The 72089-nt window shown below is 35.8% G+C and overlaps 7 protein-coding genes and 1 long non-coding RNA gene across 13 annotated transcripts in view; 6 read left to right on the top strand and 2 right to left on the bottom strand.

The window, feature by feature from the left end:
* LOC110818579 (cytochrome P450 714A1-like) overlaps positions 1-2939 on the top strand; it is a 3980-nt gene extending 1041 nt beyond the window's left edge. Inside the window, exons 2-5 of the mRNA XM_022047495.2 lie at positions 1198-1424; positions 1508-1761; positions 1833-2205; positions 2298-2939. Of these exons, the coding sequence (XP_021903187.2) occupies positions 1198-1424; positions 1508-1761; positions 1833-2205; positions 2298-2723 (1280 nt within the window). The 3' untranslated portion in view covers positions 2724-2939. The remainder of the gene's footprint in view (positions 1-1197; positions 1425-1507; positions 1762-1832; positions 2206-2297) is intronic.
* A 2491-nt stretch (positions 2940-5430) lies between these two features.
* LOC110818523 (trifunctional UDP-glucose 4,6-dehydratase/UDP-4-keto-6-deoxy-D-glucose 3,5-epimerase/UDP-4-keto-L-rhamnose-reductase RHM1-like) lies at positions 5431-8217 on the top strand. The gene is made up of 3 exons (XM_022047428.2): positions 5431-5557; positions 5912-7457; positions 7566-8217. Exons 2-3 carry the CDS (start codon positions 5937-5939, stop codon positions 8010-8012), a joined length of 1968 nt encoding a protein of 655 aa, XP_021903120.2. The 5' UTR covers positions 5431-5557; positions 5912-5936; the 3' UTR covers positions 8013-8217.
* Positions 8218-11333: 3116 nt separating this feature from the next.
* LOC110818593 (FAD-dependent oxidoreductase family protein) lies at positions 11334-12767 on the top strand. The gene has a single exon (XM_022047513.2). It carries the CDS (start codon positions 11456-11458, stop codon positions 12686-12688), a length of 1233 nt encoding a protein of 410 aa, XP_021903205.1. The 5' UTR covers positions 11334-11455; the 3' UTR covers positions 12689-12767.
* A 2930-nt stretch (positions 12768-15697) lies between these two features.
* Positions 15698-27252, bottom strand: LOC110818522 (nucleoporin). Its single transcript, XM_088207004.1, has 10 exons — positions 27011-27252; positions 26399-26535; positions 25317-25950; positions 19531-25181; positions 18182-19070; positions 17400-18085; positions 16710-16851; positions 16543-16624; positions 16326-16440; positions 15698-16120 (listed from the first exon to the last, which is right to left on the bottom strand). The coding sequence occupies exons 2-9, from the start codon at positions 26447-26449 to the stop codon at positions 16338-16340; spliced, it is 8238 nt and encodes a 2745-aa protein (XP_088063130.1). The 5' UTR covers positions 26450-26535; positions 27011-27252; the 3' UTR covers positions 15698-16120; positions 16326-16337.
* Positions 27253-31508: 4256 nt separating this feature from the next.
* Positions 31509-33023, bottom strand: LOC148253050 (uncharacterized). Its single transcript, XM_088208355.1, has one exon. The coding sequence runs from the start codon at positions 32468-32470 to the stop codon at positions 31562-31564; it is 909 nt and encodes a 302-aa protein (XP_088064481.1). The 5' UTR covers positions 32471-33023; the 3' UTR covers positions 31509-31561.
* Positions 33024-33219: 196 nt separating this feature from the next.
* LOC110817148 (uncharacterized) lies at positions 33220-41993 on the top strand. 6 transcript variants are annotated; one of them, XR_015813479.1, is made up of 4 exons: positions 33220-33842; positions 34010-34085; positions 34175-35064; positions 35137-38818. It is a non-coding gene; the product is annotated as an uncharacterized LOC110817148 (long non-coding RNA). The 6 variants fall into 6 exon arrangements; XR_015813478.1 differs by having other exon boundaries at positions 33359-33842; positions 34010-34237; positions 34533-35064; XR_015813476.1 differs by adding an exon at positions 41770-41993 and having other exon boundaries at positions 33362-33842; positions 34010-35064; positions 35137-35280.
* A 3514-nt stretch (positions 41994-45507) lies between these two features.
* Positions 45508-47612, top strand: WRKY11 (WRKY DNA-binding protein 11). Its single transcript, XM_022045582.2, has 3 exons — positions 45508-46373; positions 47059-47184; positions 47310-47612. The coding sequence occupies exons 1-3, from the start codon at positions 45646-45648 to the stop codon at positions 47470-47472; spliced, it is 1017 nt and encodes a 338-aa protein (XP_021901274.1). The 5' UTR covers positions 45508-45645; the 3' UTR covers positions 47473-47612.
* A 15019-nt stretch (positions 47613-62631) lies between these two features.
* On the top strand, positions 62632-66027 carry EXO70G1 (exocyst subunit exo70 family protein G1). Its single transcript, XM_022047488.2, has 2 exons — positions 62632-62786; positions 62891-66027. Exon 2 carries the CDS (start codon positions 63312-63314, stop codon positions 65349-65351), a length of 2040 nt encoding a protein of 679 aa, XP_021903180.1. The 5' UTR covers positions 62632-62786; positions 62891-63311; the 3' UTR covers positions 65352-66027.
* The last annotated feature ends 6062 nt before the right edge of the window (positions 66028-72089 follow it).

The following is a 72089-nucleotide window of genomic DNA, read 5'->3' as shown; positions in this document are numbered from 1 at the left end:
TAATTTTTTTCTTGTTATTAGTTAAAATTTAAAAAAAAAAAAAAATGAATCGCCCTGCTTTTGTCAAATTAGCCTAAAAATATGGGCCACATGTGTCTGCCCATTACCCAAAATCTCATGTCTGTGACTGTATAATCGTCGGCGGTCGACAGTCCGCATTACCGTTCTATATCCGCACAATTGCCATGTGACAATTTTATACATACATATAGAATATTATAAGCTTACAAGATTTGTAGCTAATAATTTATTTTAATTAGTGTTTAGACCCACATGAAAAACTAAAGAAAGTTTGAATACTTTAGTAATTTACTTAACCCTTTTTCTAGAAATAATTTTTAGCTTTATTACATGATTTTATTGTCTCCTCTGTGCATATTGTTTGGAGAATAATTTATTTTTAAATTTCCCAGTGATTGTGATGTTACCACGAGAGCAAATCCTAGATGAGTAAGATTCCAAGGAGAATATTTGACAAAGCTATCGTGTCATTAATTAATAATTAATTATAATTTAAATAATTATGATTGGGGAGAAAAGATTTGAGAGATAGAGGTGGCCCTATTGTTGACGCAGATTTTAGTTAGGCCCTAACCGTAGCTGGCTCAGCCCTGGCATCCTACCTTATTTATCAATATGCTTCTTCTACCAATTACAGATACTATAATTCCTGGGACCCATTTTGATTTTTTCTTTTTTTTTTTTTTTTAATTTTTAAAAATAATAAAAAATAAAGGAGGAAATAATTTTCTTTTCTTTTCTTTTCTTGTCTTTTTTTTTTCTTTTTTCTTTTTTTTTTTCCTTCCAATTGAAGTGATGGGGCTAATAGCTTGTAAGTAGATAGGTAGTACTTTTATTCTGAAAGTAAATAAGTTGAATCTATCCATACAAGGCCACCAAAAAAAATAAATAAATAAATAAGAAAAGACAGACCCAACGAGCCATTTTCTGTAGGGATAATTTAGTAGTAGTCATATTCTTATCTAAGTTTAATTGAAGGTTCAATTTGTCAACTTTCTCTAATCAAACAATAACTGAAATTGATCTGGTAGGTACACTAAATTCAATAAGATTGAGGTTGTTGTGGGTGAGAAGTAATAATAAAGATTTGGATAAGTATAATGTGTAAGCTTTTTGTGGTTGTTCAACAAATAGGAAGGTATACAAAGTTGATGTGGGATTTGGGTTGACATTTAGGTCTAGTGTTCACATACTCGACTGGGTCAAGACAGCACCTTTTGATAAATGAGCCGGAGCTAGTCAAGGAATTGAATCAGACTAAGACATTGGACTTGGGTAAGCCTTCTTATTTGACCAAGCGATTCAGGCCCATGCTAGGCAACGGCATTATCAGGTCCAACTCTCATGAATGGGCTCGACAGCGCAAGATCATTGCCCCTGAGTTCTTCATCGACAAAGTCAAGGTTAACCCACGTGTGGATGTGTGTGTGTGTGTATGTAAAAGAAAATAATATGAATTAATCAATGACGGTGTGATGGATGGTAGGGCATGGTGGATTTGATGGTAGAGTCGGCACAACCACTGCTAGAGTCATGGTCAAACAGCATTGAATGCCAAGGCGGCATGCCAATTGACGTGAGCGTTGACGAGGACTTGCGGAGCGTATCGGCGGATGTCATCGCCAGGACTTGTTTTGGCAGCTCTTATTGCAAAGGCAAACAAATTTTCTCCAAGCTCAGGAGCCTTCAAAAAGCCATTGTGGAGCAAAGCATCAACCTTTTCGACGTCGCTAGTTTTCGGTATATATACATTTTTTAATTCAATTGTTATTTAATAATAAATAATAATTAACCAATAATAATGAATGCAGCGAGAGATTATTTCCGGGAAAGAAGCACGACAAGATCAGCAACTTGGAGAGTGAAATAGAATCGTTGATTTGGGAAACAGTGAAGGAACGTCGACAAGAAAATTTTGCATGTCATGAAAAAGACTTGATGCAGTCAATACTGGAGGCAGCTGTTAAGGACACAACTGGAGACACCGTCTCCTCCAAGCAATTCATCGTCGACAATTGCAAGAACATTTACTTCGCCGGCCATGAAACAACTGCAGTTGCCGCCTCCTGGTGCCTCATGCTCCTCGCTCTCCATCCAGAATGGCAATCTCGCATCCGCCAAGAGGTCGCTAAGTTCTGCAAGAATGGCCTTCCCGACACTGATTCTATTCCCCACTTGAAAACTGTACGTACTTAATTTCAAAAAAATTTATATATATTTGGAGATGAAATTAAATGATTGGTATTGATGATTATTATCTGGGTTTGCAATTTCAGTTGTCAATGGTAATTCAAGAGACCCTTCGGCTATACCCGCCAGCAACATTTGTGTCAAGAGAGGCGCTGGCCGATACTCGAATCGGCAACATTGTAGTGCCAAAAGGAGTGTGCATATGGACTCTGATTCCAACTCTTCACCGTGATCCTGATATATGGGGAGCAGACGCTAACGAGTTCAGACCAGAGAGGTTCAGTGATGGAGTTTCCAAAGCTTGCAGACACCACCAGGCCTACGTGCCATTCGGGCTTGGTACTCGCGTCTGCTTGGGCAAGAACTTTGCCATGGTTCAACTCAAGGTTCTTCTCTCCCTCATCGTCTCCAAGTTCAACTTCTCTCTCTCCCCTCATTATCGGCATTCCCCTATTTTCAGGATGATAGTAGAACCCGAACATGGTGTACTTATTCGAATCCAAAAAATCTGATACCACCACATATATCGTCATACATATACATACATATATACCTTCCGCGTCTCTTTATTTTCCACGTTTCTCTCAGTGTGAGTATAGTGTAACAGCATGTATGTTGTGTGCATCAGGGATCTTTAAGTTTATGGGTGGTAAATAATGTAATTGAATATATATATATATGTATATGGTTTCAGTTATCAATTTATCATGATGGGTTTTGAGAAGAAATTTGCATTTATTTGTAAGCAATTAAGTGGTTCTTGTTCTCTTTCTCTCATCTATAAAAACAATTGATATAAAACCAACATACTTTTGCAAAGTCGTCAACTGTGTAATAACCAGCTTCGTGAGGAATGAATCTGCGAGAGAAACTTTTCATGCGAGTCGTCTGATTTAAGAACTGGGACCCACCTGATGAGATACAAGTACGATTACTAGTCTTGGACCCCACATACTTCACGCTGGAATTGATGGCCATGCAGAACCAGCATGCGCGATGGGAACCCAAAACACAATATTTGTGAAGCTGACTGCTGATGGGATTGCCACCCAGTTGCGTTATCATCATAGTCAACTTACCGTCCTAAATCGGTTTTATTTTCAAGAATTATATTTAACTTTTATTATATACGAATTCTTTGTATATTATATTATTCCCTCTATTATTTGTTATTTATTTATTTATTTTAATTATGTACTTTTAAAATTCTATTTTATTAATCTTCAGCTTTAACTCTCATTTAGAGACTGTTTAATATTGAACTAGTGATTAATAATAAATCAAATTTAAAGCACATAATAGATGTTATAGCATATAACGTGACAAATATGTCAGGTTAAAGAATCAGAATTTTTTCAATTTTTTATTTCCTTTTTTTAATTACTCTTCCTCCACCCCTCATTCCTCGGCTTCTTCCCACTTCAAGCCCCAAAATCCCACTACTTTTGCTGGTGCTAGCCACTAGGATTCGCAGATTCACCACATGAGTTCATGGCTCGACAACATACGTGATCAAGATGAGGAACATAACTCCAGGCTATGCAGCGAAGGTTGATTTCACGGATATTTCACCAGTAATCGAATTAGACGAAGCTCCTCAAGTCGATTCAAATTCATCTTTGTAGGTTTTGGGGCTAAATCCAACGGATGGTGCAGCTGTGGACACTGTTCTTTCGATCGAGGATGAGCACATATTTGACGAAGTAGTGACCCCAAGTGATGCGGGTATATTGAATTGTCTAGTAATCCCAAAGCAGCACGCAGATTCATCCTCGAATGTGAAGGATCTGTTCTCGAACTTCAAGAACCAGAGCGGGAAGTCGTAGAGGCTCGGATACTCTTACTGGAACAACAACCAAAGTTATGTGATGATGAAAGGCTAGAACCAGTTTGTAAATGGGAAAAAGCTTGATGCTAGGAACATAGTTGTTCCAACACAGCATCAGTAAGGCAGGGAAGTATTTTCTTCATATAGAATAGAGGAAAAGATCAGATGCGTCGGATCCATTGCACCATTTCCCTTTGCATTGTAGCATTTCATGGAGTTGGCTGCTGTTGGATCCATAGACCATAGCGAAAGACCATCATTTGCACCTTCCACACGTTACAAGTCTTAATCAAACCAGTTATAATGATGATAATTAATCTGGATTGGTGCTCGGAGAAATAAGATGACAAGAATGGGAGACCAAAATGTACCAATAGTTTACATATCATAAGTTTGATACCTACGTATCTTTAGATTAAACCATCCACAGTTGAAGTTGAAGCTTAATAGGATGCAAATTTGAAAGTAAAGAATTAAATAGACTAAAAATAATTATTTTTTTTTAAAAAAAGTTTAGAAGAAAAAAATAAAAAATAAAGGAAGTTCTTTTGGCCATTGAAAAATTTATCATATTCTCAAAATCAACAACACTAACCAAATCTTAACTGCAAAAGCAACTTATATTTTTCCAAGTTTAATTATTTGAATTTAATTTTTTTGTAAATAATATTTTAAATTTCTTAAACTAATATTAAAAATGCTTCTTTTAAAACAAGCTAACGTGTAATATCCTGCTGATGATTTTAGTTCTCTACCGCCTAAATACTTAATCAAAAGATACTTATAAATTTTGAACTGTCATTTAACAATTTGCCATTTCTTTAGTTTTAAAGAAAGATATTCACATTTTTTTTGCTAATATTTGTTAATGTGACCAAATAAAAACCATAAACTACGGAAGACCATAAACAAATTATGAGATAATGCTTCTGCTTGATATAAATCTTGTAGTTAAATTATTAATTAGCATAAATTATCAGATGTTTCAAAAGGGTCAATGAATTGGTTGATTTTATAAATATTCTTTTAAATATTTATACACAATTATTAAAAATAAATGTAAGATATATCGATCCAATTTAAAATTGTTGAAGCACTTAATAAGTGTTTACCGCAGATAATTCAGATAATTTAAATTTTAGTAAAAAATAACAACTTTTTAAATGAAATTAAATTTCGAATGAAATGTCCAATATAGCAAAAAGAAAAATTGCTTCGAATTTACTTTTTTTTTTCAAAAAAAAAATACATCATCCACTGAAAAACAATCTAAAAAACTACTGGATTGTATATAAATAGTAATTTATTTTATCAAAATTAATGCAAATAAAAACGGATTATATGACACGTTACATGTGTTTAAGCCTCAAGGTCTTGTTTAATCCCTACACCTTGACCTCTTCCTCTTTAATCAAATCTAAAAGTATCCACCTTCTTTATCTTTTTTTCCTTTCACCTGCATTCTACAGAAAATATATTTTTCCTCTTCCATGATCGTTTCTTAACCAACCTCACTCTGTAAGTGCTTTTTCTTTCTTAAGTTTATTAATCTATTCTGGATTTACTTCTATGTTCATCATATAATATAAGAATGAAATATGTTTTGCTTATATATATACATACATATATATATATATATATCAGTAGTTCCTTATGATTTGCCTTTTAGTTTTTAGAGCAAAGTGATCATTAGAATTATGATTAAAGACAGACATGACTTTTATTTATTTTTTTTAATGATAAATAAAGTTTAAAATTTATTAGTAATTCATTTTAATGGCTGAAAGTGGAATATGTGTTTATATTGTGAGTGATTAGTTGTGGTCTTTGATCATGAAATCATGATTATTGCATTAATCTATAATGTAATAGATTGAAATCAGACGAAGAATAAAGGATGTCTAGTGAAGTTGCTCCATATGCACCGAGGAGGATCCTTATAACAGGTGCAGCAGGTTTCATTGCATCTCATGTGACCAGTCGCTTGATTAAAAACTACCCTGATTACAAGATTATAGCCCTTGATAAGCTTGACTACTGCTCCAACCTCAAGAATCTCCATCAATGTCGTTCCTCCCCAAATTTCAAGTTTGTTAAGGGAGACATTGCTAGTGCTGATCTTGTTAACTATCTTTTGGTTGCCGAAGATATTGACACGATCATGCACTTTGCTGCACAAACCCATGTTGATAATTCTTTTGGCAACTCTTTTGAGTTCACCAATAATAACATTTATGGTACCCATGTTCTTCTTGAAGCCTGTAAAGTAACTCAACGAATCAAGAGGTTCATTCATGTTAGCACAGATGAGGTGTATGGTGAAACAGATATGGAGACCGACATTGGTAATCCAGAGGCTTCCCAGTTATTGCCTACAAATCCTTATTCGGCCACCAAAGCAGGAGCTGAGATGTTGGTGATGGCTTATCATAGATCTTATGGGTTACCAACAATCACTACTCGTGGCAATAATGTTTATGGCCCTAATCAATACCCAGAAAAGCTTATCCCTAAGTTCATTTTGCTAGCTATGAGGGGAGAAAAATTGCCAATTCATGGAGATGGATCAAATGTAAGAAGCTATCTTTATTCAGAAGATGTAGCAGAGGCATTCGATGTAATTCTTCATAAAGGGGCGATCGGTCATGTTTACAACATTGGCACTAAAAAAGAGAGGAGCGTGTTGGATGTGGCAGGGGATATTTGTAAACTGTTTAGATTGAATCCTCAAGAAGTTATAAAGTTTGTCCATGATAGGCCTTTTAATGACCATAGGTATTTTTTAGATGATCAGAAACTTAAAAAGCTTGGGTGGAAGGAGCAGACAGCTTGGGCTGATGGGTTAAAGATGACAATGGAGTGGTACACTAGGAATCCTTATTATTGGGGTGATGTCTCTGCTGCACTTAGACCACACCCATGTGTCTCAAGTCTTTCTCTTTGTGATGATGATTTCTTATACTACTGTAATGAGTTAAACAATGAATTGGTTAGTGGATTAGGAGTCAAATTCTTGATATATGGGAGAACTGGTTGGATTGGAGGGTTACTTGGGAAGCTATGCAAGGAAATGGGAATCATATTCGAGTATGGAAAAGGAAGATTGGAGGACAGGAAGTCACTCATAGAAGATATAAACCGGGTACAACCAAGTCATGTGTTCAATACTGCTGGTGTCACAGGCAGACCTAATGTTGATTGGTGTGAATCTCACAAGCCAGAAACCATTAAGAGCAATGTAGTGGGTACCTTAACCTTAGCTGATGTTTGCAAAGATCATAATCTATTAGTCATGAACTTTGCAACCGGCTGCATTTTCGAGTACGATCAAAGTCATCCTCAAGGTTCAGGTATAGGATTCAAGGAGGAAAACAAACCAAACTTCACAGGATCTTTCTATTCCAAGACAAAAGCCATGGTAAATATGTCTACTACTATAATTTAAATAAATGTATCTTGTAAAAGAGTTCAACTTTTTGGTTTCATTTTTTCTTTTCTTACTAATGAAATTTGGTAAAATTTATAGGTTGAAGAGCTGCTAAGAGAATATGATAATGTATGCACTTTAAGAGTAAGAATGCCAATCTCATCAGACCTTAATAACCCTAGAAACTTCATAACCAAGATCACTCGCTATAGCAAAGTGGTGAACATACCCAATAGCATGACAGTGCTAGATGAGCTACTACCAATCTCTATTGAGATGGCAAAGAGGAATTACAAAGGGATATGGAATTTCACAAATCCTGGAGCCATAAGCCACAATGAGATCTTAAAAATGTATAGAGATTATGTAGATCCTAAATTCAGCTGGACCAATTTTAATCTTGAAGAACAGGCTAAAGTGATTATAGCACCAAGGAGTAACAACGAGATGGATGCTACAAAGCTAAAGAAAGAGTTTCCTGATTTGTTATCAATCAAAGATTCAATCATCAAGTATGTCTTTGAGCCAAACAAAAACAAGATGTGATATCCATTTCCTTTATGCAATTATAGGAGACGAGGTTAACTACACTATATAAAGATATTGAAGGGTAAGACTTAAGTTTACTCTTAATTATGATTATATTTTTTAATTTTTAAACTTTGATATATTTAATTCTTTGTTATTTTTAGGCAATTTTGCTCAATTTTACTTGTTATAGTTTTTTTTTTTTTTTTTTCACATTTCTTGTAACCTAAAATATTGTTCTTTTGTTTATTTGATATGATACAATTTTGTATTTTTGGGATAATACTACTATAAAAAAAAGTCGAAGTTATTTAAGGAATCAAATAAGAGATTGCATTATTCGACAAACTAAATATCTAGATAATTATTGACATATATTAATTTGGTTCAATTCAAGTGAAGAGTGAGTTTTAAATTAATTGAATTTATCTACTTGATTTGAGCTTAATTCAAATATCTAAATGTGTTTAGTTATCTGAAATCCAATAAACTCGGATACTAAAAAAAAATTAATCAGCCCAAATCCCCTAATTTAATAGCTAATCATATAATCTTAGAAAAATGTCAAAAGTGTAAGCATTTTAATAGAAATTTTTGTATGAATTGATATTGATGTGGATTATACCTAAGGGAGTTTTAAATAATTAATTAATTAATTTTTTTTTAAAATCTGTTTGTTCTATTCATTCAGTACTCTTTTGCTGCTAAATAAAAATTTGATGAGAAACAGGTGGGTTTAGTTTTTTGGGGGTAAAAATATGAGATGGACCACTAAAATTATACGAGACAATTCTTTGAATTTCTTATCAACCACTAAAATGTAAAATATAAAAAAGAGAAAATATGAAAGTCTTGTATATTAAATTTGAGATACCAACAACACGTTTATTTAATGATTAAATTTTTTTTATTTTTTATTTAAATATCATAAGTCCGAATCTTCCTTAGTGACATTGAAAATTTAATTTATTAATACGCGAATAGTTTAAATTAGAAATAAATAATAAATTTATTATATTTTTGAATAAAAAAAATTGAAAATCCGACAAATAATCTGAATTGGGCCAATCTGCACCTAATAACTTGTTGGGCCTTCAGGCCCATTGGTCGGTAATGTCAGAGCACGTGCAAGATCCTGAATTGTCGAATTTTGCTTTCGAGTAGTGGAGAATGAGTCAGCGCTTGCGTGCCATCCCCATGGCTTTATCCTGTTATGGGCCATATTCAATCTTCAATCTTCAAAAGATTATGTGGTTCGTGTTGGACGCCAGATTTTTTTCCACACACACACACGCACGCGCATATATATATATATATATTATAAACTTTTGTTTTTTCCGCAGCTACATGATTAATTAATTTAATGGGTTAATTAGCCGCAAAGCCCGTGCTTAAAATATATATTTTTTTTTATTTAAAAAGTTTTTGTGTTGAGGGTGACACCTCAATTGTGAAATGTTTTTCCCTCTCTCGTAGCATAGCAGATATACGATAGACCTGCAATGACTAATCCTTTCAATAAAAGATAAATTATTATTTTAATAAATAGACTAATTGAGATATTACCATTGGACTTACCATATTAGTTTTAATTAACAGTTTTTATACTATTATTGAAAATAACAAAAGAAATATATATTTTTGTTTTATCTTATATTAATAATATTTAAAAATTATGGTTAATAAAAATCAATTTTAATAGAACAATTAATCTATTTTATTTAAAAGACATAAATGACTAAAAATCAAATGTTACAAAAAGTTCTTATAACACAATTAATCAAATGTTATTGATTTTTTGGTTTTTTTTTTTTTTTTTAAAAAAAGAAATTGTGGCGATGCCAGCCAGAAGCATCTCTACCTGCTCAATAAAATAATGAATGCAAACCTACAACATCCATCGTCTTTTATGCTCATCAATTATTTCAAAAGCATGAATAATGTTTCTCTGCAAATCATCTCAACACGTGTCCCTCCTGCTTTACTCGCTGATGACTTTGCAATTTTATTTTATTTTTTTTAGAGATCGACCATCCCACCCACGTAATCTCTTAAAGAAACTTATTGAAAAGTATTTTTATTCTACCTTATCTTTCGTTTCGTTCTTAATAAGTTGTTTGTAGTTTTATTATTAGAACATATAAATTTCACCAAATGTATTTTTTATAGACTCATTCATTATCACGAACCACCCCACCCCGTATAATGTCATATGCAGACACAAGACAAATTCATACTTATAGCTACTTTTGAATTTATATTGACAAATGAGTACCTTCTTGTAATGAGTTGATTTCCCCAGTTGTTCTTACATACTTCTTCTAGTTCCTTACCACACATTGCGTATACATTTTTTTTACGTGTATTCTTTTAAGACACAAACTTTATGTCGCCACACATTTTACATATATATTTATTTATGTTTTAAGTTTTCGTTTTATGATTATAATTCAGTTTGTGAACTTTTAAATTTTAAGAAAATAAACTTAATCTTTCTGTTTATGCAATTATATAGAAAATAATGACAAGTTAAGATTTTTATCAATGGAAGTGCAAATATACCAGAAGCATTATTCTTCAAAAATGTACAAAAATTATTTGTTTATTTTAATTTAAAGTTATTAAGTAAATCCATAATATAATTAAAATGGCTTTTTCTTATTGTTATTGTTAAAATTAATATAGAAATTATAATTTAAATTTAAATAATATTTATTTTTTTAATTAAATTTAATATGAATTTATCTTTTAAATATTATGTAATCATTAAAAATTCACACGATTGTTATCTTATCAAACTGCGACTCAACTAAAAAATTATAATTAAAAAAATCTAAAAAAATTAATAACAAAATTTGATGAAAACTACATTAATAATTGAATAAATGTTTCAAAATATGAAGAAGATATATTGAAGAGAAGTGTTTCAATAAAATAAATTTTGTACTTAATAATTTTTACGTTAAAAGAAATATTAAAATTAATATAAAAATTATAATTTATTTTATTTATTAATTTAAATTCAAAAAAATTTATTTTTTAATTAAACTTTATTAATGTTTATCTTTTAAATATCATATAATTAGCGAAAACTTATTTTTTTAAAAAATTTAATTCATATTTATTTTTTAAATATTATATAATTAATTAAATTTTATTTTTAAAAAATTAATTTATATGTAAACCTATTTAAAATCACATAAAATTATTAATTCTTAACTCAATGAAAATTCAAATTTTCTTGGCCCTAAAAACACTCAAACAGTCATATTCTAACAAAATTATTTTTGTTATTAAATAAACAGAATAAGTAAAATAAAAAAATAGGAGGGAGTTGCAATGAGAGGGTTATTTGTATTGCCACCTTATAAGACGTGACGAAAGCTCTCGAAGCTCCCCGCTTCTTATTTTTGTCTTTGTCAAAGAGAATTATCAAAGCTTAGATTCCTTCTCATCGAGAAATGGAATATTCAGGTGAAGAATACGACGTCGTTGTCGTCGGGGCAGGCATCATGGGCAGCTGCACTGCTTACCAACTGGCCAAAAGAGGTCAGAAGACACTCCTGCTTGAACAGTTCGATTTCTTGCACCACCGCGGATCGTCACACGGCGAGTCACGAACGATTCGTGCTTCCTACCCGGAAGACTACTACCCCGCCATGGTCGCCGAGTCAGCTCATCTCTGGGAACAGGCACAATCCGAGATCGGCTACAAGGTATATTTCAAAGCCGAGCATTTGGACATCGGGCCATCCGACTCCAAGAGTCTCCGTGCCGTTATTGCCAGCTGCGAAAAGAACGGTATCCCACATCAGGTCATCGATCGGCATGAAGTTGCCGATAAATTTTCCGGCAGGATAGATATGCCGGAGGACTGGATCGGTGTGACCGCGGAGCTGGGTGGTGTGATCAAGCCCACAAAGGCAGTGTCCATGTTCCAAACGCTAGCATTTCAAAACGGCGCCGTTCTCAGGGACAACATTCAGGTAACAAACATAGTGAAGGACGAGGTGAAGGGAGGGGTAATTGTATGTGGGAGTAACGGTGAAAAGTCTAGGGGTAAAAAATGTGTAGTTACAGCGGGTGCGTGGGTTAAAAAGTTGCTAAAAAGGATAAGTGGGATTGAACTCCCGATTGAAGTTTTGGAGACGACGGTGTGTTATTGGAGGATCAAAGAAGGAAAAGAGAATGATTATACAATCAACGGAGGTTTCCCAACATTTGCGAGCTATGGGCAGCCGTACATATACGGTACGCCGTCGTTTGAATATCCGGGATTGATTAAGGTGGCGGTGCACGGTGGATGCGCATGTGACCCGGATAAGAGACCGTGGGGTCCGGGAGTGAAGCAGAGCGAACTGAAGAAATGGATAGAGAGGACTTTCAGAGGTGCCATTGATTCAAGTGAGCCGGTAGGAAAGCAAATATGTATGTATTCAATGACGAGCGATGGGGATTTTGTGATTGATTTCTTGGGGGGAGAATTTGGGGAGGATGTGGTAATTGGTGGTGGGTTTTCGGGTCATGGGTTCAAGATGGGTCCGATTGTGGGGAAGATATTGGCTGAGCTTGTGCTTCATGGGGATGCTGGAATGGAGCTAAAGCATTTTAGGATCGAAAGGTTCAAGGAGAATGATAAAGGGAATCCCAAAGATTTTGAGGATCAAATTTGTTATGGTCCAGACGAAGTTTGAAAATGGTTTGATTTTTGTAATTGTTTCTCCATCACTTGTAATGGTTTTCTCTTAAATCATGCATCCCAACATTTCAATATTTACAGGTCCACTGCAAATTATGCTGTGAATTTTCAAATGGCTACGAAAATATTTTTTACTTTAAAAAATCATAGGTTGTGTGTGTTTATAAAAAAAAATTAGTTTTTATATTCAAGTTTAAATCTTTAATAAAAGTTAAAATCCAGTTTCCAAAAACTACAGAGTGTTTACTGTGAGTTTTGAAAATATTACTAAAAAAAATTGATAAAAATACTTCAGCTTAAAAAGTTAATTAATGTTTGGTAAAAATAACTATAAAGATAGAATGTCGATGTAGAATTGATTGGTCAAAATGGAAAAACACGGTGCAAATGGAATTGGACTCACTTAATAAATGAGGTTATTGAACATACAGTTTAAATATCATACCATAATGACATAAAATCAATATTTACTAGAAATAAATATTGCAAGAAAGTGAAACAAGAAGAATAAAACTTTCTTAAATAAAGCCCAACTTGTAGTTCAAGAATTTTTACAAAAATATGGTATTAATTCTCAAAAAGATGTGATGCAAATAGAATGATATAAAACTTACTCAATATGAACGATTCTTGGATATGCAGTTCAAACACCAAATGATATAAAATATGTAGATTACAAATGAGTAGTTGTAGGAAAGTGAGACAAGGAGAATGAAGTTTTCTAATATAAAAGCCAACTTGTAGTTCAAAGATTTGATATTGATTATGATGAGATATAACATTTAGATACTTTATAAGTATGACAGTATATGAAAATATTAAAATACGTTTAGTGGATAGAGTTACTGTATACTTATATAGATCACTTGGTAGTGAATCTAAGAAATTTAAAATATTAGAAGAATGTAGTGCAAATTTTTTTAATTTTTTTTTTTATTAAATTGCAACTATCTTTATATATAAATTGAAGTAATCTGGTTATATATGATATAATTGTTTTAGTGAATATCTATTGAAGTAAGGTTATAAAAATGACTCAATATATCCATATGTTTTTATTATGTCAGTCTACATATTAGTTTATTATAATTGCTATAAATATAGATGATTTGAATATAATTGAAACTTCTTAATAACTTTCCAAAAAAATTAATTGTTTGAAAAAAGAATTTACAAATGAAAATATGGGAAAAACAAATTTTTATCTTGGTTTTCAAATTAAACATTTAGTAAATGGGATGATCCATGTTCATCTATATGTGTACCTAAAAAAGATCTTAAAGTGATTTTATATAGATAGAACATATCTATTAAGCACTCTCATGGTTGTTCAATCACTCAATGTGCATGAAAATCTTTTTTCTCTCGTGAGGATAACAAAAAATAGTTAGTTTAAAAGTATTTTATCTTCATACAATAGTTGAACTAGTGTATCTTGTTAATAATAGTTGATTTAATATAGTATTTTCTATAAATTTATTAGTAAGATATAGTTCTTTCTCTAGAAGTAGATTTTAGAATGGGGTTAAGAATATATTTAGATATTTTTAAGCAATAATAAACATGAACTTATTTTATCCAAAAAGATCAAAATAAAAATTAATTAATTAATTATACAAATGCAGGGTACATATCTAATTCATATAAAGCTACATCTCAAACAAACTTTATTCATATTTGGTGGTAGTACAATATCACGGCGATCCACAAAACAAACAATAGTTGTTACTTCTTTAAATCATGCATAAATATTTGTTATCCATAAAGCAAGTTAAGAATGTGTATAGTTGTGAGATTGATGATTAAGCATATTTAAGAGATATATGATTTACCTTATAAAAAGAATATTTTAGTAACAATTTAGGAGGATAATATTGTCTGTATAGCTCAACAAGAGAGGACATATTATAGGAGATAGAATGAAACACATTTCATAATAAATTTTTTTTTTTCACTTGTGGAATTCAAAGGAGTGGTGATATTAAAATTTAAAAAGTTAGTTTAAGCGATAATTTAGCCTGATTTATTTACCAAATTATTATATACTGTTACATTTGAAAAATTTGTATATAATATTGATATTTGTTGGTTAATAGAAGTAAAGTGATGTTCTTGTCAAAGGGAGTAATTATATGCTTTACTTTTGTTTTTCTCGACTAAAGATTTTATCCCAAAGAGTTTTCCTGATAAGACTTTTAGGGAAGAGTTTTTATATGTTGAAATGGACATTCAATGGGGAGTATTATGAGTTACTTCTTCCTTCCTCTTCCATAATCAATTTTATGAAATGGTGAATTTAAAGAAAGACTTATTATCAAATTCTTTATACTTTTCTCTTATTTCTTTTGTCCTTTTTTAAAAAAATTTTGATTCGGTATAACAAAACAAGATGATTAGTTGGCCAAAAAGGGGATAGAGAGTCCGTTGATGAGTCTACCTGTTTACGAAGTATCTATTCGTTTCTTACTAGAATACCTTGTTTCGACTATATCGCACTATGTATTATTTGATAACCCAATAAACACCTTACCCTCAGTTCAAATCAAATTTCAATTCAAATGGAGGAATTTCAAGTATATTTAGAACTAGATAGATTTCGGTTCAAGTTAGTTCAAGACAAAATTATTTTTTTAACACCACAAATGATATTTAATATTGAATGTATAGGAGTATTTATCGTGTATCAAGTCTAGTAACACACATCAAATTGGTTATTAACATTAACAAAAATTAACATAGACTAGCTAATGTGCATAATTTATTAAAAAGAGTAAAAAAAAAATTAATAAATCATAAATTAAATAAAATAATAGTAAGCGACCAAAGAGAGTATTTAAGCCTACGAGTATATATACATATATACTAATCATTTGCATGCTTAATCTTTGCTCCTATTTGAGTACCATAATAATTATTAACTTGATTAATATTAAAGAGACAAGAACTAGAAATTAATGAATAATAAGTGTGTTACTTTTTAGCCCATGCTAATACCGGGTCGTAATTGCGCGCATGCAGACAATATGAAAACTTTGTAATTGACCTGCAAATATGTTCTATTTTCTTTGTACAGATACAAAACCATACTCTTGTCCAATTTATGAACCTTTGTTTTTTGGCTTGTGAAAAATCCTATGAAGCTGTAACAGTGATATCAAACATACCTTTTGGATCAAGTCAATAAATTCTAAATCTATGACTTCTGTAAAGCTAAGGATGATTTTTCTTATTGGAAACACAACCAAGCAATCTGTGATTTATGACACTAAAACTGGTAAATCACAGTTGTTTGGTTGAGCTAAATAATAAATGAATCTATTTCTAGGAAGAAGAATCAATGATTATACAGACAATACGAACCGCCCCTTCGAGGAACAATAATAGGTGAGATTCCAAAGTAAATTTGCCTTCCAACAATAAAAAGAACCTGCATATCAGAAAAACCACAATGTTGAAACAATAAATGCAGAATCTAACTTCATGAATTATGCTCTTGTATGCTCAAAAAATCCTTATCAATGTATATGATCTGCTAGTACATAAATAAACACTTGTGCTCATTGATTGCATTTCTATCAGTGAATCGATCAAATGACAAATATAATTATTAGGTCGATGCAATAATCACTAACCAGTTCTGCTCCTCAAACCACAAATGCTGCAAGGAGTGCATGCAATACAGCCCAGTAGAGCATAATTCCAAGACGTAAGGCAGGTTGTCGCATCAATGTCCGATCACAAGAAACCCTGGCAGTAAGTTCATTTTAACAAGTTAATTAAATGAACACAAAGCTTGAACAAATAGGATATATCCATCCTCACCCAAAAATAAAACATAATAAATCCTACCATAACCCATCGATCATGTCGGTTACAGGTCTTGTAAATCTTGGGACAATTCTTGATGTAGTAAGCGACTTGAAACCATGAGCTAAGGAGAAAGATAACAAAATAAATAAGTACAATTTTAACTCGAAACAGAATAGAAAAAAGCAATTAGGTCAGCATGGAAATACCTTTATCATCATCTTCTTCTAAACTAGTACCCTTATCATTAGGATCCGCATCGATAGCAATAGCAACTTGATCATTATTGACTTTACGCAAACTGCGAACTTGAGTCGGAATGGAGGTTCTAGGTGCTGTCCACTTGTTTATCTGCATGGAAGTCCCCATTCTTATCTAAAGTAGTCCCAAAATTAAAAATTCCAACAAGTAGAACTTAATGTCATGCAAAGATGATAAAAACTCTCCACCTTTACCAATGTAAGAATCATCAAAACAATACTTCCTGTCTATAAAGTGAAAATAGTAAATCCTAGATGCCAAGGCTGAAATTCGATATAAGCCATTTACTTTTTCATTCTAGTTACATGGTAAAGCAACAAGGTTAAAAGCAAGGGTTCTCCATGTAAGAGATATAAAAAGGTCCAGCTTGGATTGTTCACATTTGCTAATAACCATCAAACACTATCGAACAACCAGATATGCAGAATGAATTTCAGTTGTACGAACCATTTCAATCTATCACAACTTTAGAATGGAAACGTAACATTTTTTGGTCTGGAAACAGAAAAAATGAATCAGAGTTTCGAAAATGTAAATATAAAAAAAAACAGAGCTATATATGCACAAAAAGAAAAAAAAACATACACACACACACACAAAAGAAATAAACTAATAGGCTATTGATGGTAATAACTTACCAGAGGTTCAGCTTCTAAAATTTCAGTAGTCGCACCAGTCACCTGGTTCAAATCTCCCACACCCTGAAGCTCATCTAATTGCGATTCCTTCTCGTGTAAGGACTTCTCAAGAGTTTCTGCTTTACGTTTCAACTCTGCTACTTTACTCCTTTCAGCTTCCAACAATGCATCCCGACTTTGTGCTACCACTCGTAGGTCCTCTAATTCAGATATGATAAAGATAATCTTCTCCTGAAGTACTCCCTTGTATTCATTTACCTGATTGATATCCTTATTAACAAGACACACATCTTGCAATCCAATCTGTGAACCCAACATTTCGAACCAAGTTAAAAATTCACGGATTTCATTTGAATCTCTGCTGTTGCTTATCTGAGATGCCACGAGAACCTCATTGGTACATCTAGTGACCTCCTGTCTTAAGAAAGATACCTCAGCATCCCGATCTTGCAATTGTGATTGGAGCCTTTCAACCTCAGCTAGAAGATTTTCAGACAAATGATGAAGCTCATCAAACTTCTTGATAGTTACAGACAGCTTTTTAACAACCTTTCCACGAGATGCTTCAAGGTTCTCTAAATCCACGTTCTTTTGTAGCAACTCTTTTTTCAATTCATGGATCTTGTTGGTCAGATCTTCCATCTGAACCTCTTCCTCATCAAGCGCTTGCATCAATGCTTCAACCTCTGCAGTCAGCAATAAGATATGATTAAATATTGCTTGCATAAATTAACAACAAACCACAGTGTTATGAAAAGTAGAATCAATTGAAAGAAAGTGACCTTGTTCTTTGGCAGCTAGCATGTCAGTCAGGGACCTGACTCTCTCATGCACCTCTGCTACGGTGGCTTGCTCGTCTTCCATTGCCCTTACCCTTTGGTCCAATAAATTCCGCTCCTCCTCCGTCACTTCTAATTTTTTCTCCAAATCATGCAACCTTGCATTTGAAGATTGAAGATCTGATTTGTAAGTTCTACCCAGAGCTTCAGCTTCCTTAATTTGATCTACAAGCTCCATGCAAATCCTATCTTTTTGGATGTCCTTCTCCTGTAGCGCTTTCCGCAAATCTGCTATCTGAATCTTCATTTCTTTGTGTTTACCTTCTACAATCCCAGCATTCATATTAGTAAATTCTCTCACAGCTAATAATAGTCTGTCTGCCACAGACTTGATTAGTTCCTTTGATGAAAATCTATCCTTCTCATTTAAAAGAATTCCACCATCAGCAAGTGTTGCTTGATTGAAGTCCATTCCTAGATTTCCGGAAACTAAAGTATTTCCGATCATCTCAGCCTTTGTCTTTTCAATTTCTGCAACTGAATTAGCAAATGCTTCAAAAAGCACAGAAATGTTGTTTTGCAAAACAAAAACTCCCATATCCTTTTCTTGTGCAGTTGACTTCAGGTGCATCAGGTCTCTCTTCATGACTTCAAACGACTCTCTTTGGGAAGTTATTTCCCTACAAAACATTCCCATAATTTCAGACAGATTTTTAACTTCTTCATGCAGCGATACTGATTGAATGTGTACTCTTTCTTTAAGAGAACCAACATCAGTCACCAATTCATACAGACTTTGCTGAAGGAAACTGCAAATTTCAATTAAATCATTTTCATTTATATTGTCACGCAAATTGATGTCTGACCAAGATTCCACAGACATAAAGTTCTCCTGCAACCAGGAAAAAAAATGAAAAATAACTCAGCTTAGAATTATAAAGTGATTATGTGCCATAAAGCAGAGAAGGTTGAGCAAGCAAAAAAGTGAACTTCCTGCATGGAATAGGCAAATTAAGTTCTAAATGGAATTGAGAATTACCCTAAGCATAGAAGACGAAAAAGACAGCATAAAGCATTGCACTTGTGCAAAGTCGATCCAGAAATAGAAGAGGAGCAAAAGAAATTAAATAATGAACATAGAAATTACCAGAAAAGGATCGTGCAACTTTCCTTAATGGAAAAAAAAATTGAGATCATTTAACTTGAGGAAAATAAAAGTAAACTGACAAAACACTTGGGGAGGCTCAAAAAACAAAAAGCTTTAATAGAATAAATATAACAAATTAAGAAGATTCAGAGAAGAACCATGCAGTTAGATGACAATATACTAAAATTACGAAGTCACAAGATACCTTGTTCACTGAGTTGGTGGAAGTAATGCCAGCAGATGCACTGAAAACAGGTGTGCCTACAAAACTAGAGCAATCACCTTGTTTCATATATGACTCCAAGTTGGCCTCGAACCCATGCAGAAATTCCAAGTCCTTAGAGAAAACATCAGTTAGCAAATTATTAATATCAGCAAAACCATTCTTAAGTTGCTCCACAGTAGCTTTGAGTATCATGAACTGGTAGTACTGTTTACGTTTTTCCTCATACTGCAGTCCAGATGATTGTTTAAGATGTGAAATAGCTTCGAGTCTAGCAGCATCAGCTGCATCCCTTTGTTCTGAAAGTTCTGCAAGTTCACTGGCAGATTTTGACAACTCCTCTTGCAGACTATCATTTCTCTCTTGAACCTCATTCAACTCAGCAACCAGTAGTTCTGCTGCTCTTTTAGATTTTCTCAAATCTTGATTTGAAGATGCCAAAGCTGAATGCAAATCATTGAATTGTTTTCCAATTTTTACCAACTTCTCAACTGGATTATAGGCACTAGCTTCATCACCAATATCAATCTCACCCAGTGTATTTAGAACCATGCTCAAACTATGCTCCCTCTCCTGCAAAATGCTCTCTGCTTCCATCAGATGACTCCTCAAGGAAAGACACTCAGAATTTAATTCTTGTACCCTCTGATGATATAAAGATAACTCTCCAATCTTCCGTTCATATTCTGCTAGAGCATTGTCCCGGTGGCTAATCTCAGACTTCATATGTTCCATCTCAGAGTTCAACTTTTCAATAGTTTGTTTAAGGCTGTCCCGATGTTGTACCAAGGATTTTCCTTTTCGAACAGCAACATTTAGCTTCTCCCTAACAGAGGCTGACTTTTGCTCCTCTTGATAAAGTAGCTCTTGCAACTCCTCGCTTTTCTTACCAAGCACTTCAATTTCAGAAAGCAAGGATTGTTGCTTCTCCACATATCTCTCTCTTTCCTCCTTCACAAGCCTTAGTTCATGCAAAGCGTCCTCCAAATCTTTCTTCAAAGAAGCTATATGTGGTTCTTCAGCAACCAGTGTACCTTTTGTTGCTTCATCAAGATTATCATAAGCTACTTTATTACGATATCCATCAGCTGCTGGTTCCTGAACAACTAAAGGCTCTTTGCTTCTTGAGTCATCAGGATTAAATGGAGGTACTTCAGTACAATCCCCAGCCAATACTTCCTCTGATACAGGTTTCATAAAGACAAGAGACTTGTAATTCTCAATAAGTTTCCTTAGCAACACTTCCAAGCACTCAGTATTGTTGCCAACAGAGACCAAATTCATTATATCGGCATCTGGCAGTGCATCACTGACCAAATCCAGCAGTCTCCTTATATCTCCTTCAAGGATTTGAAGAGACTCTTCATTTCCATGTTTCTCAACCAGTTTCTCCTGCAAGTCATGTACTTCACTATGCAGTTTCTGATTCTCAAGTTCAAACTGGAGTTTTCTTGCTGAAAGTTTCTCATGATCAATAGCTAGTGTCTTCAATCTTTCAGAAAGATGCTCTCTGTCAAGGACAACTGATTCAAGTTCTGCCTCCAAATCAGATATCTTTTTGTATGAAACTTCCAAATCAGCAGTAAGTGATCTACAATAGTTTTCAAGGTCATCAATCTTCTGCTCAAGAGAACCCCTATCACGATTAGCCTCTAAAAGTGCAGTTCCTAACCAGTCAATTTTGTCCTCAGGTTCCATGGACTGCAAATGGGATGGCATATCGATTCTGTCCAGGAGTTGTTCCCATCTCTGCACCAAATGGTTCCTTTCCATTAACGATTGTTCCAGCATTTCATTCTGTTCAGCCAATCCATAAAACTTGCCTTGAAGCTCCTCATATTTTCTTCTCAAATCATCCACAGCATTTGAGACTGGCTGTGCACCTTCTTTCCAGGAATCCATAACAACAAAACCAGTATCAGAGTATGAACCTCCCATATGATTCTTCTGATCCAGATTAGTCAAGGGCATTGAATTACCAGTAGCTGACCGAGCTAACCAATCAACCTTTTCAGTTATATCTTGGGAATGGAAATGTTCAGGTAGATCGAGGTCTTCTAAGATCTCCTCAATTCTCTGGAGTACAGAATCTTTCAGAAGGAAGGATTCTCTTAGTGCAGTAGCTGAATTACGAATGTATGAAAGCTCAGACTCCAAGGCTTCCACACGCTCACCTGCTTCTGCATAAGCCTTAAGTTTAGTTTCCATCTCCCGAAGCCTGGCATCTTTCAACTTTAATTCCTGTGAGCACCTCTCCAGCTCATTGGATGTCTCTGTCAGTGACTGCTTAAGACTGTCTCGTGCCACAACCAAACCTTTTCCCTTGGCAACAGCTATGCTAAGCTTCTCCCTAATGGAGCCTACCCGCTGCTCTGACTGTTGAAGTTCACTTTCTTTCTCCTGCAACTCAGAACATGAAGTACTAAGAGCTTCCTCAGCTTGATTTAAATTTTCCCTGAGCGCAAGGATTTCATTTTCATGCTTAAGTATTTTCTCCTGTATCTCAATCAACTCTATATCCTTAAGTCCAAGTTTTTCTCTAGACAGATTGACACGCTCACCAGCCTCTTTATATTTTTCAACAAGGGAAGAAACCAATAATTCCAGTTGAGAACCAGGAGCCCTGTCCAAAATACTTTCAGCATCCTCAAGTTCCATTACATCCTCAATTTTCTCTATTAAATTTTGAATGCCACTGGCACCAAGTCCTTGTCTATTGAATTCCTCAATATCTTTAGCTTTATTCACCAACTCTGATTTCAGTTTATCATTTACAGTCAAGATCTGCAGTCTCTCCACTAGAAATTTTTCCAGTAGTTCCATAAAAATCTTATAACTACTGTAGTCAAAAGGATCAGACAATTCTTCATTTTGTATTTCCATGTTAGGTTTATCCATAGGTCCATATGAATTGATTAGAAGTTTCGTAAGATCACCATATATCTTATATAATATACCAATTGCCAATTCATTTTTTCCAAGCAAATTGTTGAACTTCTCATTCAGTTCTCCATACGAATTACGGACTGCTTCATGGTTTTCACAAGCAGCCTCCAGTTTCTCCTGCAGATAATTAATCATCTTTATGGCAGCATCCACTGAAACAGAAATGCAACTATTGATATCCATGGCATCATAGGAGTTAGTAGCTAAGGTGGAGGCAGAAATTATTGGAAGAGACTTATCAAGCCTGGCAACAGTTTCAACAATCTGAGCAGTGAATGAGCTCCATGCTTGTTCAAGCATCAATATTCTCTCAGATCCCACCTTCTGCAAACTCTCTAGCTGTTCGTGCATCACTGACGCCATTTCCTCTGAGCTTTGCTGCAAACCATCCAACTGACTTTGCATTTCAGTAACTCTTAATTGGTAAACACTCAGTTTTTTACTAAGCTCCACATTTTGTACCCTCATATCTGTCTCTCTTTGCTTTAAGACTTCACAGAGAACCTCAAGTTCAGTGTTCTTAGCCTCCACTGAACACAAATGTTGCTTTACAGCTTCATACAAAATCTCAAGCTCAATATTAGTTGCTTCCAAATTATAACTGTGTTCCTTCAGGGCATCAGATTGAACCTGAAGTTCTCTGAGTGTCATGTTTGCAGTTGTCCTCCAGTCACGAATCCCCTTGAACATTAGACCAGCAGTCTCAGCATCCAGACCCAATTGCTTAAGCACTGCTCTCAAATTTTCAGTGTGCTCTTTTGTTGACAAAAATGAACTTGCAGCTGATTGATCTTCAACCACGTCTCTTTCCCCAACTTCATGTTCATCACTATGCACCTTTGATTCAAAGGCTTGAATTAGCTTTGACACTCCAGGTGCAGCCCCCTTACTGCCTGACCTACTCAAAGATGATGAGTGCGAGTGGATTCTTTCAATTGCCTTTTCAAGATTCTGCAGCACTTTCTCTGCCTCCTCCAAATGTTCCTTCAAGACTACAAACCCAGAAGAATCATCGAGAACTTCCTCTTCCAGCAGCTCATGCAACAACCCTCTGGAAAGCTCATCAGACAATTGCCTCACCAACAAAGGAGACAAAACCTCAACACTCTGGCAAGAATCACTATCATCAGTTGTATTTTCTTGATTCCTGACCTGACCTCGTGAATTTTCAGGTTGATACAGAGGTATCAAACCTCCAGTTGATATACTGGCTTCCTCATTACCAATTGCCCTAATCTTACCAATATGCATGTCCACGTGTTTGCTAGCTAACTGCTCTTGAAGAACAAGAAGCTCAGATGAAAGTCTGTTGTTCTCATGAACAATATACTCCTCCTCCTCCTCAAGCTTTTTCTTCTCTTCAGTTACTAACGAAAGGCTCCCACTTAAGTTTGCATTATCAGCTTGTAAGGCAACCATCAAGACCTTACAGTCATCCAATTCTTTATATACTTCCCTATTCTCACGAGTTAGAGACTCCTTTTCCTCTTCCAGCCTCTTTTTCTCCCCTGTCATTAAAGCAACAGTTTCCTTTAAGTAGGAATTTTCCATCCCTTGAACTGCCACCAAAGTCTTTGATTCACCTAATTCCGAAGATAACACCTCAAGCTCATGGAGACAAGACTCCTTATCCTCCACGGGTTTCTTCTTTTCATCTGTCAATGAAGAAACATCACCATGTAACTTATCATTCTCCACCTGTAAATCTGCCACCAGAGTCTTGCAGACAGCTAACTCTGTCAGCAATTTCAGATTCTCATGGAGAGAAGACTCTCTGTCATCGACCAGTTTCTTCCTTTCATCAGTTTCTGAAGCAATAATCCCATTTAATTTCTGATTCTCCTCCTCTAAAGTGGCCACTAAACACTTGGCCTCAGATAACTCTATCAACAATTTAGATAGTTCACCTTGAGACCTTTCTAAGTTCAGCTGCAACTCATTAACTGTAGCAGAAAATTCATCTGCCTGTATCTTAGCAGCAGTAACTTCATTTTGCAGGTCCTCTTTCATGGCATCAACTGCCTCAAGCTTATACCTGCAATCTGCAAGCTCTTCAGCAAGGCATCCATTGCTCTCCAGGGCTGCATGGAGTGAAGCTTTAAGAATAGATATCTCACTGACCAGGTGATGACGCTGATCATCGAATTCCTTTAGTAAAGCTGACTGTTCACTAAGTTGGACTTGAAAAATATCTTTCATAAAATTTGAGAGGTATAATTCTTCTTTCAGTCTGTCAACCAAACAACCAGTGCCTAACTCTACATCAGGGACAAACTCTGCAGGTGAACTCAGCCTATCTATTTTAAGCGAGTCCTCAAGACTCCCACCCTCAGATAGAACAATGCTGCCAGGAAAATATTGTTCGTTATGCCCATCTGCAAGTCTGCTATCCTCTGAATCATCTGGAACTTCTATCTGACTATTACCAAAACTGTCAGACACATAATTAGATGAATCTGCAACAATACCTTCTATTTGGTGATCTCTAAGCTCGGAACCCATTCCAGCTAACTCAGCTGAAGCCAAAGAAGTTGAAAGACCATTGGAAGCAGCATTGATGGCACACTCAGAGACAGATAGATCACCTGGATTTTCGTTTTGGTCTTCTTCAGCAGCTGCCGCCTTTGTGCTAGTCTTTTCAAGAATTCCAACTAACTGCTTTGAACGATCCATTTCCTGCATTGCCCCTACCCAGCAACAAATGAGAACTTAATTATACATCAAAACTATAAAGTACTTGTCCCAATCCCCGTAAATGGTTCCCTATCGTACAAAATAAAATTATATACTGAAAAGCAACATGAAGAGACGGAGAGCACAACCTACATCTGTTACCTGATCTCCCCTTGCTTGAATCAAGGACATATCAGGAATATCTTCTTGTGGAGGCAATAGATCCTTCCCCTCTGCCCTATTTAAGTCCTCTTTTTCAATCTCAACACCAGTCCCCTTGATTTCATGAAAGGAATCTGGCAGGCCCAATGCATCATGTTCAATTTTCCCTTCCAAGTCTTGGAAACCCGAAGTTGATGAAGGCATTGCTCTGACAGCCTCAATATCAATATCCTGGGAATCTTCTCCTCCATTGTGAACCAACACTCCAACATCATACTCAGCAATTGCCAGTTTCTGCGGTTTTAATTCAACCTCCTGAACCAAAATTACTTTCCCGTCACCTATCTCAGGTGTAATGTTCTGCGATGATAGCTCAAGATTTGCAACACCAACCTTAGGAGCCAATGAGCTTTCCAGTGAAGATGACATATCGACATTTCCCTCGCCAGAATCAACATGAGATGCAATTCCCCTTTCCACAACCTGAGAGGAGGCTGTTGGTTTGGCAGTAGTAGATATGCTAGAGTTGGATTCATGCTTCTCAGACTTACTCAAATTTCTTGATGATTTTCCTTGACTGCTACTGCCTTTACCATCCTTCTTTTGACGAAATTGTTGAAGCTGGAAGGAATCGTTAAATTGTTAAACTCCAATCTATCACATTCATTCATTATTCAATCTGAAAAATTTAGAAAGAAGGAAATATAGCAAGGGTTGAAGTGATATAACAAGAAGAAGCTAGCTTTTCATTTTCAATAAAGATTACAAGTCAAATATTTCTTCTTGTTAGCGCATCACAACACAAAGCATTGTGCAGTAAAAAGGAAGGAAGAGACGGGGAGGGGGGATTGAAACCTTATGCTTCTTTTGGTAGTTCAGTAACCAAACTCAATTAAAACTCATAAAGGCACAAATAACATAAACAGCTCACTCATGTCAATTAACATAGGCAATTAACAAATTATCCTTGTCATTTAAACATAGGAATCGAACTCATTCCCTTCTGTCTCTCAGCAACCTAATAGAAAGTATAGAGCATAATCATAATAGAAGAAAACAGATGAAGAACCTTTTTACGCCCAGCAGCAAGCAAATCGTTTCGGCCCCTGTTCTTGTCCATCCAGTCCGCTCAGTTTTTAAAGCTACTGAGACTTCCCCAAAGATCAACACCACCGCCAAAAAGTCTCAGCAACCATTAGATCCTACCTACTAACCATGCCCAAAATTAAACCAGCAAAAAATAATAATTATCATCTAAAACCACCATAACCATTATTACATGCTAATTCTGGGTGTGTGTGTGTGTGTGTGTATATATATATAGAGATAGAGAGAGAAGCATATATATAGTTTAACTTTGTGAGAAAATTGGTTTCGTACGTCGCAGAAACTAAGCTACCGCGCTGCTACAAGAAAATCTGGAAATCCTCTAATACCACTAATATTAAACTCTTATCAGTTAAAAGTTTCACTGAACCGAAAACATCGATTAACTCTATACTCCCACATTTCCCCAGCAACAACAAATTTCTAATTCAAATAAAGAAACACGAAAATCTAACCGCATGCTCACTACCCATCAACTCAAATGAGAAAAGAGGGAACCAAACAGAAAACAGCGATTCTCTAACAGCAGAATATTTCTATTAGGAAATGAACGAGCGAGCGAGAAAACGCATACCTCGATTTGGTTCGATCTGCGTCGGACGCGATCGGCGTTATCTCTTGCCAAATGTTTACTTGAGAAAAAAAAATGATCATGGAAAAATGAAATAAAGGAAGAAGGATGAATCACACTTGTTTTGCGTGTTTTATTGTTGTGTGTCTCCCCTTAGATCTGATGCAAGCTTTGTTTCCGTAGCAGAGGAAATGTCCGAAATCCTATTTCGTATTTTTACCGTCTGTTAGAAGTCAGGAGATGGAGATGAAGAAATGCCTGGTAGGTTGAAATTGGCTTTGTTAATCAAGCCCGAATAACCAATTTTTTTGGGCTTTTTCTTATTGGGCTGTTCATGCTACTGCTATATCTACTTGTTTCTTATATGCAAATATATATATATATATATATAACAATAGCAATTACTAACTAAATATAATTGGTTCAATCAGAATCCTTGAAATTTTAATTTAAAAAGCAGGAATTAATATTTGAAGTTTATGTTTTCTTTTTTCGAACCCGACCCTCACCCTCTCTGCGCTGCTTCCCTTGCTTCACCACTCCGCCGCTTGCATCTATTCTCTATTTCACCCCTTAAATAATCTTCATCATCACCGCGAGCAAATAGAACTCCTTTCAGGAGTATCAATACCGTCACATGAATCGTAAATGCATGAATGTGATGTACCAAAAAATTCGCGGTTCCTAATGGAATAGGTAACAAAGCAACTTTGCCACCCACTGCTACTAGATCACCGCCCCCCCAAGTCAAACTGGTGCTCGCTGTTTCACCAGGGGCTGTTGCACCAGGCGCTAAGGCATGAGTATTTTGTATCCATTGAGCAAAGACAGGTTGTAATTGTATAGCGGTATCTGAAAACATATCTTGTTAAATCCCAACAGATCTCCATCCCCTGTTTTCTCTTTTCCTTTATGCTTCTTCTTCCTCTTTTTTCTGCTGCCAGAAGCCATCATTTTATTCTCTGTTTCACGCTTCTTCAATGCTGCATCTTTATCTCTTCTGATGTCCTTTCGTCATCATAGCCGAGCCTTTTGACCTGGTCTTCACGCCATGAGACCATCAAGCTCTGCATCTTCTTCTTCCCATATTTATGGCTACCATAAACAAATTTCTACAATGTAATGCAGGCAATAAACGCAAGTGCATCTCCTCAACCTGCATCTACGAGATTCATTACGCAGACAAATCTTTCTCCACCGGCTCCTTTGGCAAGGAAAGGTTAACCTTAACACCCAGAGACGTCCACGACGGTTTCAACTTTGGTTCCTGATAGAAAATTTGACAGAAAGGAGGCAGAGCAAAATGAACCTAAGAGTGAGAAAAATGTTTTTATTCAATTCATACGTGCAGCTTACACAATATATATAGTCATCAGCAATGGTAGCATAACAGAAGAAACAAAAATAAAACAGAATGCAGGGAACAGGGGCACCATAACAGAAGAAAACAAAAATGCAGGAAAACATACAGAAGCAGGAAAACATACATCAGGAAAACGTACCAGTGCTGGTACGTGGGCAATGGACAAAAGAAAAAAAAAACGGTTACAATTAAATATATTAATTATTCTTAATACTCTCCCTCAAGATGGAAGGTACAGATTTATTGTGCCCATCTTGCTCAGTAAATTGGCGAATTGTGCAAGATGAAGGGCCTTTGTCATTAAATCTGCCAGTTGATTTCGAGTGGATATGTGCATCGTCTTCACGGTACCATCTTGAATCTTCTCACGAACAAAATGACAATCAAGTTCAATGTGTTTTGTTCTTTCATGATACATTGGATTTGAAGCAATATGTAGAGCGGCTTGATTATCACAGTAAAGTAATGCAGGGCCTTGGTGTTGAACTTTTAAGTCACGCAACAGCTTCAGAGTCCAAACGATTTCGCAAGTAGTGTTGGCCATGGAGCGATATTCGGCTTCGACAGATGACCAAGAAACGACTTGTTATTTCTTTGATTTCCATGAGACTAATGAAGACCCAAGGAAAACACAAAAACCAGTGAGGGATCTTCTAGTATCCGGACATGTGCCCCAATCAGCATCAGAAAAGCCTTAATCTGAATGGCAGATGATGAAGGAAAGAAAAGACCTTGTCCAGGGGTTCTCTTGATGTACTGGAGAATCCGTAAGGCGGCTTGGAGGTGACTGGTTCTAGGAGCAGCCAGAAATTGACTCAATCTATTGACAGAGTAGCATATGTCAGGGCGAGAGATGGTTAAATACAACAGTTTTCCAATTAGTCGCCGATAACTGGTGATATCACTCAGGAGCTCGCCATCATCTTTAGACATTTTAATATTAGGATCCATAGGAATAGATGAGGGTTTACAACCAAGTTATACAGTCTCAGTTAAGAGCTCCAATGCATATTTCCTTTGGCACAAGGTGATTCCTGTGTCATTTCTTGCAATTTCAAGTCCAAGAAAATATCGGAGAGTTCCCAAATCTTTCATTTTAAATTTTTGTTTGAGTGTACCTTCGAGTTCTTCGACAGCCTGATCGTCATTACTGGCAATAACAATGTCATCGACATACACCAACAATGCTAAGAAGGTTTTACCTTGTTGTCTGACAAATAGGGAATGGTTACATTGTGACTGATAGAAGCTTTCTTGAAGTAATATTTGTGAAAACTTATGAAACCACTGTCATGAAGCTTGTTTCAACCCATAGATTAACTTGTGGAGGCGGCAAACAGGTTGATGTGGAAAAGTCTCCCCCTCTCGAGGAGAATAGCCTGGAGGAATAGTCATATAAACTTCTTCGTGAAGGTCACCATGTAGAAAGGCGTTGGTGACGTCCAATTGAGTCAGGTGCCAACCATGGATAGCAGCAAGTGAAAGCAAAATCTTGACAGTAACCAATTTAGCAACATGAGAAAAAGTGTTAAGAAAATTGATGCCAAATTGTTGTGTGTAGCCCTTAGCAACCAGACGGGCTTTGTATCTTTCTATGGTCCCATCAGCTTGACATTTAATTTTGTAACCCCACTTGCAGTCAATTGGTTTCTTCCCATGAGGGAGGGAAACAATAGACCAAGTGTTATTGTCTTCTAAGGCACGCAACTCCACATTCATAGCATTCATCTAAACATTGGACTGGTTAGCTTCATGAAAGTTGGTAGGCTCAGTGTGGGAGGAAATGGCGCAAATAAAGTTGTGATATTGGGAGGTAAGTTTGGTATGAGTAAGGAACGAAGAAATAGGATAGAGTGCACGGGTATCTGTATGGTAGCAGTGATAGTCAGACAAATAAGAGGGTGGTCGTGTTATACGTAGTGGGCGAGATGAGCGTGTTTGGGAGGATTTACGTTGTGAACAAAGAGGTGTATCAAGACAATCTGAGGATTGTGTAGATGTATGGAGAGGAATCGGTAAAACACGATCGTGAAAGAAATCATTATGAATGGGATCAGGTAATTGAGAGGAAAGAAACGGGAAGATATGTTTATGAAAAATGACGTTACGTGAGATAAAAATTTGGTTGCTCTCGATGTCGAGAAGTTTATATCCTTTGTAGCCCGAAGGATAACCGAGGAAGATACAAGCCCTGGAACGAGGTGAAAATTTGTGGCGATGACTATCAAGAGTTGAGCAGTAACATAGACAACCAAAGGTACGCAAGTGATCATAGGAAGGTTTTTTTTGAGTTAACAGTTCGAATGGAGTTTTATTTGATAACAAGGGGGACGGTGTACGGTTAATTAGGTAAACAACAGTCAAGATACAATCGCCCCAATACACAAGGGGAATATGAGATTGAAACAGCAAAGCACGAGCTACATTTAAAATGTGTTGATGTTTACGTTCAATGACAGAGTTTTGTTGGGGAGTCTCAACACAATAATGGTAAAAAACAATGCCCTTCGATTTGAAAAAAGAATGAAAATTCAGCTCGTGCACATTGTCAGATCGCACAGATTTAATGGAAATATTATATTGTGTACGTATAAGAGTATAAAATTCAGGGAGAATAGAAAGAACGTCGGACTTTTGACGAAAGAGATACACCCAAGTAGTTCTAGTACAATCATCAACTATTGTGAGAAAATATTTGTATCCTTCGATAGTGGGTGGAGAGAAGGGTCCCCAAATGTCAATGTGGATTAGATCAAATGGATTATTAGATAATCTATTGTTAGAAACGAAAGATAATTTACATTGTTTAGCTAAATGACAAATCTTACAATGAGAAATATTCGAAGTTTGTAAGGAGTCATTAATATACTAAAGTTTTACATTGGAAGGATGACACAATCTAAAGTGTCATAGGCTACTTTTAGAGTGAGTGAAAACATGATGAACAGCAGGAAAAAGAAAACATCTGGTAGTTAAGTAGTAGAGGTTGCCAATGCGTCTACCATTCCCAATCAACAAGTCCCGAGTGCGGTCCTGAATGACACAAGAATGAAGAGAAAAATCAATTGTGCAGTTGTGGGTGGTGGTCAACATGCTGACACTGACAAGGTTAAAAGAAAAGTGAGGGACAAAGAGAACATCATGTAGAGTTAGGGTGTCGGTGAGTGGTGTACTTCCAACTTGATTGACTATTACTGAACTACCATTTGGTAAAGTGACTGGAATGGGATGCACAGTTTTAAGGTGTGTGAAAAAGTGGGTGTACAACAAATATGATGTGTGGCTCTAGAGTTAATGATCCAGTATTCAGAGGTAAGTGTGTGTGTGAAGTTGGAAAGACAAAAGAGTGTGTAGGATATACCTGCCGCGTAAGGGTCAAGGGTGGTATGACTTGTGGAGAGAGATAAAGTGTCAAGCATGATGGCGGTGTTGGGTTGGTGGAGGTGTGCACTTAGGTGAGAAATAATGTTCTGAATTTGCGATGTGTTTAAGTTATCGACAGAAGCAGCGGGATGAGATCCCGGTAAGCAGTTGTCGAGAGAGTCGGAAAAATTCTGCACTTGTCTTGTGGTCGGGTGCATGCTCGAGGAGGATGAAACTTCATGGGCCAAGGTATGGTTGGCTGAAAAGAACCCGGGCTTGGATTGAGGGCCAGGCGGGTTGAAAAAACTGGTTCCATGAGTGGGCCGAGAGATAGCTGGTGGGTTACGGGCTTGGGCTCGCGTTTGGGCAGACCCCTCATCAAAGATAGCTGGAGCATTGTGGGTCTGTTTTTGGACCTGCACAGTTCCATCATTAAAACGTGTTTTGGGCTTGGGCTTGAGGCCTGATGGATATCCATATGGGCGGTAACATCTATCCACAGTGTGGCCCACAAGCCCATAGTGTGAACAGATGAGTCTCCTTCTTCCTTGAGTTAGGGCAACAGAAGGTGCGGAACCGTGACCTGTTTCTGCGTGTGAGTCAAGCCCGATTGCACGGTGTCGTTCCTCCTGCACCACCAGCGAGAAGACTTTCAAAATGGATGGAGAACATTCCATCATCAAAATTTGGGCTCTAACAGCAGCATAGGAGGGATTTAATCCCATTAAGAAAGTCATTATAAACTCTTGTTCCTAATAATCGTTCCACGCCTTCATGTTTCCGCAGTGACAGCTTGGAACTGGTTGGAAGGTTTTGAGTTCATCCCAGATTGTTTTCATTCGTGTGTAGTATGTGTTGATGTTGAGTGATCCTTGAGTAAGATTGTTCATGCTCTGCTTCAATTGATAAATACGGGGTGCATTACTCTGCTGATAACGGAGCTGTAAATCGGTCCAGATGGATTGTGCACTTTCATGATATAACAAGCTGTCAGCTATCTCCTTGATGACAACATTCAGCAACCAAGAAACCACCATACTATTACAACGTAACCAAGCTGTGGCGTGGGGGTCAGTGCTGCTTGGTTGATCATGGGTTCCATCTATGAATCCCAACTTATTTTTAGCTGTTAGTGCTATCCTGATTGCTCTTTCCCATGTGTTGTAGTTGTTCCCGTTGAGAAGATTGGATACCAAAACTAAACCGGGGTGGTCAGCACTGTGAAGGAAGAATGGATTTTGGAGGTCATCAGACTGATCTCTAGGAGATCAAGTGTTTTGTAGCTCAACTACTGAGCCAAAAAAAAATGTTAGTTGAAGGTTTAAGGCTCTGATACCATGATAGAAAATTTGACAGAAAAGAGACAGAGCAAAATGAACCTAAGAGTGAGAAAAATATTTTTATTTAATTCATACGTTTGCAGCTTACACAATATATATAGCCACCAGTAATGACACCATAACAGAAGAAACAAAAATAAAGCAGAATGCAGGGCACATGGGCACCATAACAGAAGAAAATAAAAATGCAGAAAAACATACCGAAGCAGAAAAACATACCAGTGCTGGTACGTGGGCAATGGACAAAAGAAAAAAAGAAATGAAAACGGTTACAATTAAATATATTAATTATTCTTAATAGTTCCGCAGACAGAAACGTGGGTCTCTTCGGTGGCTCCGCCGGTCTCATCTTCTAGCTCCAAGGGCCACCTCACCTTCGACGCTCGAGCTGTCCTCCTTCCATCAGTCATTGCTGCTTGAGCTTCTCTTTTAGCGAAAAGAAAAAAAAAAAACTGCTGAAAAATGTTCTTTTGGCAGCAATGATTTTCCAGGGAAAGTCTCTTCAGGTTTCCTGGAAAACTCTTGATCCTATGGATCTGAATTTGTAGTTGCAAAAACTTCCAGAGTGATGACTCAAATGGGTAGGAAGAAGAAGACGACTTTTCTCAATGTCGAAGATGCTGTTGAGTTCTTCAAGCATCTGATGGCGGAGAGACCTTCTGTGATCTTGTTGATTCCTGCGATTTTGGTGTTGTGAGTTGTTGAGAGATGGGTTTTCTCTTTGTCAAATTGGGTTGCTCTTGGTGTTGCATTATGGACAACTGTTCAGGCAAGTTCCTTTCCCTCTTTCTTCCTCTGTTCTGTAATACTATTACTTTTCTAAATTCTTCTATGTATTTCTCCTTTTATAGCTTTAGAAGCTGTTCTTGTTCCTTTACTTCTTGTTAAGAATACACATGGTGCTAATGTTAGGAAACACGGCTATCATGTCAGCAGTATGGGAATCATCAATGCCGAGTACTCGCGGAAGACTTAAAACAAAAAGTGGAAGCAAGTCATATTACATACATCGGTATCAGCCACCACTTTCAACATCATTTCTGCTTAACTGGGATTTGAGTTTTATATGATGGAAGTTTGGCCTAACTTCACGAACCCCAGGCTTTCAATAAGATTTGCGTACTTGGTAGAGGTGGGACTCCAACATTCCAATATTAATATCTGGTAAATTACTCTCTTCAAATCTTGTATTTCTCTTGTGCAGCTCCAACTAATAACCATTGTTCTCGCTTGAAGTGATTGAATAAAACATTTAATGCTGGCTGGAAGACGTAGTCATTCTTTTCAATCATAACTGTTGAGATAAATATAAACAATAAAACCGGTCATTGTACCAGCTTAAGCTTTTGGAAAATCTGGTTGCAACTTATTATTTGATAATAACCATTACACATCTTTTGGTATAATCTTATTCCCTTTTGCATAATGAGATAGGTTTGTTAAATTCTTTTGTTTGCAGAAATGCTTAAAGCATCGAAAATCAAGGCTTATAGTAAGTCAAGTGCTCTCTTTTCATTTTTTTTTTTGGCTAAAAAACTTAAAGCTAATTAAGCAAGCTGAGAGAGGAATTGTTGCTAATAGTAAATTGCATGTTGGGAACTGTCCTTCGTATAGGAAAAAATTTTCATTAGTTACATGTGCGCCTCGTTTGGGTCTTCATGGGCCTTGCTGGTGTACTTGAGGAGATCATGTCTGGATTCTGGCTCAATTTTTTTGAATTATTTGTAGGAGTACCTAATGCTTAATCAATTCTTTTTTCTGATTATGGGTTTTTTATTTCATTCTCTCACCTATGTTGTAACACACTAGATGTTTGATTGTGCATTTTTTGAAAGCGAGTAATGCGTTTAGGTTTTGACTGGGACACCAACGACATTAGCATTTTGTAGCTTGCTAAGCTGGCCAGGCCATTGATTGGGACTGCACGGATTGTGATAAATAGTCTCCATATCAAGGGTGATGTATGCATAGGAATCTCTTATTCTACAAAGGTTTGTGTTTAATTTACTTGTATTGGTCATCATGCCTACTGATATTTATTCCAGTGATTTTCTCTTTTACAGCTTTTATTGATGCCAATTCTGGATGGAAAAGCAGTTTTATTCTCCTTCGTTTCAACTCCTGAAGTCAGAATAGGATATGCCTTTGAGAGCGGGGGAAGCCAATCATTACCTGCGACAGAGCTTCCAGGCGTCTCTTCTTGGCCGGTACTTCTCTTAGCTGATGCTTTCTAGTTGATAAGATATCATTTAAGAATCTGCTTTACTTTTCATTTTCTTCTATTTAATATTTTTCTATGTTCTTGCAATGTTAAATAGTTTTGTTCGGCAATTTTCATTTGTACTATGCACTGATAAGTTGAGTTTCATCTATCAGAAGACTAATTCTGGAATACTTTTACCAATTTTAAGGAGTAAGAAAAGATGATTCGTTGACAAAAAGGAAAATTACAAATTCTCATAGTAGTAGGATCATTATCTTTGTGAAAATCTGTTTCAGCATATGGTTCCTTGTCTTGTTATAAAGTATTTCGCCGCTCCATCTCATACAGTTTCTGCATTTTACTTTGTCGAGGACTTTTGACTGATATACTTTGGGAAAAATTTTGGCACTGTGGATAAATATATCCAATTACTTGACTCTAAATCAAAGATTATTGAATTTAAGCAGAAGTCACTGATGTTGTGTTTGGTTCATTTCCCATTTAGTTCTTACATAATTTTCTATTAGTCTTAAATATGTTAATTGTAATATAATATTGTGTTTGAGTTACCATCACTCCTGTCCTGAATTATACTCCCGAACAAAGAATTCAAAATGGGCTAGTGATAATTCAAAAATAATAAATTATAGTTATTAAGACTAAAATGAGAATCAGAATTAAGAATTTACTAGAAATTGAATGGGAAATGAACCGAATGTGGCTTAAATCCTGGGAAAGCATTATATTCGGTTGGAGTCTTGGCTGATTATATTGGGAGATCAGTATCTTCTTTATTAAAAAAGTTTATTCGTATATTTATTCTTAATTCTCAATTCCGGTTAAAGTTTTAACTGACACCTTAGAGAGGACAATATTTGAACCTCATCTCCGATGTTTCTCTTTGCTAACCATAGATTTAAGGAAAAAGGCAGTTGGTGGTATCATAAAACTTTCAAGGAGTGGCTTGAGGATAACATCAAAATCATTCTACAAATGGCAGTTTAGGTGATTAGTCTGATGGCAAAAATCTGCAAACATTTGTGGAAGTTGAACTTGAAGAGTTAACTACGAGAATTAATGTGAGATTAGGATCTAATCCCAAATGGAATTCAACATTTAATATGGTCTTGCACAAAGAGCCATCTTTATGAATGTACTTGGGGCAGCATAAAATTTGACTATCTAACTAGTTGCGAAATTAAGGTACTTCATTTCAAATAATTTCAAGGTCTAAGTACAATGTGACTGTGTGATTTAGTCTTATTACAAGCCAGACTAATTTTGTTTTTGGTGACAATTGAGTTCCTCGACAATTTTTTCTTTTTGGTTTGACATAAGATATAACGGTCCCGAAAATTTAAAAAGAAATGTATATAATAATTTGAGTGCGAAAGTGAAATAAAGGTTAAGCTTAACATCTCTTATACGATAACTCAAAAGTACTAACAAACATCACGAAATAATTTTCTAAAAGAAATACGAAAAATAAAAAAAATAAAGGAAACTATAAAGTATCTAGGGTCTACTCGTAGCCTTCTTGCGGATCGGGCTCAGGGACTGGATCCTCATGATCTGAAATGTTTAAATAAGGGGGTAAACTACACTAGTCCAGTAAGGACATCACAATATATCGCCGTCACAGAAGTAAAGGTTGGTAGAAAACCAAAAACAACTAATGGAGCACAAATTTTAAACAAATTCATTTATCAATAATCAAATCATTTACCGTCCACTTACCGCAGTGAGATTTATAAAAACATATGGAAACAATAACATTATAAATATCATGAATTCATATATAATCTGTAACATAGCACATATTATACTTTTATATTCAAATCATCAAATAACAATTGCTCTTTTTTATCAGCCTACTAGTATCCATGGGGATCCATAGAGGTGTCTCTGCTACACGTAAACCCTTTCTATTAACAATCTTAATGCCAGGGTCGTCCCTATACCCTCTCCGGTATGAGTGCCAAATGACAAAGTCTCCATACCCCGTCCGATATGAGACAACGTTCATGGTAGGATTCCCTATGAACCCGGTCCGTCCACCATCTCTCAGGATATTTAGTGAGGCTGTTATCTTATTCATTTATCTGATTACATCCCTTTCCTGTTTATCCTTAATCTCTGTCGTCAAATTAAACACAATCACATAAATAATGAATATGTACCCGGTAATACAATCATATTTTAAATCCCAAAATCACGCAGTGGTCAAGTAATACATGCATTTAAGACTCTAAAACCAGATATCATCATGCCTTTAAACAGTAAAATAAATCAACAGAGAACAATGTCCGATTTCGGGCTCCATTAGCAATCCGTAATTAATTATGCATATTTATCTAACTTGTACAAAAGACCGTATTATTATTTATTCAAACTTTAAATCTATGATAGGAAATAGGGTGAGGATCCTTACTTGATTCGACGCCGAAAACTAGATGGTTACTGCGCCTACGGCCGGTCATTGGGTTCCCTGAATTCTTCTTCGGGAACTGAAACACACTTACGGTACCTACAAGTGTCTCAAATAAACCCAAAAATCAGACCCAGGGCCCACTCGACCAATTTCAGAATTCCGGCACGGCGGCTCCGTCGTGCTCCGGCGACGGTGCCACCGCCCGCAGCGGCGATCCGCATCGGGTTGGCTGTTTTCGATCGTTTTCGGTCGAATTCAGCCAAACTTGTATTGATTCTTACGAGAAAACACACTTAGCACACTCAGTGGACCGAAAAAATACAAAAAATTGAAACTCACTGGCGGTGGGGTTCTCCGGTGTAGCGACTCCTCTGGCTCACGTTGCGGTTGGGCGTTTTGCTCCGGTCAACCTGTAGAGGAGGAAACGGTGATCACAACGGTAGAAAAATAACATCGAACGGGAATCAGAAAGGGCCTCATTGGAGGCAAAAAATCGAAACACCCCGCGGTGGCACTGTTGAGCTTCAGCTGTATTTTCCGGCCAATTGGCCGATTCTTTTACTCCGATTTAGTCATGGGTGGGTTTGAAACCAAATTCTGAGCAAATGGTAGAATTTTTACCTCGTTTGACGGTCAGAGATTGCTCCGGTGTGGCGGCGAATGGCGGCAGTCGGCTCCCCGGCGGCTGGGCTGTCTTCTCCGGCGAGGGCTCTGGTGGCTAGGGTTAGGGTTTGGGTGCAGATGAGGTTATTTATACCCATATGCTTTTGATCTGAACTGTTCATCACTTTTAATCTGAACCGTCCGATCACGATTAAATAGGGAGTGAATATGGGTCGTTCATCGCGATTCAATCTGGACCGTCCGTGCGTGTTTTTTATCTGGGCTGTATGTGCGCGCGGGAACGGGTCTCAGTAGTTCGATCGCGGGCACGCGGATCGAACATGTGGCTCCCCCCGCGTGGCGTCCCGCGTCTGCGTCTCTGCCACCTAGCGCGTCCTGGTTGGTCGAGACTGCTAATCAGGCAGCTGATGCCGCGCGTAATTTTTCTAAATTGCGTTTTGACCCGTTTTTCTGATTTTTTGTTTAAAAATACCATCAGAACTCAAATTTTCACCCTTTTTTCCCCAAAATTATTTTTAATTAAATTTTCAATTATTTTTTTACCCTTATTATTATTATTATTACTATTATTTTCATTTAATCAAATTAAAATAAATTAAATTAAATTAGATTCAATTAATACATATTTATATTTATACAGAAATAACAAAATAAAATAAAAATAATTGGGTGTTACATAAGGCCTTAAGCCGTTAGTTTTGTAGTGGACATTTAAAACATGTTTGAGCTTTTAAACAGAGACACATGGAAGTTCAAGAACAAATCGCAATTTAGAGGAAAAAAATTAAAAGAAAATATAAAATAATAATAATAATAATACATGATTTTATGTAATACGATAACAATAGATTAAATGATACTGAAATATAAGCAAAATCATAAATTTGCTCATATTCTTTTTTCTTCTCAACTCATAAAATCATATAAAATTTGGTCTTGTAATAGGCCTGTAATCTTTATGTTATATGTTTGTTCATGATTGCACTAGATGGGGAGTAAAGTTTTGTCTTTTAACCATTTTCTTAAACTGGGGAGTACAGTTTGTCTCTTCATTTATGAGACGTTTTTTGCATTAAAAGATATTAAAATGTCATATCTTGACCTTTTTCTGGATCAAATGTTCGTAATATTTTTTGAGTCCTGAACGGCTTCCCCATGGTTTATGTAATCCCAGTTAGCTTTAAACCTCCAAATTGTGTGTGATTTTAGTAGACATTGTCTCTTTGTAAGATTTGAATTTTTCTATTGTATTCTTTGTAATTAGTAACTCTATTATAATAATTAAAAAAACTTATCTCTTATTTCTACACTATCTGTAATACCCTGGCCCAAATTTAGTTTGGTATTAATTTTTTAAAAAAATTAATAATAATAATAAATATATTTAAATATAATTTATAAATTTATAAATTTTTATTTAATGTAAAAATTAGAAAAATCTAGTTGGATGATGAAATTAAAAACAATTTTAAAAAAAATGGGTGAAAATTTGAGTTCGGATGATATTTTTAAAAGAAAATCAGAAACTGGGAGGTCAAAACGTAATTTAAGAAAAATGTGTCACATAAGATCGCCCAATCAACAGGCCCGACGAATCGGAGTGCGCCGCGTAGCAAAGCACGTTAACTCGTTGCTACGCGGGAGGCCACGCTGGCAATCCGTGTGCTCGCGATCGGACGGTCTAGATTTGTTCCCGCGTACGTGGATGGTCCAGATCCGTTCTCTCCTTAGGCACGATCGGATGGTCGTAATTAAACGCAATGAACGGCTTAGATTTATTCCATCTTTAAACACGATCGTACAGTTTAGATCAAATTGCAATGAACGGTCCCGATTCATTTACTCTTTAAACGCGATGAACGGCCCAGATTAAAAAGAGATAGATATAAATACCTTACTTCACACTGAACCCTAACCCTAGCCGCCAGCCCCTTGCCGAAGAAGAAGAACCAGTTGCCGGAGAAGGGAGCCGACCACCACCTGTCGCCGCGCCAGAGTCACCTCCGACTGCTAAAAAAAGTAAAAGAAAAATTCATTCACTCGAAATTTGATTTTGAACGCCCCATGGCCAAATTGGAGTAAAATGACCAGTGAATGAGCCAGAAATTGCGAGTAAAGTCTGGCACCACAGCGGACAAAACTAAAAAATGTCTTCGATGAGCCGTTTTCTGATTCTCGTTTCGTGTGATTTTTCCACCATTGTAATCACCATCCTGTTTTCTACAGATTGATCGAAGAAAAAGGCACAACTGCGAAGGTGAGTCGGCGGAGCCACCACACCGCAAAATTCTAATGTCTGTGAGTTTTTGTTTTTCAATTTTTTTCGGTCAACCGATATTCCTTAACGTGTTTTCTCGCATGGATGAGTATAAAACCCGTCGAAATCGTTCAAAAATGGCCAAAAATTACCAGTCCGAGGCAAACTGCCGCTGCAGACAGCGGTGTAGTCGTCGAAGCACGACGGTGCCACCGTGCCAGAATTTTGAAATTGGTCAGAAAAGGTTTTTAACACCGATTTTGAGTTTTTTGGAGTATTTTAAGTACTTGAAGCGTGTTTTAATATTCGAAGAAAAATTCAGGGAACCCGGGGACCGCCAGTAGGCGCAATTGAAAGTTTAGTGTTTTGGACACCGATTCATGTAAGAATCCTTCACCTTATTCCTTATTATGAAATTGAAGTTTAATTATAAATAATAAAGTATTTTGCATAATTTAAAAAAATTCGATAATTAATTATATATTACTAATGGAGCTGGAACCAGTTATTTTTTTACTGTTTGTCATGTTTTAACATATTGATTGATTTTACAGTTTTAAACTCATAATAATACATTGAAGTTGATAAGATGATTCAGTTGTGTTTTTATGATGCATGCATTACTTGTTTTGTGTTATTTACAGTTAAATTGTGAAACTGAAAATTAAATGTAAACCAAAAATTACTTGATTAAGTGAATGAATGAATGGTAACTTTACTAGATATCCTTAAAGATGGTGGACGGACCGGGTACATAGAGAACCATACTGTGAACATTACCTCATACTGGACAGGGTATTGAGAATTGGTATTCTTGGCGCTTATACCGAACGGGATATGGGGACGGCCAGTTAATTGACAATGTTGAATACGCGTAATAGGGACATCCCTATAGACCCCAATGGATACCAATAGGCAGATAAAAAGGAAAAGTTGTTATTATGACTAATTGAAAATGAGATTATGATGTTGTTTGTGTTATTGCCTCTATAGGTCGGTTTTGAAAATCTCACTATGATAAGTATGTAATAACTAATTTTATCTATGATAAATGAATTTACTTAAATTAAGAGTTCTATTAGTTGTTTTTATTATTTTTACCAACTTTTATTTCTGTATCGGTGAGTAATGTGACATTCTTATTGGGATACTGTAACTCACTCTTTTATTAACCATTTCAGATCAAGAGGACCAAGATCCAGATCCCGATCCATAATAGGATTGCGAATAGAATGACAAGTTGTTTACTTTCCATTTATTTCTTTAATTTTCGTTTTTTTTAGAAGAGTTATTCTCGTATCCCTATTAGGTAATCTAATTATTGTGTAAGGAATGTAAACCTTAACTTTATTATTTCGTTTCTGCATTCAATTTATGATTCTATTTCCTTCCATGTTCCGGGTCGTTACAATATCCAACCGTAAAAATTTCTAAAAATTGCCTCAAATGTATGGATTGAGGAAGCTTTATTTATTTTTTATTTTTGATTGATGAAATTCTAATTAACTTTTAAAAAAATTATGTTTTTTTGTTAAGTTTTAATCAACTGTATAAGCTTATATATGAGTTTATTGTGCACAAATGACTATTAATTTAATTCGGTCATTTAAATGTGATCCTTTAATATTAAGTAGATGTTGAGTTTTAATACATTAGATAAATGTGAGTTCTTTTTATATGCAGATATTAACAATGTTATTTTTGATTTATAGTTTGTCAAATTATAAATAATTAAAATTTAAGAATACTAATAAGCGGTTGTGATAGAATTTTTTCTTATTTTGTCGTTCAATTACCAAAAAAAGAGTAAAAACTCCAAAAAAATCATGTATTAATTTAAAATATCTATCACAAAACGTGCGGATTTTTTAGCTATGAATTAACGTATACTTGTGTTTTAGATATAATATTTTTTATTTAATACAAAAATAATTATTTAAATTCAAATATATTTTATTATGAAATCTCTACATCTTTTTCTCTAATGTAATGGTGTGGGTATAATAAATAAGTAATTGATTAACATTGTAATTTTTTAAGGAAAATAATAAGCCACAAATAACTGAATGTCAAAAGCCACACTAATTGCTTTACATTGCAATTTGAGATAACAATGAAGATATACAATATTCTCCTAATTTAAAAGGACTACTCGTGCAATAAACAATATAATAATGCAACATACATATATATATATATATATAAAATATGCCTATTGACCGTATATCTAATATTAATTAATGAATCAAATCCTAATACGAATCTTTTTTTGTGTGTCATGACTTTATAGCACTAAGCAATTATTTATTTGTTTTTAAAGTCAAACAAAGTTTATTTAGTTAAATAATTAAGCATCTTTTGATCTTATTAAAATGCAAATTGACAAAAAAACTTTAAGCTATATAATTTAATTGGTAGTAGCGTAATGTGCGTTTAGTGAAAAGAAAAATGAAATTGGTTTTTATATGAGAGTTTATATTAGTAAACCCACTAATATATGATATAACTTAATTATATGTATGTAAATATGTCATTTAAATTATCGTTTTATTTTTTGTAGTCTTGCAAGTTACCATATTATACATCATACATTAGCAAAATATTAACCGTTGATTATCTTCTTTTTTTAAATTTTTTTTTAATATAATGATGCACGTTGCTATTTATATTATATTAATTAATTACAAAAGAATATTATTTTCTCTCTTGTATTAGAAAGTCGTATGTATATTTGGAATCTCACGACAATGTACGTTGACATTTTCTTTTTCCATTGACCTTTTTTTATGTTAAATTCAAAATTCCCATAACAAGAAAATGTAATCCAAAATTTTATGTTAAATTCAAAAGTAAAAAAATAATAATAATAAATAAATAAAATTACCCTAACAATATTTTATTAAAAGAAGAAAAAGAAAGAAACTCGAGAGGAGGAAAATAAATAAGAATGCATAATATCATGTTATGATGTGTTTTGTATTTATTAGAGAAACAAATAACGAATTATTCTTAAAAGTAGAGTATAATTATAATTGTGTTTATTAATGATAATTTCTCAATTAAGTTAAGTTTCTTAATTGATTTTAAAATAATAATTAATTAATACGTCTTAAATTACAATCAAGTAACTATCAATCTATATATACATACGACTTTCTTTTCTTTTTTTTTTCCAAAGAGCATCCAGCTATCAATTTTTTTATTTATTTATTTTTTTAAAAAAAATAATAGTGGAGACGTGGGAATCTCTCAGTAACCTCACCTGGTCGGGTCAACCCCACGTTATTGATCTGCTCCGTTGACAACAACGTTTTCATTATCTTTTTTTACTTTCTTTCTTTCTTTCTTTCTTTCTTAAAGTATGTTTTCCAAATATCTTCTATTACAAAATTAAACTTCAAAAATTCAATTAAAAAACTAATCAGTCTAATTTGTACTCCTTATTATTAAAATTCATATTAATTAATATTTTAAAGCAGATTCTAGAACTAAATCATTATTTACAGCAAAATCTAAACCCCAACTTACCAATTGAAAAATTAAAATTTCTTATACAAATTTGATAGTTTTTGAATTGGCACCAGCTATGCGCCACGTGGAAAAAACCCAGTGGCTGTAGCACTTCGGGGTTCACCAAAGTAAAAAAGCACAAGAAAGTCATAGTCAACTCTCAAAAGTTCAAATCAACCGTTGGATCCAAAAAGGAGAGATCGGACAGTTCAGAAGGCTTTTACCGGGAACACCGGGTCACCCATAACTAATAAAAAAAAAAAAAAAAGTTTGGTCAACAGTTTTACAAAATAAAAGAGACAAATAGAAAAAGCAAAGTTGGTACGCGCGATCCCCACCTCTGGCCTTGAGCAGAACCTCTGCCTTGCGCAGAATTTTAACTCATGAGTTAAACCTAACTTTTGAAATGTTTCCGCAATTAAATTAAAGAATTAATTTAATTTTTTTAGTCAACGGTCAAAGGACGTGAAAATGGGAGTAAAACGTTCTAGAAAAACGCATATTATTATATAAGATTAAACGGTATTTGAATTATTATATCACGAAAAACTTTACAATTAAAATTTAGGTCAATAATTCAATTTTAAAATTTAAATGTCTTTTTTTTATCATTTTATTATAAAAGTTTCATGGATAGTTCAAGATAAATGTTTTCAAAATAAAAAAATAAAAAATATAAACCTGGTAAAGTTAGATACCCAATTATAATTATCTTAAAATTAAGATATTTTATAATTACAATTAATTAGGCTAAAATCCTTATCACCTTAACTTTAATAAAGAAGACATATCATATCACTATTATTTTTAACTTATACAAATTTTAAAATTTTTAACATGAACATTTTGTCAACAAAGTAATAGTGTTACTATAATAAAATTTTTTGGAATTGAATATTGAAAACTTTATAGGTCCAATTGAAAAATTAATTTAAATAAAATAAAATAAAAATTACAGCGTGATTTTTTTACATTTAAAACATGGAATGATAAAAAATAAAAAAATTTACATTTTTATATCTAATATTCAAAGCAAACGTATTCCTCACAATAATAAATTCTTACAAACTATTTTAGTAATAAATATTAAATTCAGAGAAAATTATTTCAAATAAAAATCAATATACATTGAACTTTCATCCTTTTTATCTAGTCTTGTCAACATAAACACTTTATACTATTTATTTTACCCAATATATTAAATATTTCCATTTGTGGGCCCCTCTGTCCACTACTCAAGCAGACCATCCTCTGATCTCTTATTTCTTTTTTCGCCATTGAAATCTTCAAACTCATCTCAGCCGTTGGATCAATTACCTCTTTGACTAAACTCCCATCACTTACCCGGTCACCCTGTCACCCCTTCTTCCTTATATCATCCCTTTCCTCTCTTCCTCTCTCCCTCTCAAACCAACTACCCTTTTTTCAACCTTTCTGTACATTTCAATTCAATGCTCTTTTGAGCTCTAAATCCCTCTCTCTCTCTCTCTAAGCTTCTTCTTTCTCTTCTCTGTTTCCACCTGCAGAGCCGTCTACAGAAATCGAAGATGGCCGTCGATCTCATGAGCTTTCCGAAGATGGACGATCAAACGGCCATACAGGAAGCGGCATCCCAAGGCCTGAGGGGCATGGAGCACCTGATCCGACTATTGTCTCACCAACCTAACACTGAAAATCATGTGGACTGCACGGACTTGACTGACCTCACTGTTTCCAAATTCAAAAAGGTAATTTCCCTCCTCAATCGGACCGGTCACGCGCGCTTCCGGCGAGGGCCCCTTCAGTCTTCCTCTTCATCCTCCTCGCCCTCCTCATCGTCAGCTTCTCTTTCTCTACCTCACTCTCAAACTCTAACCCTAGCGCCGGCGACCGTGCACCCGGCACCGTTCAACACTCAGGTTGTTAATCCGTCCGCAGTCACTGCTCCGGCAAGTTTCGTTCAATCACATCCGCCACAGAGCTTGACTCTTGACTTTACAAAACCTAATCTGTTTGGTTCTAAAACGAAGAGCGCTGAGCTTGAGTTCACCAAGGAAAGCTTTAGTGTCTCGTCCAGCTCCTCTTTTATGTCTTCTGCTATCACTGGAGACGGCAGCGTTTCGAACGGGAAGCAAGGGCCGTCGATCTTCTTGGCGCCGGCGGCACCGTCCTCTGGGAAGCCTCCTCTGTCGGCGGCACCGTACAAGAAAAGGTGCCACGAGCACGAACACTCCGATGATATGTCTGGCAAGCTCTCCGGATCCGCCAGCGGCAAGTGCCACTGCTCGAAAAGAAGGTACGCAGCGTTGTGTCACAGGCGGCGCATTTTATTAATTTATTTAACACTGCCCTAGAATATAGTCCTTGCATATTTAAGCTTTTGACTATTGCAGCACGCATGAAATTTATTAGATGCCGTAGTAAATTCGAGTATGCTAAAAAAGATTTTGACCCTAGTGAGTTAACTCGGTCCGTCAACCCTAATCAACGAAACAAACACTTATGTTCAACATTAAAACGATAACCTGTCTTTCGCTAATTCATCAAAATGTAAAATAAATCACGAATCTGCATACATCCTCTTATTACGAACGAGCGACTTGGTCGATTTTACTGTGAATAGTCGAGTTGACTCATACTCGCTTTTGTTAAATCGGTGAATTTAAAAGTCAACGATTTCTGGTGGCGGAGCAGTTCCGGCACATCATGCGTGAGAATGACTGATGTGTTTTTTAGTGGAGACGGGTATCAGAACTTTTGATCCTCGGGGTTTGAACAGTTTTGTCTTTATTGTCCTATTTCTAATACTGTGGGCTCGCTGCTTTTTGACCTTTGAAAATTGGGACAATTTCGCCTACTGTACACATTAGCATTCCTAGCGCACGATAAGAAATATATTTGTTTATAATTTTATAGATCATATAATTGAGTAAATTAATTTGAATATCTTATTTACGGTTTTTTTCATTTTAATTAATCAGGAAAAATCGCGTGAAGAGAACCATCAGAGTCCCAGCTATCAGTTCCAAGATCGCCGATATTCCACCGGATGAGTATTCTTGGAGAAAGTACGGTCAGAAGCCGATCAAAGGCTCACCACACCCACGGTAACTATCATGTTCCTCTCCTCCTAACCGTTGATTTGTTTGGAAAAAAAAATGATAGATCACCAATGTCGAAGACTTTTCAATGTTGACCAATTGTTTTTTTTTTTTTTTTTTAAATCTGCCAGGGGTTACTACAAATGCAGTACAGTGAGGGGCTGCCCAGCGAGGAAACACGTGGAGAGGGCCGTAGACGATCCGAGTATGCTTATCGTTACGTACGAAGGGGAGCACCGTCACACTCAACCCGCGTTACAGGATAACGTTGGGCTTGTCTTCGAGTCAACGTGAAAAAAATGCTTAGTTAGTGGAGCGACCCAAAAAAAAAAAAAAAAGAGAAAGAGGTAGACTTTTGTAATATGTTAGTAGGTGAGGGGGTTTTATGTAAATTTAATTCGTAATCAAAGAAAAAAGAGTTTGGAGAATCTTAATCTGCCAAGTGCACTAAAATCAAATTTGATTGATTTTTGATTATTTTAAAAATTTATTAATTAATATTCAAATTTATTTTTGACTTTTGACTGCTAAAAGAGAGCATCTAAAATGGGAGTGAATGAGTTGTTGGGGCGGTGGGAGTTATTTAATGTCAATTTGGTGGTTGTTGGTGTTTGAAGTAATCAATTTGGAATTGGACTTTGATTTGAGATATTTGTTAAAATAGAAAATTCTGAAACCCTCGAGTAACTTTGTTTTAGTCACGGCTACTGAGGATTATATCATTATTATGTTGTCTGGTAGGGGTTCTTGTGGTGTTTCGAAATGCACCTTTATTTAGGTTGTTCATTAAGATCCAAAATAGTTCTGAATCTATAATGGAATTCAACATTATTAAGTCTATAATTTTTAGCTTATTATCGTGGTAAGTTAATCTACTACCTCCTTATGCCATCAAAAAATGATCAAACCTCACCATATATATATATATATATATTGTTTTAAATTAAACATATAATTTTAAATACATTCACATTACTTCTTAACCATTAAATGTCTATTGATATTATTAGCACTGCTTACACATATATGATAACAAACCATCTCTCTGTCTTTCATTATTGCAATGTTTTTAGAAGTATTCAACATATGCATTTCCTATCTAAATGGGCATACTTCAAAGAATACATTTAAGATGTCTTATGTAAAGATGGTCAAAGCATGGTTTAGATTAGTGGTAATTGCTTCAACAATATTGACACACATTCTTGCTCAATAACATGAACTCTATTTTAAAAATCTTAAGTAAAGGTCCCAATCCGCTTTCTTTAAACACAATCTTTCTCAACTCATCGTCGCTCAACACTATCGACAACATATTTAAAATTATTTGCTATGAGTCTAAAGATCATTGTGAAGATCAAGAAGATGGATCAACTCCACATTACCTTCTATAACCACCAAACTTGTCGATTTCCATCCTCAATTGATTTTTATAGCTGTGATTCAATAACTTTTTTTTTTTTTTTTAACTTGATGATGCCAATTTACAACCTACTAAAAAGATCTATAACAAACAAACTAAAGTCTCTTTTGGCATAATCAATATCCAATTGAAAAAAGATGGTAATCTTTAACTGGTAGAAAATATCAATCTAATTAATAAAATTATGATTTTGAAAATGGTTAGAAAAAAAAGGAGATGTCACAATAAGGTCGCATTAAATTAGGAGCTCATTGTCAACGTTAGATGAGAGAGTCTATTGGTTAATGAGAGTTAAATAGGTTGAAAGTAAAGAGGAAATAAGGATGTGGAGAAAAAACATGCTCTAACTAATAGGGAGAATCCAAAATAGAAGAAAGTAAAAAATATAAAAATATGAAGTTGGAAATGAAACGCTTGCCATTGTTTGAGGAAAGATTACATAGTGAGCGATGTGAGAAGGAGAAGAGATATGACGTTAATGATCAGGTAGAGCAAGGTTTGAAGCAGTGTAGGTTGTGGAGGGTCATCAACAATGATTATTGTTTTAAGATGAAGGAGTTGTTCTAGTTTATTTCATTGCTTATGTGAACATACCTTATAAAAAATGTGTAAGGTAATACTAACATCATTGATAATGAAAAAATGATTTATATATATTCAGAAATACATGGTTGATTTAAATTAAAAAAAAAAAAAAAGTAAAGGAAAGAGTTTGAACATTAACAAGTATAGAAAGGAATTGATTACCTTTTAAAGCTGTGGTTAATTAATTAATTAAGTCATATATGTGAATTTTATATAATATGTTATCTAAAATATTTAATTTTGTTCATATTATTTTTATATGTAATTTTTTTTTTTTAAAAAAGTGAGAATTTTTAATAGAGCGTATGTCAAACTTATCATATTGAGTTTATATATATATCTATTTCCTCCCATAATTAAAGATTTCTATTTCCCCAAAAATTAAATGACCTTTTCTAGCTTAGTTAATGAAGGAAATCAATAAGAAATTAATGTCAAAAGTCAAATTTGTTGAGTTTGAATAGTCTTCTTGTGCTTTTTGTTAATTAACAAATATAAATATCATTGTTGTTATAGAACCAAAATAATCTTTAATTTGATGTCCTAAGCAACTCATAGCTCGCTATATACTCGTTTTAGTGTGAGAGAAGTTTTTTTAATTATGTAATTCACAAAACAAAAAAAAAATAAAGTGATTTTTTTACTGTTGTTCAAAAATAAAATTTAATTTAATTTAATTCTTAGTGTAAGAAAAAATATTTTTAAATGAAAAAATATTTTCTAATATCTAAATTTTTTTAGTTGTAATAATCTTACTGAATTGAAAGTTTGACTTAATATATATTTTTTTTAAAAATATAATATAATATTTTCTTTAAAAAAAAAAAAATTATGTGGATAGAAGTTGACTTAATAGATAGGACGTTCACGTACATGCGTGGGCGGGCCAATTCACCGACGATCAGAGACGAGGACTAGACGACAAAATTTCTCACCATCCTAATTAATATATACATACACGCGCCCTTTACAGATGTCTGGACATATATATCGATAACAGATTCCTTGGAAGGCTGAATCGCGGTCGGTGGAATTCAGATTTTACTTCAAGCACATGAAATTTTGGCACTTTATTTGTATATTTAAACACAAAATAAATATATAACAATTATTTATTTTGGCCCCTTCTTTCTGTGAATTTTAGTTTTCAATAATTATTATTCTGATTAATATGATTTTAAAAATCAATAATAAGCATGTTTATTAGTTCATTGACATGTTAAGATCCAAAAACTCACTTTGTATTAAAATTTACAAAATTATTTTAAAAAGTTTTAATATATTCAAAAAATATTTTTTTTTTGGAAAATACAAACTCTTTAAAAATACATTTTAAAGAAATGTTAAAATGATGAAAAATTAAAAGAAAAAGAGGTTTTAGAAGGATATAAAAATAATATTTGTGACACTCATGTACTGTTCTAATATATGATTATACACTATTCATTCTTCTACCCCTGATAAGATATTTAGAACCTCCAACCAAATCTCATATCCATCAATTCGTATGGAAATCAGTTCTCGTTACAATGATACAACTCTACAATCAAAGAAACTCTACAACAATAACCATACACATAGAAAGTTTCAATGTTATTTCAATACGGTGGGTATACTACTATGTCTCATTATAATTGATAATATCATGTTTCTTTTAAGTTTGGTGCTCCGTTGCTAAGCACTCCGGTTCCGGTTCCCGCTTCAAAGCATTTGAAAATAAAAGTAATGAGTATACATAACCTAATAAGATGAAATTTAGAATTAAAAACTAATGAATGACAATTAAATAATATCCCTCCCTACTATCATTTCCCTACTTCTATCATTATGTTCTTTCTCCCTTGATATGATAACCCAACTCCCTCCTAACCCCACCTAACCCCTTACCATTAAACCCCTCATTCTCCAATCAAAGAACAGGAACACAGTCTACCCTTTTCGACCATAGTACCTTACCAATTCAATAACATTTTGGTAGACCCTACACCTCACCCATACACCCTCTCAATCTACTCTCACCCATCCACTTTCTAATACCGGCCCACTAGGACCATACACGCACACCCTTGCTGCATCCCGTGGCCTCACCCCAATAGCAACCACAATCACCATGTCTGCCATTACATCGCCCCATGCACCGTTGTACCCCAACATCAAATACACATCGTTATCGCCACGACAACAACCACTGAATGGCCCACCCAACCCACCCAACGTCGGCCGACAGCTTCACACGTACCTTACCAGGTGAGTGCCCTGTCTACCACTAAGCGGCCATAAATACAATATGCCACAACTCATCACACCGACATATCCATATCTGCAAGCATCGGCCAAAGGCCTTACACACACATCTCTACACACGCACACGCCACGAGCCATTAGTTGTCATACCAGAGCATCAGAATCTGTAAACACCGGCCAAGAGGCCTCCCACACCTAAATACATATACATACACACACTATGAGTCATCAATTGCCTTACTAGCACACCATAATTTATAAACAGTAGCCAAATGGCCTCACACACTCACGTACCCCCCCGTACACCCACTATGAACACCAATTGCCATACCTGCACACTAAAACCTAAAATCAGAGACCAAATGGTCTCACACACTCACGCTAAAACTCGGGCTTAGTGGTCAAATGGCCTAATACACTCACCAACACCTACTGTAAGCTATACCGACATGCCTATACATACACCTATACATTAAGTGTATATAGACCTCACTTTTCCCCTACCTCTCGGTCACATACTGCTCTTTCCTTCTCACACTCGGTTCTAGCTCACATAAAACCCTAAATCTGAGTCCCTTTCACTTCTCTCCTTCACACCTACGGATACAACTAAAATCAATCTCACCCCGATGACTATGACTGCCCGTTCTCCTTTTCTTCCATTAACTTCAACCTTCCATCAGACCTCTTCCTCTACAACATCTCTCCATCTCCCTAACTCACTGCACCCTAGCTAACCTGCAACACAAAATTTCACAGTGCATTTGCCCTAATTAAGTTTGAAACTCCAAATTCCTTTTACCTATTGCTTCCATACTCCTCTACCTACCAAAGTTACCGCGACTTCCCCTCTTCCCGAATTTTCGCTCAATTCTCCTCCTGCACTTGCCTCCGATTAACCGTATCTTGCATTCGTCTCCCTCTCTCTCTCTTGCACTCTCTGTTTTCCCTTTTCCCTTCTTTTCCTCTTCTTTCTTTCCTCTCTCTGCCCGATGCGCTTTTTATAACCATCCCAACTTCCCATCCTGAACGTTGATTTCGCCCACCCCATCCCAATCGTTCATTCTACCTTCCCTTGCATATCTAGGCTATTATAATATTTTAAAAAAAATTTGGTCCCTTAAATTTTGTTATACTACATTACCTGAAAAAAGTTGCGGATAATTGGTTCTCATCTCGTCCTCCCGTTCCCAAGTTGTCTCATCCTCTGAGTGATATTGCCATAGTACATTCACCATTGATATTGTCCTACTTCGTAATTTTCTCTTTTACTATTCCATGATACGCAGTGGTTTTTTTTCATACGTTAAGTCTCTCTCCAAGGGTAACAACTCATGATGTAATAATATGTGTCGGGTTAGGCTGATATTTTCGCAACATTGAAATATGAAACACATCATGCATCCCCACATACCTCGGAGGGAGTGCTATTCACTAAGCCACTGCACCCGCCCTTTCCATAATCTCAAAAGGCCCAAAGAAATGGAGACTCAGTTTTCCCTTCTTTCCGAATCTCAATAAACCCTTTATGGGTGACACATTTAGAAATACATGATCACCCACTTCAAACACCAGATCATTCCTTCTATTATCCACATATTCCTTTTGCCTACTCTGAGTTGATTGCAAGTTCTTTCTTATCACTAATATCTTAGCAGTCATATCCTCCATTAACTCTGGACCCAACAACTATCTTTTTCCTACCTCATCCAAACAAACCATCGACCTGCAGAGTCTACCATAAAGAGCTTCATAAGGGGTCATCCCAAGACTAGTATGATAGTTATTGTTATAAGCGAACTCTATCAATGGTTGCATCTCTTTCTAATTTTTTCCCACATCCAAAACACATACTCGTAACATATCTTCTAACACATGTATACTTCTTTCGGATTGTTCATATGTTTGTGGATGAAAAGCAGTATTAAAGTTTGGTTTCGTGCCCATTGCTGATTGTAAACTTCTCCAGAACCTCAAAGTGAACTTAAGGTCCCTATATGAGACAATAGAGACGTGGATTCCATGCAGTCGAACTATTTTCCTCACATATAGCTGAGCAAGATGATCCACCAAGTTTGAAATCTTCGTAATTAAAAAATGTAACGATTTAGTAAGTCTATCCATAATTGCCCAAATACTATCCTGATTCATGCAGTTCCTTGGTAGACCGATCACAAAATCTATAAAGATGTGCTCCCACTTCCACTCTAGTATAGGTAACGGTTACAATAAACCCCCGAGCTTTTGATGTTCGGCTTTTACCTATTAATAAATCAAACAACTTGACACATACTCAACAATATCCCATCTCATCCCATGCTATTATTAATGATTTTGCAGATCTCTATACATTTCAGTATTCCGGGGATGTATGACAAATCTTATGTTGTGGGCTTCCTTGAGAATTTTTGTCCTTAAGTTCTTGTTATTGGACACACACATCCTGCCTCTATATCTAAGCAGTCCATCCCCAGATATGCTAAAATTAGTTGAATTCCCTTCCTCCACCCCCTCCTTGATCAGCTGTAACCCCTGCATCGGCCATGTGACACTCTTTAATTTTCTGAATTAGACTCAGCTGGGCTCTTAAACTGGCTACATACTTGCCCTGCTGCGGTCCCTGAATTTCCAGCCTCTGCATGGTCCCTATAATTCCCATTCAGTTATGGTTAAATGGGTCAACATTCCGATACTCTTATGGATAAGAGCATCGGTTACTACATTCTCATTTCTCGGATGATAACAGATTCGACAGTCAAAGTCCTTCAACAAATCTATCCACCTCATCTGCTGCATATTGAGCTCCTATTGTGTAAACAAGTACTGTAAACTCTTATAATCGGTATATACATAAAAGGTCTACCCATATAGGTAATATCGCCATAACTTTAAGGCATATATCACTGCAACCAACTCCAAATCATGGGTGGAATAATTTCTTTCATATACCTTTAGTTGTCTAGATCCATACGCAATTATCTTTCCATGCTGCATCAATACATACCCCAAACCCAAATAAAAAGCATCACTGTAGACCGCGTAGCTCCCACTTCCCGAGGGCAAGGCTAATACTGGAATTGTAGTGAGTTTTCGTTTGAGCTGACCAAAACTGTTCTCACAATCTTCATTCCATTCAAATCTTGCGCCCTTCTTCGTCAGTCTTGTGAGTGGGGCTGCTATGCTCGAAAACCTTTTTACAAACTGGCGATAGTACCCTGCTAATCCCAGTAAACTTCTAACCTCAATTATAGTGCTTAGTCTATCCCATTTTACCACTGCTTCTACTTTTGCCGAATCCACTGAAATTTTCTCTTTTGACACTATATGCCCTAAGAAAGATATCTTATTTAACAAAAATTCACACTTACTGAACTTGGCAAATAATTTGGCCCTTTGCAGTAATATTGATATGCTAGTCAGATGTTCTTCATGTTCCTCTAAATCTTTTGAGTATATTAGTATATCTTCTATGAAAATAATTACATACCAGTCCAAGAGGGGTTGGAACACTCGTTTCATCAAGTTCATGAACACTGCAGGGGCATTTATTAGTCCAAAAGGCATAACAAGAAATTCATAATATCCATACTTGGCGCGAAAGACCATTTTTGCTATATCCTCTGCCTTGATCTTCAATTGGTGATACCCGGATCAAAGGTCTATTTTTTAGAATACCTGTGCTCCCTGCAATTGATCAAAGATATCATTTATCCTTGGAAGTGAATATTTTTTCTTTATTGTTACTTGATTTAAATATCTGTAGTCAATGCACATTTGTATAGTTCTGTCTTTTTTTTTTACAAACAACACGGGTGCGCCCCATGGCGATACACTTGGTCTTATGAACTTCCTATATAACAATATGCCCCATGAATGAGACTAGAGTTTTGCTCCAGAAGCTTGTCTAAAATCGAGAAGTAAAACGAGAATTTCTGTTTGACACAACAGAAACAGGGGTACTGTGGACTCAGATAATCTCTTGCACATATAGCCCAACCAACTTAGTAATATAATCAATGATCTTTAGTACTAAGAAGTGGATTAACTTGGTCAGTTTGTCGACTATGACTCATATTGCATTATGACCTGAATTAATCCTCAATAATCCTACGACGAAATCTATAGTCACATGTTCTCATTTTCATTTGGGAATATGAGGGCACTATAGGAGACCACTGGGTCTTTGATGTTCCACTTTAACTTGTTGACTAGTGAGGTACTTAAAGAGGAAGTCGTTAATGTCACGCTTCATACCTGGCCACTAAAAATCGAGTCTTAGATCCTAATACATTTTTGTACTATCGAGGTGGATAGCCAACTTAGAGGCATGAGCAGTCTTCAGAATGTATAACTTAAGTTGGGGATCATTAGGCTCCTATGAACAGTCTCAAAGCCTAAGAATCCTATTATTAAACATTCAAAAATCATGCTGATCTCCTGATTCCATTTGGTTTTTTTTTTCCATGCTAGAATTCGTAGATTGGGCTTTTTTAGTTCTCCGAATAAAACTGGTTAGATCCTAATATAGGCAATATATGCGCCTTCACTATAGTGACTCAATCGAAGACTTTAGATTGTTTTTAATATTCTCCATTTTAAAATCATCATGTGTGCCAATAAGGTCGAGTTCTTCCAACTATGAGCATTGACAACTACATTAGCCTTACCAGGATGGTATAGGATCTTGCAGTCGTAATCCTTCAAAAGATCTATCAAACATTTCTGTCTCATGTTGAGTTCCTTCTATGTGAACAAGTACTTCAAACTTTTGTGATCATTATAGATTTCAAAAATTTCACCATACAAGCAATGATGTAGAACCCAAAATCAACCAATGTGATTAGGAACTCACACAATTTCATTCAAGGCATCAAAGGAATTTGCTCCTATAAAAACCCTTCGTACTTAACTCTATCAAGAATGATATGAGGTAAAATTACCAAAAAATGAAGGATTAAAAGAAGAATGGAAGAACACCAGAAGAAATTACCTTGATAAGTTGACTAATCCTTACTTAACAAGAAGGATGAAGACACATATCTTGAATAAGACTCACAATATTATTGATTTTAATTTTGAATTGTTTACAACTAAAAATTGAAAGCCTATTTATAAAGCCACAGACAATACAAGGACATAGATCTCTTAAATTAATTATAAAAATTAAATATTATTTTAATTGAAAATTTAATAAAAATTATGAAGATTTTGACTAATTAGGCTAGATAAGATATTCTCTTTTGGAAACTCTTTTTAATGGAGAAGATTTTAATTAATTGTAGAAAATTAGGGAGAAAATAAATGGAAGTTTAGGGCTGGCCATAATCTTTTATTTTCAGCTGGGATTTGGTTCTTTAAAAGTCTTTCATTTTCTTGTTTGATTCCCTTTTTCACTTGGATTAAGATGTAACTACTATTATATCCTTAAATTGTTGGGCTTATTTTCCTCTTCCTTTGGATTGAACCTTCTCTTTATGGTTCATATCCATGTTCACATCATCCCCTCCCCTTTCAAAAACTATTTATCCTCGAATCAGACACTTCTTATATAGGGGTTTCACCATTCTTATTTTCTTTGAGAAAATGTCCTGCAAAACAATACCATTAAACAAATAAATTTTGAGTTGGGTTAACAATTTTTTATTGAAAGATGGTTTCCTTAACTTTTTTTCCATATATTATTATCATTCTCTCTTTATGTTGCCAAATCCTTCCAGACTTTATAGAGTTCTTAAGCTGCTTTTGATCTTTGAATACCTCCTTAGGTGATAACGGTGCAAGTGTAAAATTTTGACCACTCATGCTAAAGGAATAATGACTCCTATAGCTATCATAAGTTGCACACTTATCATACTGTTAGGATTTTTCAAGTAGGATGTGACTAGCATGTATGGGCACAACATCACAATGTATTTTATCAATGTATCGCTCAATAGAGAATGAAACTAATACTTGCTTAGTCACTTTCATATCTCCACAATCAGTCAACCACTGTAACTTGAGGGTGAGGATGGCGTGTGCACATTAACTAGAGTTAATCAACTAGGATAGTACTAGCAAAGTTTGTGCAGCTACTCCCATCTATAATGAGACTGCATACTTTCCCATTTATAAAGCAACGAGTGTGGAAGATGTGTTCTCTATTGTTACTTTCTTTCAGCTTCACTTGGACATTCAAAACTCTCTTGATAACCAAAGCTTCTTCCTGAACTGGATATTCAACAATTTCTTCAACATCCTCTAGTGGTGGCATGCTATAATTATTTTCATTCTTACAATCACTGGCACTATCAATTTTACCATCATCACTCAATAGCATGATCTCTTTATTTAGGCATTGAGAGGCAATATGTTCAGTTCCAAGTCACTTAAAGCATTTAATTGTACTATGCTTTTGAGATGAGTTAGGTGTCCTTCCTATTGGATTAGGTGTTGCAGAATTTTCCTTCTTCTCATATGCTCCCTTGTTTTCTTCTTCCTTGGGCCATTATGAGCTATAGGTAGGATTGACATATGATGTGCCCCTCCCTTTATACTTGAGTTGTCTCTCAATTTTCATGGTCATGTGCACTTTATCTTCCAACTTTATGTAGTGTTCCAACTCTATGGTATTAGCAATCTCCTTATTAAGACCTCTCAAGAATCTTGCCACGGTTGCTTCTAGATCTTCTTCGATATTGACCCTAATCATGACCATCTCCATCTCTTTGTGATAGTCCTCAAGGGACATAGTTTCTTGTGTTAAATGTTGCAATTTCTAATGCATTTCTTTATAGTAATAAGAGGGTATAACCTTTTTTCGCATGATGACCTTCATCTCTTTTCAGGTGGAGACTGGTTGTTCCCCATTACATTGTTTAGTAAGGATTAGTTGATCCCACCACACTAGGGCATAATTAGTAAATTCTATAGCTATCAACTTGATTTTCTTTTCTTCACTGTAGTTGTGGCAGTCGAAGACCAACTCTACTTTTCTTTTCTACTTCAGGTAGGCTTCTGCATCATTTCTACATTTGAATGATGGTATCTTTATTTTGATGGAACTAATATTATTGTCTCTCCTATCTTCTTTCTTTTTAACCTGATATTATTCTTCATAACTATTACAGGACTTGGCCTCATCATTGGGGATTCAGGTTCTAGGTCCTCTGGTGTTAGGAGTCCTGTTTCTTGCTTCACTTCGACCACTATTCAAGTTATCTACCTTTTAATTAAGTTATGCCAATTTTACCTGTATAATCTCCATAAAGAGCCTTATGTTGGTGGGACTTTAACGCTCTCTTTACATTTCAAGAAGATTTCCTGCAAAAGGGTTAATAAAAAAAACTCTTTACCAGTTCTCTCATATTCTACTCACTTAACTTTTATCTTTTGATAATCTCACCCACTCTTACCTTTTACCACTCTATCTTCTTCCCTTAAGTTGAGTGTCGAATAGGCCCTCTTGAATCAAAGTATTTTCAAATATTATTTAAGACATTACAAGGAGTCTTATGGAATAAATATCATACAAATACTAGAATCAAGAGTTTTAACACACATATGTAAAGAGTGTGTATGATGTTATGGCATTTCTCCTGCACATATGTAAGGAGTTTTAACACACATCTGGTCTCAGTCATTTCTCAAATCTTCTTGCCTTCTTCAATTCATTCAGCATAACTTCCAAAGCAAAATGACCTAATTCTATGTACTTCTCTGCATACTTTGTCATTGACAACTTCCCTTGACATAGCTCTGTAAATTTAGTCTATTTTCTCTGTATGAGAAAGTCTGGGAAGTACTCATTATTGAACGCCTCTAGGAACACTTCCCAAGTCATTGAAGGGATTAGAGTCCCTCTTTTCAGATTCCACCAACGTTCAACGGATCCTCTTAACATGAAAGTGGCTAGCTGTACTTTTTGTTTGGTTGTTACCTCTATTACATCAAATAACTTCTTGGTTTACTTGATCCAATCTTCTGCAACTAGTGGGTCGGAACCTCCATTAAATGCAGGGGGATTTAATCTTTGATATTTCTCAATATTACTCGTTTCCAGCCCCCCCTTGGCCAACACTCTGATGTACCTGAAAGGATGGCTCCGACCTTAATTCCCTATCCCGAATCATAATGGCTAGACTCTTCACTACTTTGCATAACTGATTGAAGTCATCTTGGTGGCCAGTGGTCTGTCCCATTGACGGCACCTGGGATGGTCTAGGATGAGTGGCGGGTGGTACTGCTGTGAATGGGGGCGACTCTTGAAATGCGAAAAGTGGCACTTGCTGGAACGACAATGCCTCGTGGAATGCTGTCGGCATCTCCCGAGGGGCTGGCGTCGATCCTCGTCGGTGTCAGCTCCTACCTCTTTTCATTGCCTCTCCTTATCTACCTGCATTGTAACACCCTGCATTAGTTTTTGTTTCCTTGAAAAATAAGGGATATCATAACTTGCTAAACACTCTCTGTCCTATGATGATGCTCTGATACCAACTGTGACACCCCTGTACTGTTTTACTATATGATTATACACTATTCATCCTCCTACCCAGAACAAGATATTTAGAACCTCAAACTAAATCTCATATCCATCAATTCATAAGTAAATCAGTTCTCGTTACAATGATACAACTCTACAATCAAAGAAACTCTACAACAATCACCATACACATGGAAGTTTTAATGCTATTTTAATATGATGGATATACTACTATATCTCATTATAATTGATAATATCATGTTTCTTTTAAGTCCGGTGCTCCATTACTAACCACTCCGGTTCCGGTTCCCGCCTCAAAATATCTGAAAATAAAAGTAATGAGTATACATAACCCAATAAGATAAAATTTGGAACTAAAAGCTAACGAATGACAATTAAATAACCTCCCTCCCTACTATCATCTCCCTACTTCTATCATTCTGTTTTTCCTCCCTTGATAACCAATAAATGACAACCCAACTCCCTCTTAGCCCCTTACTGTTAACCCCCTACTTCTCCAATCACAGAATGAGAATGCACTCTACCCTTTTCGACCATAGTACCTTACCAATTCAATACTATTTTGGTAGTCCCTATGCCTCACCCATACACACTCTCAATCTACCCCACCAATTTTTCACACATCCACTTTCCAATACTGGCCCACCAGGACCATACACGCACACCCTTGTTGCATTCCGTGACCTCACCCCAACAACAACCACAATCACCATGTCGGCCATTACATGGCCTCATGCACCATCACACCTAAAAATCGAATACACACTGCTAACTCCGCGACAATGACCACTAAATGACCCCACCGAACACCACCAATGCCGCCCGACAGCCTCACACACACCTGACCAAGTGAGTGCCCTGTCGACCACCAAGTGGCCATAAATACAACATGTCACAACTCATCACACCGGCATATCCATATCTACAAGCATCGGCCAAAGGCCTTACACACACACACCTACACATGCACATGCCGCGAGCCACTAATTGCCATACCAGCACACCAGAATATGTGAAAACTAGCCAAGAGGCCTCCCCTACCCAAGTATATATACATTCACACACTATGAGTCACCAATCGCCTTACTAGCACACTGAAATTTATAAACAGTAGCCAAATGGCCTCACACACTCACGCACCCACCCGTACACCCACTGTGAAAACCAATTGCCATGCCTGTACACCAGAACTCGAAATTAGAGACCAAATGGCCTCATACACTCACTCTTCTCCACATACCGCCACTGTGAGCTATCAGTCGCCATTCCTGCACTCTAAAACCCGAGCTCAATAGCCAAATGGTCTAATGCACTCACCAACACGTACTGTAAGCTGTACCGACACGCTTATACATACATCTATACATTTAGTGTATATAGACCTCACTTTTCCCCTACCTCTCGGTCGCGCACCACTCCTTCCTTCTCACAATCGGTTCTAGCTCACACACAACCATAAATATGAGTCCCTTCCACTTCTCTCTTTTGCGCCTACGGATACAACTAAAATCAATCTCACCCTGACGACTACGACTGCCCATTCTCCCTTTCTTCCTTCAACTTCGACCTTCCATCAGACCTCTTCCTCTACAACATCTCTCCGTCTCCCTAACTTAGCTAACCTGCAACACAAAATTTCACAGTGTATTTGCCATAATTAAGTTTGAAACTCCAAATTCCGTTTTCCTTTTGCTTTCATACTCCTTTATCTCCCAAAGCTACCGTGACCTCCCCTCTTTCTGAACTTTCGATCAGTTCTCCTCCCGCACTTGCCTCCGGCTAACCGTCTCTCGCAATCGTCTCCCTCTCTCTCTCCCGCACTCTCTGTTTTCCCTTTTCCCTTTTTCCTTCTTTCTCTCTTGTTTCTTTCCTCTCTCTACCCGATGCCCTTTTTATACCCATTCCAAACCCATCCCAACCTCCCTTACATATCTAGGCTATTACAATAATAATAATTATAAGAAAAAAAAAAGGATGATATGTTCATTAATTGAATGAGACAGGCCCAACAGATGAATTTCAGCTTCCACGCTAATTAATTTATACAAGTTAGACTACATAAATAAAACTTATAACGAATATGACATTCGCTTTATAATTTTTAATACAATATTTTTCTGATATGTTCAGAATATTCATATATATATATATCATATCAAACTCAAAAAGACATGATCATATTCATGTTCGTGGGTTTTGACAATTATTCACATGCATTCAACCGTAACCCAGTAACATTTTTTTTTTATCAACTGTACTTTTTTTTGGATTTTGAAAAAAAAAAAAGGAACTAAAATTTATTGGAAGATTAGAAACCATACCCTCTTAATAAAAATTAAGTTACGAAACATCTAAACTAATGATCTTTGACCTAGTGTGTTTTTGTTACATTAAAATTTTTAATTTTAACTTTTAATTAGGTTGTAGTAATTACTTACCAAAATTTATTTTCCATACAACTACACATTCCAATCTAAACTCATCATTTTCATGTTTCATTTAATGTTTTACAAGTAAAATTTTCAATAACCGGGCGACAAAAAAATTACTATTATTATTTTTTAAAATTTCATGTATAAAAATTAATTTAATTGTTAAAGCTACAGAATTTTAGTTTATTAAAACTTTCAAGATAATAAATTAAATGACAGAGTTTATGAGTAAAATCTAAATTAATTTTCATCCATATTAAAAATATACAAATGGGAAATAAATAAGCAGTGTGAGAGTTGTAAAGGGAAAAAAAAAAAAGGAGAAGAAGAAATCAGGGAGCGTTTATGTTTAGAGTGTGTACAGAGAAGCCTGTTTGCTTTACTGTCATGCACTTTGGCATGATCCATCGAATTTCCAAAAGTCTAATCAAAAGTTCGTAAGGTGCTTTCTTCCCTTCTCCCTTCAGATTTTGTTTTAGGGTTTTCATTTTCTCTCTCTGAATCACAAACCAACTGATTCAGATTCCTTTACTACTCTTCTCCCAGCTGAACTCGCCGGGTCAACTCGCTCTCTCTCAAATCCCATCGGCATATGTTTTCTTTTCCATATCCCTGTGCTTCCTCTCATTCTCTCACGCACAGAGTCCAGCCCTTTTAATATTTTACTTATCGTTTGGCAGCTTTTTGCTAAAAGTTTCTGTGTTGCTTGTTACTTTTTAGTTCGGTTCGATTTGGTGAAGTTCGGTGAAGAAAATGAGGATTTCTTCTCAACTGAAAAATCCGGGTTGATTTTGGCGCTATACGCGATGAATCCGATAGGGATTGAGAAAAGCACTCGTAGCGAAGATTGAGTGTTATCTGTAAGTATAAAATTTGCTGCTTATTGAGTCATAAATTGAGTGAGATAGCGGGTTCAAATTGCTTAAAGTTGGGATTTCAAGGGCTAGGGTTTTGATTTTAGATTTAAATGGCATCGTCGATGGGTAATGCTAATAAAAGTTGTATTGACAACTTGATAGCTGCGAGGAAGTCGTTGAAGTTAAATTTAGAGAAATCAAGAGCCATAGGATTAGCTCTTGAAAAAATAGGGCCGAGAATAGATGAGATTAACCAGAGGTTGCCATCTCTTGAAGCTGCAGTCCGGCCCATCCGCGCTGACAGGGATGCCCTTCTTGCCGTTGGAGGTCACATTAATCGTGCTGTAGCCCCTGCCGCAGCAGTGCTCAAGGTTTTTGATGCCGTTCATGGGCTTGAAAAGTCACTATTGTCAGATCCCAGGAACGATCTCCCTGGTTATTTATCGGTGCAAAAACGCCTGGAAGAGGCATTGAGGTTCTTGGGGGATAATTGTGGACTGGCAATTCAGTGGTTGGAGGACATAGTAGAGTACCTGGAGGACAATAGGGTTGCTGATGAAAGGTACCTTTCAAACCTGAAGAAGTCATTAAAGGGTCTTAGAGATTTGCAAATCGATAGGGAAAAAGTACATCTTGATGGTGGGCTATTGGATGCTGCCCTGGAGAAATTGGAGACTGAGTTCAGGCGACTGCTAACAGATCATAGTGTCCCACTCCCAATGTCATCTTCATCAGCACTAGGTGAACAAGCTTGCATTGCCCCGTCCCCTTTGCCTGTGACTGTTGTTCAGAAAGTACAGGCAATTCTTGGTAGGTTGATTGCCAATAATAAGCTTGACAAGTGCATCTCCATCTATGTTGAAGTCCGAAGTGCAAATGTTAGAGCCAGTTTACAATCTCTTAATTTGGACTATCTGGAGATCTCCATCTCAGAATTCAATGACATACAGAGTATAGAGGGCTACATAGCACAGTGGGGAAAACATTTGGAGTTTGCAGTGAAGCATTTATTTGAGGCAGAGTACACACTTTGTAATGATGTTTTTGAGAGAATTGGATTGGATGTGTGGAAGGGTTGCTTTGCCAAGATAGCTGCACAGGCAGGAATTCTTGCATTTCTTCAATTTGGGAAGACTGTTACAGAGAGTAAGAAAGATCCTATCAAACTTCTGAAATTATTGGATATTTTTGCTTCTTTGAACAAACTGAGATTGGATTTTAACCGGTTGTTTGGTGGAGTGGCTTGTGTTGAGATCCAAAACCTGACGAGGGATCTCATCAAAAGGGTTATTGATGGGGCATCAGAAATATTCTGGGAACTTCTGGTCCAGGTTGAGCTACAGAGGCAGAGTCCGCCTCCTCCTGATGGGGGTGTTCCTAGATTGGTTAGCTTTGTTACAGAGTATTGCAATAAGTTGCTTGGTGATAATTATAAGCCTATCTTGACCCAGGTTCTAGTCATTCATCGAAGTTGGAAGCATGAGAAATTCCAGGAGAGGCTCCTTGTCACGGAAGTTATTAACATAATTAAAGCCATTGAGCAGAATTTAGAGACATGGATGAAATCCTATGAAGACACAAGTCTTTCGAATCTTTTTGCTATGAACAACCACTGGCATTTGTACAAGCACTTGAAGGGAACGAAGCTGGGGGATCTCTTAGGAGATTCATGGTTAAGAGAGCATGAGCAGTACAAAGAGTATTATGCAACAGTCTTCTTGAGAGACAGTTGGGGGAAGCTTCCAGCACATTTAAGCCGAGAAGGTCTTATTCTGTTCTCAGGTGGGCGTGCTACTGCTCGTGACCTTGTCAAGAAAAGATTGAGATCATTCAATGAGGCTTTTGATGAGATGTATAAGAAGCAGTCTAATTGGATTGTGCCAGAGCGAGATCTAAGAGAGAAAACATGCCAGCATATCATGCAGGCTGTTTTGCCTGTTTATCGTAGCTATATGCAGAATTATGGGCCGTTGGTTGAGCAGGACCCAAGTTCGAGCAAGTACGCAAAGTATACGGTGCAAACTTTGGAAAAAATGCTTAGTTCTCTGTTTCAGCAAAATCCCGGAAGGTATGGGAGTTTCAAAGGTAGGCAGACTAGTGGGAAATTTGAGGTGGTAGATCTTCGCCGTACTGCTTCTGCTATGGTGTAATATCCTATAGTTGTTACTCATGGTTAACCTAAAAGCAAATAAGAACTCATCATAGCCTGGCTGGTGTTTGTATGGTTAGCCTTAATGTGTACATACGGATATCTGAAGGGGTCTAAACTACTCCATGTTATGTATCTTTTGATGCAATCCACACAAGTTGTTTTTAATGCTCCCAATGCTTCCAATGCCTGCCCGAGGTTTCTCAATGACATAACATTCTTAAGAAGTTCGGAAAGCTTTCAGATGGATTGGAGCTCTGAAGAGTGCCTGATATAACATGGAACAAGCATATGGACCCACCAGATCGGGTTCGTATATAATACTTTCAGGTATAGCTCATCTTCCCCCCCTCCCCATGGATTCCATTTTCTCTCATTGATTTAAGTCATTAGCTAGACTGGAGTAGAAAGCCTTGTAATTCGCCACATTTCATGTACAATTCTTTGGCATCCAAAGGTCTAGCAGTGATTAGAGCTATTCATTTGTCAGTTTTGTCAAGGAATTTGGGATGGTCGATGACCTTAATGAGATGCTTGTTGTTTCATGGCTGTCGTTATAATTTAGAGGTTCCAGGGTTATTTACAGGCATGATGGTTTAATCAAATACCATCTACAAATAAATGTTTGCTTACTTCTGTAGGTCATGTATTTCAATATAAGAGTCATCAGTTAAATAGTGGTTCTGTTTCCTTCTATTTTCCTGCGTAGGACAGTCGTAGTCTGTTCTTGGGTATTTCTTCTGCCGTTAGTGATTGCTAGACCCTGTTTTCTCTTGCTACCATTGTAGTCTTGCTGTCTCTTCTCATGATCTTCTGTTTTTTTTTTTTTTTTCCCTCTCGTTTCCTTTTCAATTGATGAATCTTCTTGCGAGGTTGACTTTGGAATTGAGTAGGTTGGTTGAATTAGAGGTTAAAATTTATCATCTGACAGTAAATTTCACACATATTATTATCAATTTACCAGGATGTGATTGCGAATAGTAAAAGCTTTGTACAAAGATTATTGGGTAGGATATTCAGCGTTTCTCAGGCTTCTCACCCTCCACAAGGAGGGATTCAGTTAGCCCTTTAAAAGCCGAGGAAAGCAGAAGAGGAAATTGAGTAAGCACCCACTTTGGTGAACAAAAAAACTTGGCTTCCTCCTAAGAAACGTCTGGGCTATCATAATCTTCTACTTTCTCACATGAAACGTGTTGGAATTTTATGGTTGTGGGAATTTGCATTTGCATTTTGGTTAAAATTTAATTGGCGGACAAGAAATAAAAGAAACTTAGTAAATGAAAGGAAGTCAAACTTAAAAAAGTAAAAAAATTAATTTTGAGGTATTAGAAGAATTTTGACTTTTATACATTGGACTTGTCAAATCAATTAATTGTCAAAATTATGATGCCTGGTTTACTTCAATCCCATTTCCTTCCAAACAAATAATATAAAATTGAATATTCTTATATTTAATTACTGTAAAATTTTCCATATTCTATTAATCAATTTGATATATAAAAAAAATTGATTTGACAGGCTGCTATTCTTAATATGCCTAATCACGTGTTCTGAAAACAAATTTACGTAATTTTTGATATTTGTAATTGGAATCATTCTTTTTTAATTTAAACATATTCTATGGATATTTTTCGTTCACATAAAATCATTTTTTAATACCCAAATAATTTATTATATAGTTGTTGATCGCTGTGGTGAAATTCCATACTATTTTATATAAACGAAATAAGGTATCATCCTTGTTGTATATGAATAAAGAAAGTTTCATTTATTTGATAATTTATTAAATATATACAATAATTATAATAAACAGATAAGAAGCAACAAGTGTACAACTACAAATATTTATATAAATAAATTTAGAATTTAGACGCTCATTATGTAAATATGTTTAGAGGAGACCAGAATTAATACAAAAAAATAAAATTTATAATTGATAATAATTATATAAATATATTTAAAAGAGACAACTAGAAAAGAAATTTGATTTTTAATATAGATGGTAAAAAAATAATTAAAAGTGATGCTTTATATTAAGCATAAAATTATAAATATGTTTATTATCTAAACATTTGCAAGTATTTAATAATTATTGCACTTATTTAAGAATTTATTATTTATTAAAATAAAAAATATGGTTAGTGTACTATTATATTGATGTATTTAAATATATTATTATTAATTATCAAAAGTATATTTAAACTATAAATTTATTAAATATAATTATTACGATGAACAAATTATGATACAAAAATCCATTATTAACCAATATCTTATATATATATAAGGGTGAAGAGTGACTCACTATTTATTAATTAAAACTAAGAAATTTTGAAAGACATGAAAAGCTTCACAAGGAGCTTTTTAAATCCAAATAAGAGAGTTTTATCGAACTCCTTTTCTTTACTAAACCATGTATACGACATTGCAATATTTGGTAACAAACTTAAAATTAAATACACTAAAGTAAATAGTTATATAAATATATCAATATATTTAAATTTCTTATTAAATTCTGTAAAGAATCTATACTAAAAGTTAAACAAGATTTCTTGAATGTAGAAGAAATCTGGTGAGAATCCGAGTAGATTGAATGATACTCAAGAAAGTTTACGAAAGAGAAATATGAGATTGAAGAAAGTAAAAAATAATTTTTGTACTTTATTAAATGTCGAAAGAAATATTTATACAAAAAAATTAAACTTATGACTATTTACAATTTAAATCCGTATATTTTTTGAAATTACGTTAAGTACCACAATAACATATAATTTTATAGTTCTCCCTCAAACTGGAGTATACATATTCTGGATATCAAACTTGACTATAGTCTAATGAAGCTGAGACAGAGGAAGTGTTTTGGTAAAACAGTCAGTAAACTAATGAGAAGATGATATAGACAACAAATAAATGAAACCATCTAAAACTTTTTTGACGAATAATATGGCAACCAATTTTGGTGTGCTTAGTGCACTCATGAAAAACATGATTCTTTGCAATACTCATAGAAAATAAATTATCACAATATAATGTTAAAGTAGAAGAAGTAACATACAAATTAAGAAGCAAAAATTATAACCATTACAATTCACAAGTGACCATAGCCATAGTTTGATACTCTATTTTAAAAGAAGATCGAGAAATAATTTGTTATTTTTTAATCTTCCAAGATATAAAAATCACCTAGAAAGACACATAAATCAATGATAAACTTGCGAGAATTAGCACAAGATGTAATACTCGAGCCCGGAATTAATTTTGACATTTATAAAAATAATTAAAAATAGGTTAAAAACGTAATTGAAAGCAATTTTGAAAAAAAGGAGTGAAAATTTAGTTCGGGGGGTGTTTTTGAAAGAAAAATTAGAAACAAAATGTCAAAATGTAAAAAAAAAAAAAAATTCAGTCACGTGGAATGGCCAGTCAGCAAATGCGACGAACCAGAGCACGCCGTGTGACAAAGCACACTGATGTCAGTGCCACGTGGGTGATATGCGTGCCCAGCAATTTGACGGCTCAGATTCGATCCTGCAAGCATGAAGGGCTCAGATGTGTTCCCTCCTTATGTGCGATCGGAAGAACAAAATCAATCACGATGAACGGTCCAGATTCACCCATGCAATCGGCCTAAATAGGTAACGGTCAGATGACTCTCCTCACTCCACGTCGAAGTGGGTGGATAATCCAGATCGATGCGGGGTGAGTATATAAATATAGTGTCGCAGGGGAACCTCAACCTGCCTGTCATCCCCTGTCGGAGAAGAAGAACCAGACACTAGAGAAGAAGGTCGACCGCTAACCATTGCTGCAACGGAGCCACTGCCGACCGTTAAAGAAGGTAAAATTTTTCTCTACCTACTTGGAATTCGATTTCAATCCTTCTTGTGGTCATATCGGAGCAAGAGGGACGACAGATGAGCTAAAAATCACGGACAAAGACCGGTGAAGTTGCCACAGCCAAAACCTCCTCCGATGAACCACTTCCCGTTTTCTATTTTATACAATTTTTTTGACTATTGTGTTCACTTTCATTTTTTATGCATGCTAGCCGAAGAAGAAACCCTAGTTGCCAAGGAGAACTGGCGGAGCCATCGCTCCAAGAGAACCCCTCGTCGGTAGGTTCGATTTTTCTGTGATTTCTGGCAACAAGGCCCCCTAACATATTTTTTCGTAGGGGTACGTATAAAACCGGCCAAAATTGACCAAAATCGGCCAAGTCGAGACGAACTGCCGCCTGGGGCGGCAATGCCAGCGCCAAAATTCTAAAATTGGTCGGAAAGGATTTTCAACACCGATTTTGGATATTTTGAGCATTTTTAGGTATGTGATGAGTATTTTGGATTCTTGTAAGAAAAATTCAGGAAACTTTGAATCAATTGGGATGTGTAGTGGACAATTCAACATTTCAAAACACCGATCCAGATAAGAATCTCTCACCTTATTCTCGGTTACAGTAAATTGAGGATTAATAATCGATAATTATGTGTTTTGTGAAAAATTAGAAAAAATCCTAAAAATATTACAGGTAGTGGAGGCGGAACTGGTTAGTTCACATTTGTCTTGATTTCCTGTTCATTTTCCTGTACTGCCTAAATTACTTACTATTATATTGTGCATGTTTACACTGATAGTTTTTATAGTCTTCTCGATTATCTAGTTTATTTAGATCCTTCTTGCATGATTTATCTGGTTATTCAATTATTAGTTATGATAAATTAAATCGCTTGCTTAAATATCGTTTAAATTGATCAATGAATATGACATGAGACGTTGGTATGCGCTTGGTGTTTGTTTTGTTGATAGAAATCATTATGTGAAAGGTTTATTGGGTATCGTGGAAAAGAGTGAACGGGCTCGGTACATAGAAAATCCTACCGTGAACGTTACCTTAATTCGACGGGATTGAGAAGTTTCATACCGGAAGGGTTTGTGAGATATGGTTCACCCTCATACTAGACTAGCACTGCCTCTAGAACTTTCTAAGGTCCACAATGTGTTTCATGTGTCCATGCTACACAAGTATAACCCGAACTCCTCACATGTCTTGGCCCACAAGCCTCTTCCACTCCAGGAAAATTTATCCTATGAGGAAGTATCAGTCGGCATTGTGGATCGAAAGAACAGATTACTCTGCAATTGAAAAATTTTCTTTGTAAAGGTCGTATGGCAGAACCACATACCAATGGAGGCTACATGGGAGCTAGAATCATATTTTAGAGCCCAGTATCCCCAGCTGTTTGATTGAGAGTGAGAGACAAATTTGAGGGATTAAATTTCTTTGGGGGGGGGGGGGGGGGGGAGGAATGTATAACACCCAATAATTGCTTTTATTTTTATTTTTATTTTTTTAAATATAGTTATTTATTTATTTAATTTATTTTAATTTAATAAAAAAAGAGGTAAAAATTTGTTAAGGATTAAATTGAAAATAATTTTGAGAAAAAAAGGGTAAAATTTTGGGTTTTATGAGTATTTTTGAAAGAAAAATAGAAAATCAGGGGTCAAGATGTAATTTTAAAAAATTGCACCACGTTAGACGCCCGGTCAGCAGGCTTGACCAACCAGGACGCGCCAAGTTGCAGAGATGCTGACGCGAGAGGCCACGCGGGAGGAGCCACGTAGACGATCCCCCTATGCGCGATCGAATGGCTGAGGTCCGTTCCCGCGCGCACAGATGGCCCAGATTGAATCACGCACGAACAGTTCAGATTGAATCGCGATGAACGGTTCAGATTCACTCCCTATTTAATCGCGATCGGACGGTCCAGATCAAAAGCGATGGACGGCCCAGATAAAAAGCTGATGGGTATAAATAACCCCATCCGCACCTAAACCCGTTACCTAGTCGCCAGAACCCCTCGCCGGAGAAGACTGCCCAGCCGCCGGGGAGCTGACCGCCGCCACCCACTGTCGCACCGGAACATTTTCCGACCGCCAAAAAAGGTAAAAATTTTTCTTCTTGGATAAAATTCAATTTTAAACCCACCCATGGCCAAATTAGAGTGAAAGAATCGGCTAATTGGCCAAAAAACGCCGTCGAAGCCCAACGGCGCTGCCGTGGGAAATTTCACAAACGGACTCCGATAAGGCCCTTTCCGATTCCCGTTTCATGTAATTTTTCCACTGTTGAGATCACCGTTTTCCTCTCTACAGGTTGATCGAAGCGACACACCCAACCGCAATATGAGTTGGAGGAGCCACCGCACCGGAGAGCCCCGCCGCCGGTGAGTTTCGGTTTTTCATATTTTTTCAGCCCACCGAGGCCCTTTAGCGTGTGTGCTCGCAGAAATGGATGTAAAATCGACCGAATTCAGCCGAAAACAGTCAACCCGAGGTGGACCTCCACCGTGCTAGATTTTTGAAATTGGCCGAGTAGGCCTTAAGACCGAATTTTGGGTTATTTGGGACATTTGTAGGTACCGTAAGTGCGTTTCAGTTCCCAAAGAAAAAAATTTAGGGAACCCAGGGACTGCCCATAGGCACAGTAAACCATTTAGTTTTTCGACGTCAAATCAAGTAAGGACCCCTCACCCTATTTCCTATCATGGAATTGAAGTTTTAATAAATAATAATACGGTATTTTGTATAAATTAAATAGATGTACATAATAAATTTTGGATTGCTAATGGAGCCCAAACAGGACATTGTTCTCTGGTGATTTATTTTACAGTCTAAAAGCATGATGGTATCCGGTTTATCTATTTTGAGGTTTAAATGCATGTATTACTGTCTTATTTGA

Source organism: Carica papaya, chromosome 7 (assembly GCF_054855325.1).
Source record: "Carica papaya isolate Zhongbai chromosome 7, ASM5485532v1, whole genome shotgun sequence".
NCBI classification, from domain to species: Eukaryota; Viridiplantae; Streptophyta; class Magnoliopsida; order Brassicales; family Caricaceae; genus Carica; species Carica papaya.
The sequence above is the reverse complement of the archived record's forward strand: the minus strand, read 5'-3'. Positions and strand labels throughout refer to the sequence as shown.

Bases quoted from the DNA above. Each gene is read 5' to 3' on its own strand.
- LOC110818523 (XM_022047428.2), top strand. From the start codon at position 5,937: ATGTCTAGTGAAGTTGCTCCATATGCACCGAGGAGGATCCTTATAACA. The intron at 7,458-7,565 runs GTAAATATGTCT...TAAAATTTATAG, and splicing joins ATTCCAAGACAAAAGCCATG to GTTGAAGAGCTGCTAAGAGA.
- LOC110818593 (XM_022047513.2), top strand. From the start codon at position 11,456: ATGGAATATTCAGGTGAAGAATACGACGTCGTTGTCGTCGGGGCAGGC.
- LOC110818522 (XM_088207004.1), bottom strand. From the start codon at position 26,449: ATGGACAAGAACAGGGGCCGAAACGATTTGCTTGCTGCTGGGCGTAAA. The intron at 25,182-25,316 runs GTTGTGCTCTCC...GTTGCTGGGTAG, and splicing joins AGATCAGGTAACAGATGTAG to GGGCAATGCAGGAAATGGAT. The intron at 16,625-16,709 runs GTATTTCCATGC...CTTTCTCCTTAG, and splicing joins AGAAGAAGATGATGATAAAG to CTCATGGTTTCAAGTCGCTT.
- LOC148253050 (XM_088208355.1), bottom strand. From the start codon at position 32,470: ATGACTTTCTTAATGGGATTAAATCCCTCCTATGCTGCTGTTAGAGCC.
- WRKY11 (XM_022045582.2), top strand. From the start codon at position 45,646: ATGGCCGTCGATCTCATGAGCTTTCCGAAGATGGACGATCAAACGGCC. The intron at 46,374-47,058 runs GTACGCAGCGTT...TTAATTAATCAG, and splicing joins TGCCACTGCTCGAAAAGAAG to GAAAAATCGCGTGAAGAGAA. The intron at 47,185-47,309 runs GTAACTATCATG...TAAATCTGCCAG, and splicing joins AAAGGCTCACCACACCCACG to GGGTTACTACAAATGCAGTA.
- EXO70G1 (XM_022047488.2), top strand. From the start codon at position 63,312: ATGGCATCGTCGATGGGTAATGCTAATAAAAGTTGTATTGACAACTTG.